Raw genomic sequence first — 72,089 nt, 5'->3', positions numbered from 1 at the left:
CTTAATAAAAAAAAATAAAAAAATGACACAACATAGGTTTAGAAAAATAGAAAATATTTACCTAAAGAAAACAAGACCAAAACGACAAAAATCCACAATACACAAGTCAAGTTATCAATTAAAAACCAAAAAGAGTCTTCATGTAATTTTAAACACACGTTAACGCTGTTAACATGAAAATGTACCTGGTGTGTCAAAAATAACCCCGCACGGGCGTGTGTGCGTAAAAAAAGGGCTTGCGATGCGTCGATATCACTCACGACCAAGACCTTGTGTCGTTTCCCCCTTCTATCGAGTCGGCGTGCATTGGTTCTTCTCTCTGCAGAAGAGCGATGCGTCGATTCGGTCCGCACACGGGTCCGGGCAGGACTTGCGTTGTTTTTGCATGCCCAGCGATGCTTTGCATCAGAAATTCAGCCGCACGATGATCTGAAAACCACGCAGCGTGGGTTGCGATCTCCCAGCCTCCCATCAGCGATGCTGCGTGTTGTTTCTCCAGCTCCGTGCGTTGATTCTTCAGTCGTGTTGCAGGCGAGTGTCGATTTTCAGCCGCGAAGCCGACTGCGCGTTGATTTTCCAGCTGCAGATTGGAGTCACGTTGATCTTTTCCCCGCATGGCGTCCTGTGCGTGGATTTCTTCCTCCTAGGCTGCCAGCTTCTCCTTTCAGGGTCACAGGAACTGGATGGGCACCACATGGCAGAGTAGGAGTCTCTCCAGAGACTCCAGGTGCTGGCAGAGAGAAGCCTTTGCTGTCCCTGAGACTTAAACAACAGGAGGCAAGCTCTAAATCAAGCCCTTGGAGATCTTCACTAGATGGAAGGCACACAAAGTCTTTGCCCTCTTACTCTGGCAGAAGCAGCAACTGCAGAATAGCTCCACAAAGCACAGTCCTCAGCTCTTCAGCTCTTTTCCAGGCAGAGATTCCTCTTGGTTTCCAGCAGTGTTCTGAAGTATGTGGTTTTGGGTGCCCTTCTTATACCCAATTTCTCCTTTGAAGTAGGCCTACTTCAAAGCAAAGTCTCTTTTGAATGTGAAATCCTGCCTTGCCCAGGCCAGGCCCCAGACACTCACCAGGGGGTTGGAGACTGCATTGTGTGAGGGCAGACACAGCCCTTTCAGGTGTGAGTGACCACTCCTCCCCTCCCTCCTAGCACAGATGGCTCATCAGGAAATGCAAACTACACCCCCAGCTCCCTTTGTGTCACTGTCTAGTGTGAGGTGCAAACAGCCGAACTGTCAAACTGACCCAGACAGGGAATCCACAAACAGGCATGGTTTAAGTAAGAAAATGCTCACTTTCTAAAAGTGGCATTTTCAAACACACAATCTTAAAATCAACTTTACTAAAAGATATATTTTTAAATTGTGAACTCAGAGACCCCAAACTCCACATGTCCATCCGCTCCGAAAGGGAATCTACACTTGATTCAGATTTAAAGGTATCCCTCGTGTTAACCTATGCGAGGGACAAGCCTTGCTACTGTGAAAAACGAATTTAGCAATATTTCACTGTCAGGACATATAAAACACATTACTATGGCCCTCATTCTGACCCTGGCGGTCGGTGATAAAGCGGCGGCCAACCCGCCAACAGGCCGGCGGTCCAAAATATGCAATTCTGACCCTGGCGGGAACCGCCAACACAGCCCGCCGCATTAACACTCCGCCCGCCACGGCGGAACAAACAAACAGCGCGGCGGTCCCCGCCAACAGCCAGGTGGCAGACAATGTACCGCCCACCCTATCACGACCCACCAATCCGCCACCTTTTCCGGGGCGGGAGCACCGCCGATAAAAACACGGCGGAAACAGACTACGAACGGGAAAACGCTCACCTCCACATACAGCACGCGAGATTCCGGCAGTATGGAACCCGAGTTGCAGGTCATCCCCGCACTCCTATACCTGCTCCTGTACCAGGAGCACGCCCGGCGGCGCGGAAGACATCGGTGAGTACTGCACCTACGACACAGGGGAGGGAAAAGATTACCGGCACACACCCACCCACCCACACCCACTACAACACACACATCAATGCATTCCCACAGATCACTGTCACAACCCACAAACCCCCCCCTTCCGAAATAATGCAAAGACCAAAAGAAGAGATCTCAAACGGGCAGATATATTGAAAAATGGACAGCAGTAATCCAAATAAATAAATAAACTATGTACAAAATATATACAGCCACTAAATGTAGTCCAACCACTGTCCGTGGACCACAGGGGTCCTGAGCAAAGGGGCAAGGCCCAGTCCCACGACAAGAACTCCACGGAGAGAACACTGCAGGGGCATCAGAAAGAAAAAAGGACAGGCACCTCAGGGGGAAGGGAAGGGGGGGCACCTCAGCCACTTGAGTACACGACGCCAGATCCACGAGGGGACTCCATGACCACTGGCCCTTCCTGGGGAGAGCAAAGCCACAGTCCAAACAGTCCATACAGTGGGTGGCCTGCCCACTGGGCCATCCTGGGGAGAGCAAAGCCACAGTCCAAACAGTCCATACAGTGGGTGGCCTGCCCACTGGGCCATCCTGGGGAGAGCAAAGCCACAGTCCAAACAGTCCATACAGTGGGTGGCCTGCCCACTGGGCCATCCTGGGGAGAGCAAAGCCACAGTCCATACAGTCCATACAGTGGGTGGCCTGCCCACTGGGCCATCCTGGGGAGAGCAAAGCCACAGTCCAAGCAGTCCATAACAGACTCCACTGCCACTGGAGGAGGCATGTTGGCCAGAGGACATCCTGCAGCCCTGCCCGAGACAGATCCTGCCCTGCCACGTCTGCCAAAGGGCCAGCGGTTCCTGCCTGGAAGGGCCCAGTTCAGCGGTTCTTGCCTTGAAGGGCCCAGTTCAGCGGTTCTTGAGACGGCGGTCCCCAGCGGAGCGGTGCTGGAGACGGCGGGGCCCAGTTCAGCGGTTCTTGCCTTGAAGGGCCCAGTTCAGCGGTTCTTGCCTTGAAGGGCCCAGTTCAGCGGTTCTTGAGACGGCGGGCCCCAGCGGAGCGGTGCTGGAGACGGCGGGGCCCAGTTCAGCGGTTCTTGCCTTGAAGGGCCCAGTTCAGCGGTTCTTGAGACGGCGGTCCCCAGCGGAGCGGTGCTGGAGACGGCGGGGCCCAGTTCAGCGGTTCTTGCCTTGAAGGGCCCAGTTCAGCGGTTCTTGTCTTGAAGGGCCCAGTTCAGCGGTTCTTGCCTTGAAGGGCCCAGTTCAGCGGTTCTTGAGACGGCGGGCCCCAGCGGAGCGGTGCTGGAGACGGCGGGGCCCAGTTCAGCGGTTCTTGCCTTGAAGGGCCCAGTTCAGCGGTTCTTGAGACGGCGGTCCCCAGCGGAGCGGTGCTGGAGACGGCGGGGCCCAGTTCAGCGGTTCTTGCCTTGAAGGGCCCAGTTCAGCGGTTCTTGAGACGGCGGTCCCCAGCGGAGCGGTGCTGGAGACGGCGGGGCCCAGTTCAGCGGTTCTTGCCTTGAAGGGCCCAGTTCAGCGGTTCTTGCCTTGAAGGGCCCAGTTCAGCGGTTCTTGAGACGGCGGGCCCCAGCGGAGCGGTGCTGGAGACGGCGGCCATTCTATGGCCAACTGCTCATTGCCTGGTGGTGCCCTCCTGGGCAGCGGGGATGGTGCTCCTTCAATGCCCACCTGGGCTGTGGGTGGTGGGGCCCTCCTGGCCAGCTGGGCTGGGTCCTCCCTGGGCAGCGGCTATGGGGGTGGTGGGCTCTCCCGGGGCAGCTGTGCCGGTTCCTCCCGGGGCAGCGGCTATGGGGGTTGCGGGCTCCTCCTGGGCAGCTGTGACGGGTCCTCCATGGGCAGCAGGCCTGCTGCCTGACTTCTCCGCCTTGCTGCCCTTGCCCTCCTTAGTCGGGAGTCTGTGGCCCTTTCCTCCCTTTGGAGTTGTGGCTGTTGACGGTGGCTGGCTAGTGTCCTGGGGGGATATCGAATCCGGGCTCCGGCGGCGGCCCTTCCGCCTTCTGCTCCTCTTCCCAGGGGGTGGGCTGGCTGTCCCCTTGCTGCTGGGCGAAGATCCAGACCTGCGGGCTGGTGGGCTCCAATACCCCTGCACCCTTGTCAAGGGGGCTGCAGGGCTGGTGGTGGCTGAGGTGCTCTTTTTACCCCGACGAGAAGGAGGGGGGGGCTCAGGGTCAGTAAAGAAGGTAGCAGTAGAGAGATAGATTTTCTTGGGACAATGGAGAGTGGTAGGTACAGTGGGTATGGGAGTGGAGGGAGAGGATGTGGTTGTAGGCGAGACAAGTTTGCTGTCTTTGGGTGCAGGTGCAGGAGCGGGAGGCTGTCGTGAGGTGGATGGCTGTTGGGTGGGTGGGTGGCTGCGTTTGTGTGGTGTGGAAGAGGGGGTGACAGACACAGTGGGAGAGGACACAGGGGACGTGTAAATGGCAGTGGGGGTGGTGACTGCACGTGTGCGGACTGGAGTGGAGGGTATGCTGGTGATGGAAACACTGGCTGATGGTGAGGTAAATGAAGGTGTGAGTGTAGACGTCACAGGGAGGGAGGAGGGAGACGAGGAGGTGGGGGTCACAGAGGTGGTAGTGACTGTTGGCATGTCTGCATCGGAATGTTGCTTGTGTGAATGTCTGCGTGATCTGTGGTGCTTATGTTTGGATGAGCTGCTCTTGGGTGTTGAGGTGTGTGCAGGCTGGTCTGATGGTGTGGGTGGGACAGGCAGAGGAACAGGAGACTGGGAGGAGGGAGTTACTAGAGGGAGGCAGGAGACAGGGACAATGGCTGCCGTCAGTGCTGAGGCCAGAGCCTGGAACGATCGCTGATGGGCAGCCTGACCCGAATGAATGCCCTCCAGGTACGCATTGCTGCGATGAACCTCCCTCTCCACCCCCTGGATGGCATTCAAAAGGGTAGTCTGCCCAACAATGAGCGTTCGGAGGAGGTCAATGACCTCCTCACTGAGGGCAGCGGGGGTAACAGGGGCAGGGCCTGAGGTGCCTGGGGCGAAGGAGATGCCCGGCTTCCTGGCAGAGCGGGCACGGGGCGAACGCTGAGGGGCTGCTGGGAGGGCGGAGATGGTGCGCTGGGTGGCGGCTGTACCTGTAATGGCGGGGGGCACGGATGGTGCCACCCCCGCAAGGGAGCTCCCTTCCGAGGACGTGTCCGTGTCGCTGCAGGGTCCAGTCGTCCCCGTTGTGGAGCTCCCCTCGCCCTCCGTCTCACTGGTCCAGTCAGACTCTGTGGCATGGCCCTCCTGGGCCATGTGAGATGCAGCTCCCTCCTGCCCCGATGCCACTTCTCCTCCGCCTGATGATGCTGATGCACACAAGCACAGAAAGACAAACAAAAAGGGGGGGCGGAGAGAGAAATAAAGAGATTTTGAGTACATGGATCACCGGTACAGTTAGCGGACATGACAGACACAGATGCCCCCTGCACTAAGTTGCGCACTTGGGGTCCGCTACGCATTCCGTGGAACATGCCCTACACGCCTAGAGTTGACAACTGCACCCATGGATGACACGGCCCAGGGATGGCTGTACTGACACACTACTGAGGGTGGTGGCTGGGGACACAGGGGCTTACGGGGGTGCCCAGCCTACAGATATCGCCCTGGCCTAGGGGGACCCACAGCCCTCCTCCCCCACCCAGACACCTCCACTGTGCGACAACAGAGTAGATGATGCTTGTACTCACCCCCTTGTGTCTGCTGTGCTGCCCTCACGCGCCCATCCAAATCAGGGTAGGCCACCGCCAGGATCCGGAACATCAGGGGGGTCAGTTGACGGCAGGCACCCCGCCTACGTTGGGAGGCCATCCCCAGCAGAGACTCAGCGGTCTTCTCGGTCCCGCGGCGGATGTCCTCCCACCTCTTGCGGCAGTGGGTGCCCCGTCGATGGTGGACCCCGAGGGTCCGGACTTCCTTGGCGATGGCACGCCAAATCCCGATCTTCTCATGGGCGCAGACCTATGTGACACGTACAGGGAGGGAGAAATACCACGTTCAAGTTTGTCTGCATTTTCGTTGCCAGTGGCCCAACGCCCCCCATCCCCGCCAGGCCCCCCGCCAGGCCCCCCGTCAGGCCCAACATGCCCCCCATCCCCGCCAGGCCCCCCGCCAGGCCCCCCGCCAGGCCCAACATGCCCCCCATCCCCGCCAGGCCCCCCGCCAGGCCCAACATGCCCCCCATCCCCGCCAGGGCCCCCCGCCAGGCCCCCCGCCAGGCCCAACATGCCCCCCATCCCCGTCAGGCCCCCCGCCAGGCCCAACATGCCCCCCATCCCCGCCAGGCCCCCCGCCAGGCCCAACATGCCCCCCATCCCCGCCAGGCCCCCCGCCAGGCCCAACATGCCCCCCATCCCCACCAGGCCCCCCGCCAGGCCCAACATTCCCCCCATCCCCGCCAGGCCCAACATGCCCCCCATCCCCGCCAGGCCCCCCGCCAGGCCCCCCGCCAGGCCCAACATGCCCCCCATCCCCGCCAGGCCCCCCGCCAGGCCCAACATGCCCCCCATCCCCGCCAGGCCCCCCGCCAGGCCCCCAAGCCAGCCAGTGGCCCCAAATCCATATTGAATTAAACTCACTTGTTGGTCTGGAGGACCGTAGAGTAGCGCATACTGGGGGAGGACCCCATCCACAAGTTTCTCCAACTCCTCTCCAGTGAAGGCAGGGGCCCTTTCCCCAGTCGCAGCAGCCATTGTCCCTTCCAGACCGAGGTCACAGCAACACTTGCAGTATAGGTCCTCTCCTGTGAAAGTTCAAGTCGCAAGTGGATAAGTAGATAGGAAATGGCGGTCACGTCCGCGGCGGTGCGTACCGCGGCGGGGCGTACCGCCACCGCCGGCACCCTTCGCCATTGGCTCCTGAAACCCATAGGCTTCAATGTTAACCAATGCGGCTTCGCGCCGCGGTCTTCGCCCGCCGACCGCCGTGGTGTGCCACGCCAGCGCATTGACCTCACATCCCATTGTCACACTTCACAGGTCAGGCAGCCGCCATTTCGAGGGTCCACATGGCTCAATTTCAACTGCGTCACACAGGCCTAGGCCTTGCATAGCCACTCAGACACGCCATTCACTGCATAGAGAATCGTTTACTGTGCAAGCTGTGAGTACGTACCTGTGGGTTGCTTGACTCTGTGCTCCATGTTGTCCTTCCTAGGCACCGTCCGCTGGGTTTGGCAAGGAGACGGATGAATCCTCGCGTGTACCAACCGCTGGTGGACCTGTCGACAATGGAAGAACGCCACATTATCCTGACCTACCGGCTTGACCGTGCCACTATACATGAACTGTGTGCCCAGCTGGAGCCCGACCTGATGTCCCCCATCCGCCAACCCACAGGGATTCCCCCTCTGGTGCAGGTCCTGTCAGTACTCCATTTCCTGGCAAGTGGGTCATTTCAGACAACAGTGGGAATTGCTTCTGGGATGTCTCAGCCCATGTTTTCGAAGGTGTTATCCAGAGTGTTGTCTGCCCTGATGAAATACGTGAGGAGCTACATCATTTTCCCTGAGGTGGGCGAATTGGCTACAGTGAAGGGTGATTTCTACGCCCTTGGACATATTCCCAACGTCATTGGTGCCATTGATGGGACCCATGTGGCTTTGGTTCCCCCAAGAGACAGGGAGCAGGTGTACAGGAACAGAAAAAGTTACCATTCCATGAACATCCAGGTGGTGTGTTTGGCTGACCAGTACATCTCGCATGTAAATGCCAAGTTCCCTGGGTCAGTGCATGACGCCTACATCCTGAGGAATAGCAGCATCCCTTACGTGATGGAACAGCTAGAGAGACACCGTGTATGGCTATTGGGGGACTCTGGGTACCCCAACCTGTCGTGGCTACTGACCCCAGTAAGGAATCCCCGGACCAGGGCAGAGGAACGGTACAATGAGGCCCATGGGCGTACTAGGAGGGTGATCGAACGCACCTTTGGCCTCCTAAAGGCCAGGTTTAGGTGCCTGCATATGACAGGTGGATCCCTAATGTACTCACCTAAGAAGGTGTGTCACATCATCGTGGCCTGCTGCATGCTTCACAACCTGGCTTTGCGCCGCCAGGTGCCTTTCCTGCAGGAGGATGGTCGAGACAGTGGTGTAGTGGCAGCTGTGGAACCTGTGGAGAGTGACGAGGAGGAAGATGACGGGGCTGAAACAGACAACAGGGACAGAATCATTGAACAGTACTTCCAATAGGACACAGGTAACAATTCAAACATAATTTAGTGAATGTGAACTACTCTCCTGCATCTCTGCTGCCTGTCTATTTGCCCCAGTGTATGATGACTGAGTTGTGGCTTTTCCCTCCCTATTTCAGATCTGGGGTCCCCACTACGAGTCCTGTGCTTCGTTTCCCCATGGACTACAGCTTTGTGGCAGCTGTTTGTTGACTTCACTATGTACAAGGACATATTTGCACTGTCATGTCAATTACAATATTTTGAAATCACAGCCAGACTCCAGATAGTTTTGTGCTAAATGGGTGTTTATTTCAGTGCTCAAAATGGGATGGGTGGTTTCAAGTGGGTGGGGGCTATGGTGAAGGAATGTCCATGGCAGAGTCCAGAGTAACAGTCACACAGGTGCATTGTCCAGAGGCCTGTGGAGAGATGGAGCATGGGCAGTTCAAGGATGGACAGGGTGACAATGTGGGACAGTGGGATGACATCAGGTGGTATCCTTTGCTGGCGGGGGTCTTGACATCCTACTCTGTCTTCTTGCGAGATCTCAGGGCCCTCTTGCGGGGTGGTTCTTCTCCTGCAGGAGGTGGGGGTCTGGTGGGCTGCTGTTGTGCGGGGGCCTCCTGACCACTAGCGCCGGCGGAGGTGGTTGGCTGTTCTTGGTCCAGGCTAGTGGCAGGGGCCCTTTGTTGGTGTTGAGTGTCCGTCCTGGTGTTGATGAGGTCCTGCAGCAGCCCGACCATGGTAACCAGGGTGGAGGTGAGGGCTCTGATGTCCTCCCTGTACCCCCGATAGTGTTCCTCCTGCAGTACCTGGATCTCCTGGAACCGGGCCAGTACCGTCGCCATCGTCTCCTGGGAGCGGTTGTATGCTCCCATGATGGTGGTGAGGGCCTCGTGGAGAGTGGGTTCCCTGGGCCCGTCCCCCCCCTGTCGCACAGCTGCCCTCCGAGTTGCCCTGTTTCCCTGGGCCTCTGCCCCCTGGCCGGTGTGCCCACTACCACTGCCCCCAGGTCCCTGTTGTTGTTGGGGTGGTGGGTTATCCTGGGTGCCCTGTAGTGATAGACACACCGCAGATTGACGCGCCCTGGAGACAGAGGCATGGGCCCGCTGGGTGGGAGCTGTGCTGGTGTTCCCAGAGGGGTTTGGGTCTGTAGTGGCCTGTGGCTGTCTGAGGGGAACCGACTGTCCAGAGGTCCCCGATGGTCCGGGCTGGTCATCGGTGTCCAGGTCGACAGAGCTGCTGTCATCGCTGACGGCCTCTTGGGTGGGGGGTGTGCAGAATTCTGGGCCCTCCGTGGCGGTGTGTTGGCGGTCGGGTGCTGCAGGGGTATAGAGGTATGGTTATAGTTTCAATGTGTGCCATATGGGTGTATCTGTGGGTTCCCGTGTCCCCAAGTGCTGGCATTCGTGTGTGGGGGCTTTGGTGAGGGTGGCTTGTGGGGAGGATGTGTATATGCATTGGGCATGCTTTGGTGATGGGTGTCCATGCTTAGTGGACGCATGCAGGCCTAGGTTTTGGGATGTGTGGGTTGTGATGGTGAGACATTGGCAGGGAATAGGTGTGCTGGGGGTGGGGGTGAGGATGGTGGTGGGGGTGAGGATGGTGGTGGGGGTGAGGATGGTGGTGGGGGTGAGGGTGAGGGTGGGGGTGAGGATGGGGTTGGGGGTGAGGGTGGGGTTCGAGGATGGGGGTGAGGGTTGGGGTATGATTTGGCATGCAGGTGGGGGGGAAGCAGTAGTGAAGCTTCAACTTACCAGTGTCCATTCCTCCGCCGACTCCTGCGAGGCCGTCAGGATGCAGGATGTTCAAGACTTCCTCCTCCCATGTTGTAAATTGTGGGGGTTGAGGTGGGGGTCCTCCGCCAGTCTTCTGCACGGCGATGTTGTGCCTGGATACCATGGAACGCACCTTCCCCCGTAGGTCGTTCCATCGCTTCCTGATGTCTTCCCGATTTCTGGGGTGCTGTCCCACAGCGTTGACCCTGTCGACAATCCTCTGCCATAGCTCCGTCCTCCGGGCAATGCTGGTGTATTGGACCTGTGTGCCGAAGAGCTGGGGCTCTACCCGAACGATTTCCTCCACCATGACCCTGAGTTCTTCGTCTGAGAAGCGGGCTGTCTTTGGGGTGCCATGGAGTGGTGTGTATGATGTGTGGGGTGGAGTATGTGTAGTTAAGTGTGTTGAGTGTGGTGGTGTGTGTTGTTTTGTGTGTGGATATTGTGTGGGTGATGGTGTAGTGTGCCTCTGTGTGATGGTATTCTGTGATCGCTGATGTGTCTCTCAGTGCTTCTTTCTGAATTTTTTGTCGTAGGGGTTTGTGGGTGATGTGGGTGTGTGTTTTATATTGTATTGTGTGTGTGGGAGTGGTGTGTGTATGTGTATCAGGTGTGTGGAATTCAAATCGGCCAATGTGGCTGAGTTTTGTTCGTTTGTGTGTATTCTGACCGCGGCGGTGTGTACCGCCAATGGAAAACCGCGTTTGAATGACCGCCGCGTGGATTCGTGGGTCGTAATGGCATGGGCGTATTTCTGTTGGCGTGACGGTGGAGGTTTGGTCACCTCCACTTTTCCGCCGACCGCTGGTCTGGCGGTCTGTTGTGGCTGTCGGATTTTCGGAGGTTTGGCTGCTGCGGGTCAGAATGACTGTGGCGGGTTACCGCGACCGCGGCGGAATTATGGAGGATTTCTGACCGGCGGTAGGCGCCTTTTACCGCCGAGGTCAGAATGACCACCTATATGTCCTACCTTAACCATACACTGCACCCTGCCTTTGTGGCTACCTAGGGCCTACCTTAGGGGTGCCTTACATGTAAGAAAAGGGAAGGTTTAGGCCTGGCAAGTGGGTGTACTTGCCAAGTCGAATTTACAGTTAAAACTGCACACACAGATACTGCAGTCACAGGTCTGAGACATGATTACAGAGCTACTTATGTGGGTGGTACAACCAGTGCTGCAGGCCCACTAGTAGCATTTGATTCACAGGCCCTGGCACCTCTAGTGCACTTTACTAGGGACTTACTAGTAAATCAAATATGCCAATCATGGATAAACCAATCAACAATACAATTTACACAGAGAGCATATGCACTTTAGCACCGGTTAGCAGTGGTAAAGTGCCCAGAGCTCAAAAGCCAACAACAACAGGTCAGAAAATATAGGTGGTGGCAGGAGGCAAGAAGATTGGGGATGACCCTGCATAAACTCAAAAGTCTAACAAAAAGTAACAACATTTTCATGATACTCTCGGAGCATTTACTTTGTGGTAAATGTTGAATGTATCTAGTGTTTGATTGGTGTCCTCGGTTATATTTGCTCTAATAAGATCTCCTTGGGCCTACATTCTGGCTGCAGCCTCACTTCCCTAAAATCGTGTTGCACTTGGTTCCTGATTTTGGCGGCACTTTTGCAGGCACCACCAAAGTGGTGACATATGTGTGCAGACCCAGCATATCGCAGCCACTGTCCAGCAAAATAGTTGACATAACTGCAACTGACAACACAACAGAAAGAAGCGGGTTTTACGACTTTCTTTTTACTTTTTCACGTAGTGGGCCACAGTGAAGAACAGGAACTTAACCATAGTGCCTCTAGCACCTATTTCCCACTAGGAAAGGAGCAAAAGCTTTCAGCGTCCTCTTCCATCTTTGCTCTATTGCATATTGGGTTGGGCTATTGCTGTTAAGCAGGTAAGATAAAATATTTTGTTTGCACCCACCTTCCTCTGTGTAAGAGGAAAACACACCTCTAATTCCAGCCTTTCTTTGATGCCCTCTGTTCTTTTTAAAACCTCTCAGCAGCTCCTAGCCATTTGTGACTGATGTCAGTTCAGAAGCCATGAAGGCCAACAAGTTCTTTACTGCATTGGATGTTCCCTCAGAGGCATGATCTCTCTGAGTCCCTTGAAAGTGCTTCTTAAGTGGAATCGCTAATCACAAACTAGAACCTTACTACAGTAAGATCAGCTTCTGCTGTGCTCTGGCGATATATTGATTTGGATTACATTCTGCCTTGTACCAATTACAAGATACTAGTTGGAGTGTACATTCATTTGAAACTTAAAATGGTCAACAGCGTATATTCTGGCTCTCATGTCTGTGTGTTGAAGGACCAGCATGGAGCCCAGAATATAGTTTGTGGCTTTCACCCAGGTGAAGAAAAAGGAATGAGCATTGCCTTCGCTGAGAATTTGTCACTGGCATACAGCACAGATACACCTTAAATTTAAAATCAGCTACCTGACGTCAAGTGCTTGTCCGATTTGGCTCAATTCTAAATATCAACCAAATCATTCCTCCTACCCTTCCAAGTCTCCATCATTCATTAGACCTTACACTCGTATCTGTCGTTAGGAACACTTGTTAGAATCCATCAATCTTGAAAAATGAATGCTACAGACAGTGAAGGAAATTATTCCTTCCTGGAGCATTGAGTCTTCAGGTGCTTTTGTGAATAATCACTCCACATCTTTACCTGGCAGCTTGCAGGGTTAGTTAGGAGTAAATTAGTCCCTCATGCATTCCATTAGAGATGGAAGTACACAATGAAACTGCAATTGAAATATAAACACCAACAGCCAATATAAAAACAGTGATGCTAAAATACTCGCTTGTCAGTCCATGATGGACTTGACAATACCTTAAGCCATTGGTTAAAGATTCCATAGCAGAAGAAGCCAATGGCTAATACTGACTCAAAGTTACTTAAACTAAGTAAAGAATACAATATGTTTACAATTAATGGTGTAAGCGTCTTATCTGTCTACTCGAGCATGACTTGTATTTAGATCTCATACAGCATTAATGGTCAACAAAACCAAAGCCTATATGGAACTGGGTATACTGTCGTCTCTGGCATTAAAAGACATATATTCACAGTCTATCTATGTATGTGTTTATGTAGAGATCTCTAGAGCCTTCTTATGAGTGAGCTCTTAATTCCAGTGGGAATTCCATCAGAAGTATGAGTACCGTGGAACTGATTGGGAATTGTACCCAGAATTATTCATTCCCATGCTAGTTCCTCATTTTTTAGTGGACTCTGGGGTTCTATCTCATAATTGGCTGGTATCATAATCGGGTATCAGTAACTCCTTGAGTGAGGCAAATCCAACCTATTTACTGGGCCATGATGGCCTATTTGCGTACGTCTCTAGGCACAATATAAATAACTAATTTCCAATAGTTCTTTGTTGCATGTAGATTGTCAGGATTATGTTAAACGTAGTGTGACCACCCATCCGTAAATTTCACGGACCATCCGTTATTTGGGCATCACGTCTGTTGTCTGTGATGATCCCTATAGCCTTTTTTTCGTAATTCTGTGGATTGCAGCACTTTGTGCTGGTCCCCTGCAGAAACCCCTGAGTCTGCAAATTCCCTGTTGAGGCAGCTCAACCTCCTTCTCTATGCACAAAAGCAGCCCCTCCCGACTTCGGAGTGACAACCTGCCCATTGTTATTCTGTCTGTGACTGATTGTCACATACAGAATGACGATGGACCAGTCTCAGCATGTGTGGGCCTCATCCTGCCCCAGTCTGGGGAAGGGCATTCTTATTTATCTAGGGACTCTAGTATTGCACCAGGGGCCAAGGCCTGGGGGAGGGGGGCCTTGGGGGAAGGTTTTGCATTTTAAAATATCTTCCATAGACTTCAGAGTCTATGCAGCACAGCACAGACTCTAAGTAGCGCAGTGGGATACTGTAACTCCTGCAAGGCAGAAGGCATAACATGCAGATGAAACAAATGTTTTTTTTTATGTAGATTGCTCAGTGAGTTACTGCTGTTTACACCTAGTTCTTTTTGTGATTTCCAGTTGTTTTTCCCCAATCTTTTGGCATTCTAAGGTGGTTGCTAAATAGGGTTCTTTAGGATAATAATGAATACTTGTTAGTAAAAATAACCCCAACCACTAGGTTATGTTTTAAATCCTGAGATTGTATTTACCCAGACCAGGCACCCTTTACATATAGGCCCTCATTACAACCCTGGCAGTCGGTGATAAAGCAGCAGGAATATGGCCAACAGGCCGGTGGTAAGAAATATGGAATTATGACCACGGCGGAAACCGCCAACATAGACAGCCACTTTAACATTATGACCGCCACGGCGGTAGCAACAAACACCACGGCGGTAACTGCCAACAACCAGATGGAAGACAATGTTCCGCCCACTCTATTATGACACACCAATCCGCCACCTTCTCCGGGGCGGTACCAGCGTCATCAAATGCACGGCGGAAACAGTACACAGAAGAAAAACGACTCACCTCTCGACACACAAGGAAGAACCACAACGTGTGGAGCCCGAACTGCACATTTTTCCAATGCTGGTCTACCTTCTCCTACACCAGGAACACGAACGGTGGCGAAGATGACCACGGTGAGTACTGCACCTAGCACAGAAGGGGGGGGGGAGGAAAAAGAGAGTGACACACACACGCAACACGCAACACCCCCACCCCCAACAACATACACACAAGCAGATGCAATAACATCACATATTCATTCCCCACCCCTCAGGAATAACACAAGGACAAAAGGAATTGATTAAAGTGAGTGTAATATAAAACAAATGAGATAAATGTGTACTTAAAGCAACAAACAGTATGTACAATATATACAGATGGAGGGACAATGCCCACTCCAATTTGTCCATGGCCCATAGGGCCATAACACATAGGCCAAGGCCACACTTGACTCCTGCCTCAATACGGAGAGAACACTGCGGGGGCATCAGGTTGAAAACACACAGTCACCTCAGGGGGACAGGGAATGGGGGGCACCTCAGCCGGAACATAGTACAATACCACTGCTCCTGGAGGGGGCTACATGCCCTCTGCGATGTCCTGGGGAGTGCAAGGCCACAGTCTCTCAAGTGGGTGGTTTGCCCACTGCTTGGTCCTGGTAAGTGCAAAGCCACAGTCTCTCAAGTTGGTGGTTTGCCCACTGCTTAGTCCTGGGGAGTGTGAGGCCACAGTCTCTCAAGTGGGTGCTTTTCCCACTGCTTGGTCCTGGTGAGTGCAAAGCCACAGTCTCTCAAGTGGATGCCTTCTCCACTGGTTCTGGAGGGGGCTTTGTGCCCAGTGTGCTTCATCCTGCCAAGGAGGGGGTGAGTGGATGCCTTCTTCCTCTGGTTCTGGAGGGGGCTTTGTGCCCAGTGTGCTTCATCCTGCTGAGGAGGGGGTGAGTGAGTGCCTTCTTCCACTGGTTCTGAAGGGGGCTTTGTGCCCAGTGTGCTTCATCATGCCAAGGAGGGGGTGAGTGGATGCCTTCGTTCACTGGTTCTGGAGGGGGCTTTGTTCCCAGTGTTCTTCATTCTGCCAAGGAGGGGGTGAGTTGATGCCTTCTTCCACTGGTTCTGGAGGGGGCATTGTGCCCAGTGATGCAGATCCTGGATGGTGCAAGGTCACAGTCTCTCACCTGGGTGTCACACCTACAAGTGTTGCAGGGGCCAGGACGCACTACAGCCCATGTAGGCACGACTACACACTGCTCGCCGGCGGTGACGGCTGCTCAGTGGATGGTAGTCACGCTGCAGGTGCCGGTGCTGTCAGTGCTGGGGGGAGGCTCCAGCCCTTCCTCTGCAGCCTCAGATGGCTGCCCACTGGGGCTGCTGCAGCTGGCAGTGGTGCTGCTGGCGGTGCAGTTGGCGATGCTGCCGGTGGTGCAGCTGGCGGGGCTGTCAGTAGTGGAGGAAGGCTCCAGCCCTTCCCCTGCAGCCTCGGACGGCTGAAGTACCATGGCTGGTGTTGTCTGCCCAGATGCTGCTCCAGCCCCCGGCACCAGATCCATCCTGCCTGCAGCGTCAGTTCCCTTTACATTGGCCTTGGCAGCTGTTGTCCCCTTCCTGCCCTTGGCAGATGGTAGTGCCTCCTTGCTTCTGCCAGCTGGTGTTCCCTTCCTGCCCTTGCTGGCTGGTGTTCCCTCCTTCCCCTTTCTGGCTGGTGGTGCCTCCTTCGTCTTGCTGGCTGGGGTCCCCTTCTTGCCCTTGCTAGCTGGCAGCCCCTTCTTGCCCTTGGCAGGGGGTGCAGGCACACTGGCTGTGCTGACGGGTGCCTTCTTGGAGCCTCTCACACCTGCAGTGGCTGCGGGAACTACAGTGGCCGTGGACTGGGTGGCTGAGGTGCTGGCGTGGGTTCTGCCCACCCTGGCCTGAGGTGAAGGACGGGGGGGAGGTGCAGAGAATAGGTCAAGGTTGGAGAGGAAAGGCCTTTTACGGATGCTGGGGCTGGAAGAGGGTGAAGGTTTGGGAGTGGAGGAAGAGGGAGTGGTGATAGGAGGTGTCAGTTTGATGTGTTTGGGAGCAGGTGCATGGGCTAGATGCTGTTGTGAGGTGGATGGCTGTTGTGTGTCTGAGTGCTTGCATTTGTATTCTTTGGGAGGAGGGGTCACAGACACAGTGGGAGAGGACACAGGGGAGGTGTGCATGGATGTGGGGGTGGTGACTGCTAGTGAGAGACGTGTTGTGATAGGTGTGCTGGTGATGGAGGTATTGGATGAGGATGTAGTGCATGCAGGTGTGAGTGTAGACGCAACTGGTAGGGAGGTAGATGACAAGGAAGAGTGGGACACAGTGGAGGCAGTGGATGTTGGTGTGTCTGCATCTTGATGGTGTTTGTGTGAGTCCCTGTGAGATGAAGTGTGGTGCTTGTGTTTGCCTGAGCCACTTATGTGTGTTGATTTGGGTGTATGCAGGTCTGAAGGTGTGCTTGGGATAGGCTGGGGTTGAGGGGAATGTAACTGGGTAGAGGAAGTTGGAGGGGGAGGCTAGAGACAGGGACAATGGCTGCCATTAGTGAGTTGGCCAGAACCTGGAATGCTCTCTGTTGGGCTGCCACGCCAGAGGGAATGCCCCCCAAGTATGCATTTGTTTGTTGCAAATGCCCTGCTAGACCCTGAATGGCATTCAGTATGGTTGACTGCCAAACAGAGAGGGATCTCAGGAGGTCAATAGCCTCCTCACTGAGGGCAGCAGGGCTGACTGGGGCAGGGCCTGAGGTGCCTGGGGCGAGGGAGATGCCCACCCTCCTGGGTGAGTGGGCACGGGAAACTCGCTGAGGGGCTGCTGGGTGGGCAGTGCTGGTACGGGCGTGGCAGCTGTACCTGTAGTTGGGGTGGGCACAGAGGTGTCCGCCACCGCCAGGGAGCTTCCATCGGAGGAGGTGTCGCTGTCAGAACTGTCCCCTCCTGTCTCCGTCGTGGTGCTTCCCTCGCCCTCCGTCCCACTGGTGCCATCACTGTCGGTGGATTCGGCCTCCAGGCCCATGTGGGATGCAGCTCCCTCCGTCGCCGGTGCATCCGCTCCTCCACCAGATGATGCCAATGCACACAAGGACAGGGTGACAAAACAAAAAGGGGGGGAGAGAGAGACAGAGGATACACTTGGTTAATGCCAGCAACAACACTACCGTTGGCGTACACAACTCACAGGGAACAGCCCTATGCGCTAGGCCATGCACTACCAGTTACAATGCTAGTCACCAGGCCATGGGGTACAATGCCTAACTCCATTAGCTGCACACCTGAAACCCACAGGATCCTGCCCAGTAGTAGATGCCCACTAGCATTATTGGGGTTGGAGTGCATCTGAGCTAGCCCATAATTTAACCTACCCTGCCATGTTCGCCCTGGCCTAGGGGCCCACACAGACCCACATCCCCCACCCAGATAATACCTTAACATGCGCAAAGTCATGATTCTGAATCTGTACTCACCCCCTTGTGGCTGCTGTGATGCCTTCAAGTGCCCTTCCAACTCCGGATAGGCCACCGCCAGGATGCGGAACATCAGGGGGGTCAGGATACGACAGGCACCCCTTCCTCATTGGGAGGCCAGCCCCAGCTGGGCCTACCACTGTTTGCAACAGTGGGTGCTCCGTCTGTCAAACACCCCCAGGGTCCGCACCTCCTTGGTGATGGCACGCCAAATACCCTTTTTCTGATGGGCGCTGACCTGTAGAAAAAGATACAGCAGAAAAGGTATTATTCATACTGTCTGGACTGTTAAACTTATGGTCCACCATATACCTCCCATCCCCTTACGCACAGACATTGCCCACCGGACATGCAGCACTCTGCTCAGGACCCCTCAGCCCTCCCCCCCACAAGAGGCTTACACACACACAGAACTCTATACATTCATGCCCCACACATTGTGCTCACAGTGTACTCACCTATTTGTCTGGAGGACCATAAAGTAAAGGGTACTTGGGTAGGGCCCCATCCACTAGTCTCTCCAACCTTGTCCAAAATGGACGGAGGGGCCCTTTCCTCAGACCCTCGAGCCATGGTCGCTTCCAGACACAGGTCACAGCAGCACTTGCAGTGTAGGTCCTCTCCTGTTGAAGGTCAGGTAGCAAGTGAGTGAACAGGTAGAAAATGTCGGTCACGTCCGTGGCGGTGCGTACCGTCACCACTGACGTACATCACCATTGGCTCCTGGAACCCGTAGGCCCCAATGATAACCAATGATGTGTTGCACAGCGGTCATCGACCGCCTACCGCAACGGCGCACAACGCCTGCGGAATTACCTCATTTTCACTTGTCCCTCCTCACAGGTCAGGTGGCCGCCATTTCAGGAGGGCACAGGCCATGGCACCTAACTGCGTCACAGCAGACATAGGCACATCAACGGATTTACACGTTCACATGCTGTTTCTGTAAAAAAAAGAAAGGCGTATTAATCTGAGTACATATTTGATTATGACCATCTGCTCACTGTTTTTCACCCTAGAGTTCAACTGCTGAGGATGAACAGGAGATGGCGACATACCCCCGTGTACAGACCCCTGGTGGACCTGGCAACAATGGAGGACAGGCACATTATCCTAACCTACAGACTTGATAGGGCCACAGTCCAAGAACTGTGTGCCCAATTGGAGCCAGACCTGATTTCAGCTAACCACCACCCCACAGGTATCCCCCTCTAGTGCAGGTCCTGTCAGTGCTCCATTTCTTGGCAAGTGGCTGTTTCCAAGCGACAGTGGCCATGACATCAGGGATGTCACAGCCTATGTTCTCAAACGTGCTGACCAGAGTGTTATCTGCCCTGATGAAACACGTGCGCAGCTACATCGTATTCCCCCAGGTGGATGATTTGGCCACAGTGAAGGCTGACTTCTATGGAATGGGACATATCCCCAACATCATTGGTGCTATTGATGGTACACATATTGCCTTTGTCCCACCCCAGAGAAATGAACAGGTGTTCAGAAATCGAAAGAGCTTTCACTCTCTAAATGTGCAGATGGTGTTTGGCGGACCAGTACATCTCCCATGTCAATGCAAAGTATCCTGGCTCAGTGCATGATGCCTTTAACTTGAGGAATAGCAGCATCCCATATGTGATGTCTCAACTCCAGAGGCACAGGGTGTGGCTAAAGAGTGAGCCCATGGTCCCACCCAGTTGATGTAGGTATGTGGGTGTGGGTTTGGCCCTAAGGGTGAGTGTCTGGCTAACAGGTATCCCTCGATATTTACAGGTGACTCTGGTTACCCCAAGCTCTCATGGCTACTGACCCCAGTGAGGAATGCCAGGACAAGGGCAGAGAAACGTTACAATGAGGCACATGGGCGAACAAGGAGGATCATTGAGCGCACCTTTGGCCTCCTGAAGGCCAGATTCCGGTGCCTCCATCTGACAGGCGGATCCCTGTATTACTCACCCAAGAAGGTCTGCCAGATCATCGATGCATGTTGCATGTTGCACAACCTGGCCTTGAGACGCCAGGTGCCTTTTATGCAGGTGGATGAGGCTGGAGATTGTCGTGTGGCAGTTGTGGAGCCTGTGGACAGTGACAAAGAGGAGGCAGAGGAAGAGGATATGGACAACATAACTACTATAATTCAACAGTACTTCCAGTGACACACAGGTAAGACACTGTAATTTCACCTTTCATTGCAGTTTTGTGTTGGACATTGTACATGGCAGCCTGATTTTCCTATTTCTATGGCCACTTACTGTACCATTTGGCATCTCTATTTTCAGATATCAGTGCCCCACTCTGTCTCCTGGTGTGTTTACTGCTGCCCACTACAGGTCATACCTATGTAAATATAACTGTACATTTGAATTTCAAGGTTTACAGCTTGTTAAGATAATACATATTTCAATCAGTTGACAGACTCCATACTTGTATTAGTTCCAAGGGTGTTTATTTCTGTGATAATAAGTGTGGGGTGTATTGCAATGGGCTGGGTAGATGATGGAGGAATGTCCAGGATAGAGTCCAGTCTATTGGTATCAAAGATGCATTGTCCAAGGGGGCATAGGGAGTGGGGCAATGGCAGTTCAAGTTGGACAGGGTGACAGAGTGGGACACAAGGGTGACATTCAGGGGAGTCTTATTTCCTAGCGGGTTCTTGGCAATGTCCTCTGGCTTCTGCAGGGACCTTTTGCGTGGTGGTTCTCCTTCTGCAGGGGGGGGGGTGCTGGTGGACTGTTGTTCCTGTGGTGGGGCCTCCTGCCCACTAGCGTCGGCGGAGGTGGAGGGCTGTTCTTCGGTGAGGCTAGTGTCAGGGGCCCATTGGTGTGCCACTGCCTCCCTCATGGTGTTGGCCATGTCTGCCAGCACCCCTGCAATGGTGACCAGGGTGGTGTGGATGTCTCTCGGGTCCTCCTTGATCCCCAGGTACTGTCCCTCCTGCAGCCACTGGGTCTCCTGCAGCTTGGCCAGTATCTGGCCCATGGTCTCCTGAGAATGGTGGTATGCTTCCAGGATGTTGGTGAGTGCCTCATGGAGAGTCGGTTCCCTTGGCCTGTCCTTCCCCTGTCGCCCAGCAGTCCTCCCAGCTTCCCTGTTGTCCTGTGCCTCTGTCCCCTGAACCATGTGCTCACTGCCACTAACCCCAGGTCCCTGATCATCCTGTGTTTGTGGTGTTGCCTGGGGTCCCTGTAGTGGTGGACAAACTACTGATTGACGTGTCCTGGGGACAGAGGGATGGGCCCGTTGGGTGGGTGCTGTGCTGGTGTTTCCTGAGGGGGAGGCTCTGTGGTGGTTTGGGACTGTGGCTGGGTCACCGACTGTCCGGAGGTCCCTGATGGGCCAGGTTGGTCATCCTGATCCAGGCGTGCAGAGCTGCTGTCATCACTGTGGGCCTCTTCTGGGCGGGGGCTGGATGTTGCTGGCACCTCCTCTCCGGTGACGTTGTGTGGGGGTCCTGTGGGGATGTAAATGCAGTGTTATTGTTTCTGCGTGTGACATCTTGTGCATGGGTATGTTTCCCTCTATGGTTGTGATTGTCACTGGTGTGAATGCTGTGGTGATGGGTGTCCATGCAGGTCTGTGATGGGGGTCCATGCATTGGTGTTGCATGCAGGGTTTGGTATTGGGATGGGTGGCTTGTGATGGTGGGCTATATGTGAGGTGGTGGAGTGATGGGGTGAGGGTAGGGGTAGGAGTTTGTGATGGCATGCAGATAGGGGGGTGAAAGTAGTACAGGTTTGACTTACTAGAGTCCAGCCCTCCTGCTACTCCTGCCAGGCCCTCAAGATGCATGATCGCCAAGTCTTGCTCCTCCCATGTTGTTAGTTGTGGGGGAGGAGGTGAGGGTCCACCGCCAGTCCTCTGTACAGCTATCTGGTGTCTTGCAACCACGGAACGCACCTTCCCCTGTAGGTCGTTCCACCTCTTCCTGATGTCATCCATTGTTCTGGGGTGCTGTCCCACAGCATTGACCCTATCCACAACTCTCTGCCATAGCTCCATATTCCTAGCAATGGATGCCTGCTGTACTTGTGATCCGAATAGCTGTGGCTCTACCCGGATGATTTCCTCCACCATGACCCTTAGCTCCTCCTCAGAGGATCTGGGGTGTCTTTGTGGTGCCATGGGTGTAGTGTGTGTGTGTGTGGTGTGTGTGGAGTGATGTGTTGGGGTGTGTGCTGTGAGGTGAGTGGATGGTGTATGGGTGATGGTGTTCTGTGGCTCTGATTCAGTGGGTGCTCCTGGCGTGTCTCTCTCTCAGTTGTCAATTTTTTTTTCCGTAAAGGGTTGTGGTTAGTGTGTGTGTGTGTGTGTGTGTATTTTATATTAGTGTGGGTGTGGTGTGTGTATGTGTGTCAGGTGTGTGTAGTTCGGATTGTCCAATGTGGTGTTTTGTAAGTGTATGTGTATTTTAAGCGCGGCAGTCTGTACTGCCAGTGGTTTACCTCGGTTGAATGTACTCCGCAGTGATTCGTGGGTCATGATGCGATGGGGGTATTTCTGTTAGCGTGTGGGTTTTAGTACCGCCATTTTATCACTGATCTTTTGGTGTGGCGGACTTGGGTGTGTGTCTGTATAGTGGAAGATTTCTATGTGTGGTTCATAATACGCGTAGCGGTATAGCGCTGTGGTTGCGGTATGTTGGCAGCAGTCAGCATGGCGAAAGCGTCACTTTCCGCCAATGTCATAATCAGGGCCATAATGCCGACCAGTATGGATGACCTGTGACTCCTATACCTTGTAGCTATCATTAAGTAACAATTCTTGTACAATTGACTTGCACACTCATGAGTCATTGTCTCTGTATAATATGTGTGATGTAACGCACATCAGCACCCTGCCCTATTTACTTACACTGCGTAGTGTTATACAATAAATGAAATACACATGCGATGGTCTATGTAGAGATGAGGAACACCATTGGGGTTAGTGTTAAGGGAATCCGTGGAGAAGTTGGTCTTTTGAGGGTCGGAGGTGGCACCATCAAAGATTGTCTTGCTGGCTGCAACCAGCAGTAAAGCTGGCCCTGTCAGGGCTGAAGCTAAAGGTGGTTGAGACTATGAGGGTAGAATTGAGAACACGAACCCTTATGTCGGCTGTCAAATTCTCATTTGTGTATATCTTTGCTAGTTTTTTTCATCTTTCAATACGTCTAGCTATGTGTAAATGTTTTCTCAATACTTCAATGTGCAATATAAACTAAAGAACAGTGACCTATTTTATTTTGTATTTCTGCAAGCTGTCTAAATTATATTTATGCAACGTTGTCAGATATGTCTGTAAAAATAACCTTTTATCTGAATATTTGTCCTGAATTTTGACCCTTTGTCCTGAAATGTTACTGTGATTGTCCAGAATTTGCCTTCTCGCTAGGTTTTCGCCCTAGTTAAATGTTGAGATGGCACAATAAGAATATGGTCACAAAAAAATAGAAATAGAGAATACAGAACTGTAACTGTACCATCACTCATAACATGGTGTTCTCTTGCCAAAAATGTTCTTGTGGGTCACGTGCAATTGAAGCAAATTTCAGAATTAAATAGAAAGACCAATATTCCTGGAGTCGTTCAGAAAATCTATTAAAGTCATTGTAGTAGTATTTAAATGCATACGAGTTGATGGGTGTGCAAATGTAGCAAGCCTCGATTTCTCCATATATAAGACATTTTTTATTTTGTTTATCCATGGGGAAACTAGTTTTCTCCATTGAGAAACCCAAACCCTCATCATTACTAATTTTGCGGACGTTCCTTTCCTGTCCGTTCTCACTCTAAAAACGGATTTACTCCTCTTCGTTTTAGGAATAAATCTGCAACTAATTTCAGTACGTGAACCTGCCTGCTAAAGTTCTGCGTATAGCCATAGGCTTGCCAGCTTGCAGGAGTTAAGTTACCCCTTCCTCTCATTGTTCCCTTTCAGTTTATAAAAGGAAGACAGACACGCTGGCTAAAAGAAGAAGCTTTGGGAGCTCTTCCCCCTCACACAGTTTTCATATAACAGTTTGCAGCTGTCAGCTTGCAGCATTTTTGTGGTTAATCAACCGAACTGTGCCTTCCTCTCAAGTACTCATTGGCTATGCTTTTTCTGCCCTCTGTTCGTAGCTGATTTGACCTGCGAGCTTCGGGTATAGAAAATAATGATTTTCTAAATGTTACTGGGGGATCTAGTTGTGGACCAAATTGAGCTGCCGTCATTTCCACCAATTATGTAATTAACTTATTGGACCTGACTTGATGACAAATTGTAACACATAATCACCCAAAAGACCATGGTAACATGTTTCCATCTTAAGTAAAAATTCCACAGATACTGTTGTGTATTCTACACTTAAAATTGAAAACATATAAAAATAAAAATGTTCTAGAGGATGATTCTCGGGTATAGGGGTTACCACTACCATGTTGATGGTACTTCCCTTGTAAGACAGGCCATCAACTGAAATTATACGCAGGGGGGAGATTTTGGCGATAGTAGGTCCCCTAGCACAGAATCCTTGTGGGGGAATTTATGTTACCAATTCTTTTCAGAAGATTATACCTTAACCATTTTGTATTTTCTTATACCTGTCTCTCATACATAAAATTTTGACGGTAATGTCAAAGTGAAACCAGCTATTATTTCTTTATTCAAACTTCGCTGTATGTTGTTTATATTTCCTTTATCAGTTTCTCCTAGTTTTTAGGTCTCGGCTAGACGGTGCATGCTCTGTCTCTTTGAGACATGTTGTTTATAATCAGTGGGCTACAACCTACCCATAGGCTTACCATTTGTTCAGTTCAACTTCGCACTCATATCCTTTGTTCCCTTTTGTCCATGGTGTGCATGCGTCATGCCTCCTCCAGTGTTTGACCCTCCTTTAGATCATGGACCAAACACTTGTGTCCATCCACTGTTCCGTTTTTGGAGCTACTTTTTTATGTAAATTTAAGCACTCCATATGAGGTCTCTTGTTTTTCCTCGCTCCCCCCTCCCACTCACCCTCCATTCATGTTGTTTTTTTCAACCTTCGCTTTTGCTTCTTCCCCCTTTCACTCGCCCCATCCCTGTTGCTGCTTTCCCAAACCCAGTAACAATAATGCATAGAGATTGTGAAGTAACAACCACAGATACTGACTTTGGAGCCCCAGGAACCAGGTTGGAGTCTTACAGTCAGATCAACGTCCTGTGATTTTGGGCAAATCGCCTAATCTCACAGTGCCGATCAGAAATGAATGTGCCCTTGTGTAAATGTAACTGGCGCTCATGTAAAACGCTCCACTACCTTCAGGTCGAGTAAGCGCTTTATAAAACTGAAAAAAACTAATTACATTACACGAGGTTGCATTTAAATTTAGGTCTCAGCTACACAGTACATGCACTGTCTCTTTGCCCCTCCATGTTGAGTTAATTGTTCATCCCTTCTGACACACAAAAAAGGACTTTGACATGACCGGGACTTGCCACATCATAGCACTTTTTCCCTTGACTTTCAGCCATGCTGAGCAGCAGATGTGCTGCAATACTACATGGCCAAAAGACATGCACACTGACAACGCCAATAGCTCGGGAATTGCTGAGATCTATTGGCTTTGCCAAAGTTTGTTTACCTTGAAAATAAGTTATATTGTTTATATACATGCTAATACATATTCTTTACAATGCCCACTGTGATTTCATATCAGCGTTTTTATTATCAACTGATGAGCAGATATTAGTTGTTAAAAAAATTTATTGAGTATAAAGCTTGTTATATAATACAAGGTGTGCAAACAAAAACATTCACAAAGGCTCAGTAAGGCGCTAACATATAGGCTCTGTTCTAGAGATGGTGTAAAAAATCTGTTAAGTGTTCCAAAAATTAATTTCTGTGTCATTAACGAGATTTTTTCCTTTAGGCAAAATGATATCACCGAACAAAAAACACTTAAATGTATGAGAAATCTGTTCAAAAGCTGGTTCTAGTTTTATCACATCACTTTAAACACTGTAAAACATTGGGGAAAACACTATTCTCATGTTATTCACCTTTTAAATCTAAATTCACTGTAATATCATGATTAACTGTCATTTCCAGAGCTGTATTTGTTTCATGGGTCAATTCAGCATCCATCGTACGTACTGTATAACAAATATGACATTTTTTGAGCAGTGCCATGTGGGGTATATGGCTGTTCTGGACTGAAAACAGAGCAGGCTTTCTATTTTACAGTTGCATATGCAGTCTGAAATAAAACAAAGAGGCATAGTTAAATAGTGTTAGCTTGTCATGAAGATTTCTGACAGAGGAGATAATTACAGGTGACTACAATCCATTATATAGTGCCCTACCTCAGACATCTCCAGTCTGTTTATTGGCCGCTTTCTCCCTAGACAGAAATTACAATAATATTACTATCTCATTTTTATGTAGCGTTGCACATTGCACTTTGGCATTTTCTAAGCACAATAAACATGAAAATATATTTACTTTGATGGTACTCAGTTTTCAGACCTCTGAAGAATTTAATTCTGTGGGCCCTAAGTAACGATGGACAGTATTGGGACTTTGCCTGGCAAATCAGCAAGTATTCTGCTCGGCCACCTCATGGTTCCACTATCTCAAATAGAGACCGGAGAACCGCTTGGTTTCCACTGGTTTCCAATGGTGCATCCTCAGCCAGCTTGGCTGTGGTCCTTTCAATGCTGATTCTCCTGTTGGTAACCCACCTTATCGTGTACAAGTACAATTTTTTAGATGTCCCCCAAGCGGTTTTTCAAAAGGAAAAACTAATGCCAAGGGGCCCATCAACTCATGGTGACACGCTCAGGAATAAACTTCGCAAGGAGTGTTCCTGCTGAGTTAGCTGGGCAGCGTTTTATTATCTAGGTATAGCTGTCAGTGTCCTCTGAGGTGTGGAGGACTCTTTGTCAGTGCTTAATGTGAGCTGGTCATTGCTGGTGGGGCTCACCGGCACTTATTTTTGGAGACAGGCTCTTATATTTCCTAATCACACTTTGACCCAAAACAAGAGAAAGAAAAACACAAAAGGGAGAAAGACGGGAAAACAGTGACAAACGGAGAAACCGTGGATGAAAAAGAACCTGTAAGAGTGACTTAAAGAGACAAGGAAGTGTAGGGTGATAGATGAAAGACAGAAGAAAGAGGCAGGAGGGAAAATTAAGAGTACGCAGCCTTGGTGTTCGGCACCGCCACATCCTGCAGCGATGCCGGCTGCTTCTGAGCAAAAGGTTGGGCTCCCTCACTTATTATTTTACAAGTCATACTGTAAATGACCCCAGAAGTCTTGTACGGGACACAGAAAACTATGGAACAAAGGCCTAGCCCTTGGAGTTTTAGAGTGACGACGGGAAAGTGGTGAGGGACATGGGATATCATTGAGTATCCGGGACATGAGAGGGGGGAAACACAAAAAACTATATGTGATTAGAAGGCACTTGTACAAGGTAGGCGTTTCACAACAAGAACAACACTGGAACAAGGAATAAATACTACATAGAACACATCGAGGTCAGTTTAATGAAAACTGAATGCAAAGAAACAGCCAGTGGGTTTACAATTTGATCTTATATGCTTGTAAACAGTCTGCACTGCATTGCAACGGAACTGTCCTAAAACAGATCCTTAGCCTAAATCTGTGGCATTTTACCAACTTTTTGCTTCCACCACATTCACTGCAGCTGCATTATCCCTGTGTCTGCTCAGGAACGTACTTAGACAAGTGAAAGACAATGAGAGAAGAGGACAGAGCAAAAGCACGAAGCCTGCCATTTGTTGACACAACTAGAGCAGTGCAGCCAACTTGAAAATAAAATTCACAGTGTGGGTGGGGGAGCTGCTTCCAAGGGCATGATTTTATGCTAAGAAATGCCAGAGAGGTCGTCTGTCCCCGTCCTCTTCTCCCATCCACCTCTTTCTCCCTCCAAAAAAAAGCAAAAGTCTGCTGAGGCTGCTGCCAATGTCCTGTGGTGTTTTCCTTCCTCTTAATGGACATCAGCTGCTTATAGCCTCCAAAGGTAAGCTCAAAATCTACTCTTCGCAGTGGTGTCCAGCTCACAGTCTGTGCCACTGTGTGTTTTCAGCTCCCCACTGGGTGACAGTGTGAAGGAAGCCATTATCGTGTGACTCACATTGACACTGTGTGAGTGGACAGGTCTGTGGAGTACAGCAAACAGGAAAGCAATGTACAGGGGGGTACCAGGAGTGGATGCAGAGATTTAAAGGGTCTTCTCCATGAATGTTAGCTGAAGAGGCAATGATTAAAACACGTTAGAAAGCAATGATTGTTTGATCATTGCAGCCTTATTTTCACAGCAATAAATGTCAACGAATGCGAGAAAGGAAGTGGCATTTGTGTATAACTAACCTCACCTGTCTAAACTAGTGTTATGAGGACAAAAATAATGAATTTCATTGTGGTCGAGTTGATCTGCGTTTCAGCCAACAAATATGTATATCCGCTTATTGTCAGTATAAGACTGACACTTTAAGTTCCTCCCTTCTATTAGCTTTAAAACCAGAGGACCATGTATACAGTAAAGTGGACGAGAGAGTGATACTGTGAGGACCTCGAAATCAACTATGCTAGAAGGTGCAAAAAGGAACTAAGTTGGGAATAGGTTTTCAAGACAAAGTGGAATTTTTTAAGAGCCATCTTACCCACATGCAGCTTTCGCTAAACCCTTCTGTAAACTGTTGCCCATGATTTCAAAAGCCACAGAGCAGTCAAGGTGAATAAAAACACACATATGTCAGTCAAGGACAGGATCTTGTCCCTCACCCAAGTAATGGCCATATTGATCACCTGATTGGGACTGAAACCAGACTAAAAGGGATATAGCAAGTTGCCTAGTTCCAGGAGACGGGATTCCTAACTGTTTTTTAGAATTCTGGCCAGCGACAGATCCAACATAGGCTATTTCAAGAAGAAGCAATGTGCTTATGATTGTCAGTTACTCAAGTCAGTGCTAACTATTAGGAAACTCAGTCCATTGAAGACCATTACTGCCAAATCTCAGGCAGGACACATATTGGAGACGAGCTCGATTGTGAGTGAGTATCAGTGAGTGGGACTGAGTATGACTGAGAATTAGTGTGTGAGTGTGAGTTATAGTGAGTGAGGGGGAAGAGAGTGAATGTGAAAAGAAGGGAGTATGAGTGAGTTGGAGGGAATGTAAGTCATTATCAGTGTGTTCATGTGTTTAATGATTTTGAGTCTATTTTTCCCTGGGCTAATGGCAGCACCCAAAGTAACATGCTGCCACTGGCATATTGGAAATAATTCTTGCCATAAGGGCACCCATGGCAAAACTCAAGCCATGAAATACTAGTAGTAATTCTTGGGCGGGCAGGAGGGGGCAGGGTGCGGGCAGTTGGGGAAGCAAACTATAATAAAATGCTGTCTCTGAAATACTGGTATATTGGCAGTATCTATGGCAAAAATCTGGTACTGAAATTTGTATGTAATTTTTGCATAAGCTGGTATCCATGACAAAATGCTGGCACTGGCACTGGCACAATGAAGGTAATTCTTAACATAGGGAACTCTAAAAGCAAATTTTAAGAAAATGGGGTGAACACCTAACTAGTATTATGCGCTCCCACTTTTAAAAAATCACTGCCCCCCATACTGGGCTCTTGGGTAGCTTAAGCTCAAGACCCCAAGGCACTTGAGCTATTAGTAGGCTTCTTGTATATGTGCAAATAGGTAAGAGATAGCTTTACGTTATCAGCCATTCTGAAGATGGACAGTATGTCAGAGGTGCAGAGAATCGTCCACCTAGGGGACTTAAGCTACATCGTTCTTTGGATTTTAGCACACAAAATCTCAGTTAAGGCAATTCAAATTCAATGGTGGAATAACATGCCATGTGCTGATATTCCATACATTACAGGGGTACTAGTATCATATCTAGCCGCTGGTATCTTTTTGCATTCAGACTGGTCTGTGCAATAGCACAACACCTCTTCTGGCAGGCAGGCTGATACCAAGCCCCTACATATTATTGACAGAAGCAGCAGTTGTCGTTCTTCAAAGCGGGCGTCCAGATCTTCTATTTGTCTTCCTTTCCTTCACCATGTTCTCATGAGTGCTATCTCAAGCAATGTGTCTAAGAGCATTGATATTTTAAATGTAGTCAGATGTGCTGCTACAACACTTGTTTCCATCCGGGGATAGGTCCGTAGGCCCAGAGAACCAGACTTATCCTTTATGACATCAAGAGGTTAATCACCCTTTGCAGCAAGTTTAAGCATAGGAGATGACAGACATCATTACACATGTCTGAGTTGCTTGTATTGTTCCCGCAAGTAAAATAATTTGGGACTAAAATGCTGACTGCTCTCCGGTGTGACCGAGGACACCTGGATACCTCTCAGGCCATTTTCAGTCAACGCAAAAACTGTTTTCAAACCCAGGCTTTTGAACTAAGTGAAGCGTTTACTTTATGGCACGTATAGAGACATCGGGTACTAAAAGGGGCAAACAAAATGTGCACCCATTTTGCCTGTGTTATAACGTAGTGCACACCAGTGGTGGCTACCGCCATACAAGGTTTGTGGGGCGGGGGGCATTGGGAGGTGATATAAAAATATATTTTTTTAAACGTACCTGCCGCTTCTGCTTCATCCTGTCCTGCTCTAAATCCTGCTGCTGTTCGCTTCTTGTCTTCTCAGCAGTCACCACAGGCTCCCAATCCGGATGCTGCTCTCATGATAAAGCTAGAACTCTAATGTCACCGTCCAAACAGACATGCACACTTTGCAGGACCCACCACTCCTACCTATGGTCTGGCTCCACACGCCCTACATTCCAAGCAGTCAGACCTACAGCGGCAAATAAAATGATAATAACATTGCTTTATTATCATTTTATTTGCCGCTGCCTGCCTGACTGAGCAGGGGGGCGACACTCCTCCTCAACTCGCATTTGTAACTTGCTACAAGCTGGTGGCAATTTCATGTGCAAAACGTGAGCAGCTTCCCTGGACTTCCAAACGGAAACAAGTTCTAAAAGTGGTGCAAATATTTTAGCTCTTGCTCCCCTTTAGCAAAACGAGTCCCCAAGCAGTTGCTGCTATTAAAGCCCTGGCTTTGTCTGTATTGCACCTTAGTTTCCTTATAAAGAGGGAGCCACATCATCTGTTGTGATACACATGGCCTTGGGGTATTTAATAAGATTAAAGCAGACAGCAGATGATGGAGAGTTAAAAAATGACTTCCGTACTTCCGCATCACTATGTTCTGCCACCAGATCCTGTCCAGATCCTGTCCCACAAAGATGAAAGAATTGTCCTATAAAGGGTCTAGAACTGATATAGGTTATCCTTCTCCGAGTAAGGAATACCTTAGGCTAAGTGCAGTCGATCAGGTGTGGGGGTCAAGAGGACAATTATCCTACACCTATCCTAACCCAGCAAATCTATTATTTTATCATTCATATTAGGAAATATTCTGGGTCTCTGAAGGATGGTGTTCTACAGCAGAATGGAACCTGGCCTACTTGTGTTGTCGACGTTGTGGACAGCATTCACTTCTGCAACTATTTTTCAAAAACCCTAATGTGAAGGCTGTGTTCTGTGCTGGTGTACAGCCTGAGTTGTGCACACACACCATCGTGAATCATGACCCATCAGGAATAACTAGAATGTTGGTCTTGTTCTCTGCTATGATTTTACAGGAGAAGGGGTTCATTGTACATTTTTACCTTGTTATAAGCAATCATTGGCTCTTCAAGCAACACCTCCTAATGTAGAAGCTTAATGGATTGAGGGCTCTCTGTGTATTAAATTGGAGTCAAGAATTGGTAAAAATAAGTTCTTTGCTGTGTTATGTGCTCAGATTTTATTAGGTGAATCCACCATGAACAGCTCACATTTACTTGGAGCAAAATAACCTGCTTGACATCTCCCAATCAGGATTCGAAGCCAACCGCAGCACTGAGACGCACTCATTGCAGCTACAGATGGCATCAGGATGCTCCTCGATCACCGGGAGACTGCTGCCCTGATTCTCCTCAACCTCTCAGTAGCATTAAACACTGTATCCCACCACACCCTCATCAGCAGACTCCACAGCACTGGCATACAAGCAAACACCTTTAAATGGATCGCCTCCTTTCTATCAGGACGCACCCAGAGCATCTGGCTGCCTGGCTTTACCTCTGAACCCAAAGACATCATATGCGGCATACCCCAAAGATCATCTCTCAGCTCCACACTGCTTAATATCTATGTGACCACCCTGCTGGATATTGTCAGATCCCACGGTCTCAGCATCAAATCCTACGTGGACAATACACAGCTCATCCTATCGCTCACCGAAAACCCACCCTCCAGGACTAACTTTGTAGGTGTCCCAGGAGATGGTAGTTGCCCTTTATAATGTAATACTGTGATGTTTGTAAAAGTAACCTGTTAAAGTGGTTGTAAGTGCAAGGCTTCTGGTGAAACCTAAGCTAAGAAACCCAGTAATGGAGGACCACGTGAAAACTTTCTGGTGGGGTTCCTAGCCAAGAAATTTAAAAAAGAAAAATGGGACGTCTATCACAGCGTCAGCAGCGGAAGGGCCCAAATCAAGATGAAGCAATCTGTACTTGGTCCATGCTCCAGACAAAAGAAGAGGAAGTGAATCTGGCATGGGCTGCCCAAAGAGGCGGCAGAAAATGTGCCTGACAATGAAACCCACAAACGGTAAGCAATGGTCAGGCTTCAAGCCCCTTGTAGAAAAACATATCTCTCACAATCGAGAGCACATACATAGGCAACTGCATACAGTATCACAGTGAGGTCTGAAACTGGGACATAACCAGTGCAGATGGTTTTTATGTACAATTTTGACACGTGTTTACCCATAGAACACAGTTTGGCATTGGCAAATTTCACCTAGTCGCACCCAGTGGTAACTCCACACGGAAAATAAAGCAGATAGAAATATCTGTTCTTATCTCCTGAAGGGTTCAAATGCAAAAGTGGTGCAAATTAACGTTTGCATCTCGTGTGAGGGCCTTCTCCTGATAAAGACAACTTTTTTGCTATGGCCTGGAACTGTAGCCATCAATGAGAACGCGCGTGAAAGCTCGCTATTGTCACCGTGCAAACAAAAGAGCCGTTTGTGCTAACTTCCTGATGCGACTAGCCAGACGTACTGACATTGCTCAAAAGAATGAAAATGCAACCAACCTCGTGGCAGCAAGTGTGAAGGTCCCCTACTACAACCGACTAGGAAATAAAGGCAATCAAGAAGGGCTACACATGAAACAAAATAATTGCATGAAGGATCCGCCTTGAGACTGCTAAAGCGATCACCGAAGGGAAAGTGGGTGTGTTAAGGTTCGTGACTGCGATTATAAAACTTCCAGGCCTTAAACACTACATTGACAGCCACCCAAGGAAATCGATTCACAAAAGGCCATTATTGAAACTAAGGGCAACTACGGATAAACGAAAACACATGCAAATGCATTACTGCAACCAAAAACAGGTTATAGTTCCATTTTAACTAAGCCATCTAGTCAGAGAAATAAACACTTCTCTTCTTCCAGTCCAGCATCTCTAACACTCACCAAGCATTCCAAAATCCTTCTTTATTTGATGACATCAGATGGGTTTGACATCCTTCATCGGATGTCCCCTTTGAGATCTCCTCCGGTATACCACCGACAGTACAAACATAAACCTACCAAAGAGTCTTCTTCTGCAGACCACCAGCAGCAGCAGCTGAATCAACAGAAGGGCGAGGGAGCAGGGAATTCCATAATACATGGCATGACTGCAGTCCTTATCTGTAGAGAGTAAAAGAGTGTTGGGTAGGGAAGAGACGTCATGTATGAGCATACACTGCCTGCGCGATAACATGTGCATCAATGGGAAGCTCTTATAGGCCTTATCCTGACAGGTTTTGCTGGTGCACCTCAGAGTTGAGCACATTTTTCTATGAGTTTGTGCTTTATTGTCACAGCTCAGAAACAGAAAAACGAGCACTAACAGACAAATACAGGGTATAATAAATTCACTTTACGCACTGCAGGTGCATAAAACGGGTGCTCGGTCCACGCTGATCCAGCAAAGCCCATAAAGCCCATCCTGATATGTCCGCAAGTTTCTACTTCCTTTTTCTTTTGTACGATGGAATATTTGATTTCATCTGACTTGAGATATGGGTCCTCTTTACCTGACATCCTAAGATGTAAAGGAGGAGGAAAACACATCCAGTCTACTGTGCATCAGAAGACAGAGTTTGGCAATGTCTTCAAGCACAGGATTAGCAAGTGCTATCCATACTGAATCAACATGACAAAGGTATTTTACGATTCCAGACACAGTAGTACATCTTTGGATTGATAAAATACCATCCAACCAACCTGAAATAAGTACAAACGGCCCCTGACACAAGGGTTTTGCTTTTACTACTCATCAGAGAAGCATTGTTTTTTTCTAAACACAAGTGGGCACCCATTATAAGTCCACAAAATACCCTTTCAGGCTTAGAGTGCTGCACAGGTTGCCAAAAATTGACAAAAGGCTTTGTTAAATTTCTAGGCTGGCATGGATGGTATGGGGCTTATCCCATGCTTGCATATTCTGCTAGCGAACGAGACATTTGAGGTGAGCAGACCTAGTGTTGATGGTGTTATAGCTTGTTTCATATAAAGGAGCCGCTCTCCACCTGAAATATGAGAACTGCCCAGGGTTCTCTACTTTCCTATCTGTGCAGTACGCTAAGCCTGAAAGGGCAGTGTTTGTGTGTGTATATATAGCATCACATGTAAATGCATACACACACACAAATACACCTAAGGACACATCAGGTAAAACCACAAAAATGCAGGTACCTTCAAAGCAAACTACTACAGTGTAAATGCAGTGAAGCACAAGCTCGTGGAACTTACCTCCGATGTAATAACTGTGATGTAGTAAGCTACAATTTAATGAAGACACGCCCTTACAAAGGACTGTACACAAAGGCCCTTATTGTCTAACTCACACACAAGATCTGGCGGTCAACGCCATATTAGATGCTCTGTCATTGCCCGATTAGAGGATAAGCACTGCAGGAGGAAGAAAACAAGAAAACACGTTCAGAAAATGACCCCGGGGCTAGAACCGCATCTCCTCTGACATCTGGGCAGCACAAGCCCTCCTACAATTCAGCAAGAAATGGAAAACTCTCCTTTTCAGGGAACACTGTCCCAGATATGGTGACGTCCCACCACTCCCACAGGCTCTACCTCCACCTCTACCCACTACACCATATGAATCCCAAATGGGGCGTGTCCCCTATACAGTGTTCTATTGCTTGCAAGCTAGTTTGGACCTTTAAAATACCAAAACACATGAACATATATATACATGCTACATCTCAATTTTTGCATTTACCGTCCTTCATTAATGCTAGATCTCCATATTTATCACAGTCTCATCAGAGCCACATTTGTACCAATATAATATCTCCGCGAGATCCAGGTCTTCATCTGCGCCCCTCCTCCAGCAGCAATGCATCTCTACGAGTGCCACATCCCCAACAGTGCACATCAACTCCAGTGCCACACTTCTACCACTTTCACACTCTTTTAACAAGTACCACAGCTTCACTATTGTCACATCCCCACCAGTGCTACCTCTTCATGAGTGGCAGAACACAATAAGGGCTCATTCTCTAAAATGTCCGCTTCTTCATCAGTGCCACATCACCAGATTAACATCTCCAGTTATGCCACATTGGTACTATTGGTATATTTCCACAAGTATCACATCCCTATCTATAACATATTTCCACCGGTGCTGCATTTCCATAAATGACTCCATGTTTCTTACTGAGCCATCCTTCCACTACTATTACATCTCCACCAGTGACATACTTCTAACACTGCCATGTATTTATCCATGCCATACTTCCGCCAGTGCTTTTGTCTCTCAGTAGCCCTTGCACAGTGCCGCATTTCCACAGTGCTGCCACATCTCTGGCACTACCACCCCTCCATTAGTTACATACATTAACTAGTGTTACATTTGCATCAGTGACAAGTATTTACCTGTACCTCTTTCTTTGCTACTAATTGAGGAGCCATTTTGTAGCCTGTAAAGGGCATGCTTTCTTCTAAAAGAGTAGATTGTTCATATCAAATGAGTTGGTTGTTCAAGGCATAACTCATGGTGGAACTGTCAGGTGCTAGCCGGCGCCTACAGGGCCGATCGGGAGATTGTAGTCATTAGGGACTACACCTCCCATGAAGCCCAGCGCGGTAGAGATCGCGTAAAAGTCAGCGCACCCTGGAAAGGGTGTGCGTTATTCTGTGCTAATGAGGCAGGTCAGAGCCTCAACGAAGTCGGAGCGGACGGCGTTCCCCATGGGGGAAATCATCGGCGGCCGGAAAAGAGGAATGAGATTCGTCAGGGCCCCCTCCTGGAATCTGACCTTTTACCGGCAGAAGGAGTTCCTAGCTGCTCCTCCGTTCTAGATCCAAGTACTAAGGAGGTGGTAAGCGGCAAGCTGTGCTACGTGCCGGAGGCTATCGCCTTTCTTTATTTCTGCATTCCTTACGGCCAGGTTGTGAGTGACTGTTATATATTGGAGCACTTTACTTTTTGAGGTACCATAATAAAGGAACGGCGATCTTATGAGACATAATCTTTTGGCTTTTTGTTGGCGGCAATTCAGAATGAGATTTACTGTTTGCAGGATTCCAAACAGCCGGGACAAATGATTCTTGTCAACATTCACTGAGAGATGAACGAGTTACTTCTTCAAATATACGTGACATTAACAAAAGGCTCAGTGGGTTAACTGAATCATAGGAAGAAGTGCAAAATAGATTTTCTTCACCTTATTCTTTCTCCTCATGTTTGTTTCTTTATACGTACTGTAGTATTGTTTAGGAGGAGGGGCGGTGAGACCCTTAAGTGATTATTAGTGGCCGTAGTTGGCTTGGGGCATCCATTGGTGATACTGATGGAACGTAGTCAGGCTTTGGACTAGTTCTGCCCTTATGAGTTATGGGCAGGCCAGGTCGTTTTGGTTTTAGTGAGACCTTATGAGAATAGACAGACAATGTGATAATTAACACTGTGTATTTTTCTTTACAGTTATCCCGTCCCTGCTGATCCTTCCCCTTCCTTCCCTCGCTTGATTACTCCAATGCACTGTGGTTTTTTATCGGTGACTTGGTGGTGTCAGGAGGTGGACCTTGTTTGCATCACACCGAGTCTGAGGAGTACCTACACCGTGACAGAATAACGCACCCACGAATAATACTCCTCCTGCTCGGTGTAATGCAAAGATGGCATCTATGGATGATGTATTACAGGCGTTAGTGGTAGTGCAGCAAGAGTTGGCAAATTCTAGGGTGGAGGCAGCGGCCCTAAAGGACAAAGTAGAAAGGCTTACTAGGAATCCCTTCGATGCCTCAGCATCTACACCGCAGGTAATCCGTGAACGTCTCCCCTCCAATCCCTTTGGCCAGTCCGGAACGGTTTTCAGGGGACCCCAGGAAAGTTCAGGCTTTTTTAACGCAGTTGTCTCTTCAATTCTCATGTAGACCGGCGTCTTTTCCCTCTAACCTTTCCAGGGTAATGTTCGCTATTTCTTATCTCTCGGGAGATGCAGCTAACTGGGCAGTGCCGTTAGTTAGAAACGATGACCCATTATTATCGGATTGGAATGCCTTTCGGTCGGCCTTTGAGAAGGTGTTTGATCACAGAACAACCACCTTTAGTGCTGATAGAGAATTGCTGGAACTGAGACAGGGGAGGTCTGACCTGGTTACTTATCTGACGACCTTCAATAGACTGGTGGCGGAATCAGAGTGGCCAGAGGAGAAGAGAATGTCTCTCTATTATCAAGGATTAAGAGACGACATGAAGGATATCCTAGCCCAAATAGATCCACAGCCTTCCACGTGTACTGAACTTGTGAATCTTACCTTGAGATTGAATCATCGGCTAGCAGAGAGAAGGGGAGAGCGTAGAGCGGGTGATAGGCGGCCAGTCATTCCAGAAAGGGAGGGGCGACCAGTTCCTAATTCCCATGATTTATGCGGGGAACCTATGGAAGTGGGAGCCGTTAGGGCACCTCTGTCAAGGGCCGAAAAAGAGAGTAGGAGGGTACAGGGGTTGTGCATGTATTGCGGCAGGAAGGGTCATTATGTGAGAGAGTGTCCCCAAAAACCAAGAAAAAGGTTCTCCTACTCCCCCACTCAAAAGGCCGCGGTGACGTCAGGGAAGATATCAGAGAAAGAGGATTTGCCCTTTATAGAACCCCTATCGGGGTTCCGGTTGACTTCTTTAACCTTTTGCCACAAGAAGAAAAGGCGTCACACCTTTTGTTATCTGTAGAGCTGGTGTCCCAAGATCGAACCCATCCTGTGTGGGCAATGATAGACTCAGGAGCCACGGGAAATTTCATAGATGAAGGGGTGGTTAAGAGACTGGGACTTCTGAGAATTCCAAGAAAGAACCCCGAAATAGTGTTGGCAGTTGACGGTACACCACTGAAGTCTGGACCCCTTACTGAACAAACTGAGGATGTGGGGTTGGTTTTCAGTGGAGTATCCCCGGCACGCAGAGAAATGATCAGGCTAGATATAATAGAGGCTCCTCAGTATGAAATAATTTTGGGAATGCCCTGGCTAAGAAAAAGCAATCCTGTTATCGATTGGCAAACCAAGACGGTTAATTTTCAGTCCTTGAGGAGTGAGAAAGTCTGTTCCTTATATGATAACCCCCCGCGTTAGCGTTGGCTCAAGGGTTACAGTTGGCCACAGTGGTGGAGAAAGCGGTGATATTGCCCTCTGTTTACGCCAAGTTCAAGGATTTGTTCGACGAAGGTCAGGCGGAGACATTGCCACCCCATCGTATATACGATTGCAAGATAGATCTGATTCCGGGAGCACTCCTTCCTTCTTGTAGGGTATATGCTCTATCAGACCCAGAAACCAAACATTTGCGAAGATATCTGGACCGCTTCCTGGAAATCGGGTTCATTAGACCATCTTGTTCTCCGGCAGCTTCTCCACTCTTTTTCATAGCTAAAGCGAATAAAGAGTTGAGAACCTGCATCGATTATCGAATGCTGAACAAGAACACGATAAGGAATAGATACCCTCTTCCCCTCATTCCTGTGTTATTGGAACAGGTGAAAGAGGCAACTATCTATACAAGGTTGGATCTGAAGGGGGCTTACCATCTGGTCAGAATCCGTGAAGGGGATGAATGGAAGACGGCGTTCAAGACCCGTTATGGCCTGTTTGAATACTTGGTAATGCCGTTCGGGTTGTGTAACGCCCCGGCGGCTTTCCAGTACTTTCTGAACGATGTTCTCAAAGAATACGTAGACCACTTTGTGATCGTTTATATAGATGACATATTGGTGTATTCTACCTCCCTAGAGCAGCACATGGAACATGTTTCCCTAGTACTCCAAGCATTGCAACAGCACCATCTTTATTGCAAACTGAGCAAATGCGAGTTCCATGTACAGAAGGTTGAGTTCTTGGGGGTGGATTTAAGCCCGGAAGGGTTCTGCATGTCGACAAGAAAAATACAGGCGGTTCAAGCGTGGCCAGTGCCCACTAGTGTGAGAGACGTGCAATGCTTCCTGGGGTTTTCCAATTACTATAGAAGATTCATCTGTCATTTTTCCCACATTGTGTCACCTATAACAAGGTTGCTAAGAAAGGGTGTGTCTTTTGTTTGGTCAGAGGAGGCAGAGGAGGCCTTCTGCTTCTTAAAACAGGCCTTCTGCTCAGCGCCTATACTTCAGCATCCACAGCCAGAAGTACCTTTTATAGTCGAAGCAGATGCCTCGGATATAGCCATTGGGGCTGTGTTATCCCAAAGAAACAAGACCTCGGGACAGCTTCATCCGGTTGCGTTTTTATCTAAGAAGCTATCTGCTGCGGAACTCAACTATACGGTGGCAGAAAAAGAACTACTAGCCATCAAGAAGGCATTTCAGGAATGGAGACACTATCTCTGGGGGGCCCAACACCCGGTCACGGTATATACTGATCACCGAAACCTGCAGTATATGAAGGAGGCTAGACAGCTTACCCAGCGGCAAATGAGGTGGATGCTGTTCTTTTCAGAATATGAGTTTGTAGTAACCTTCCGTCCTGGGGTCGACAATCGCAAGGCAGATTCACTGTCTAGACAAAGGGACGCGAGGAACATCACTTCAAGACCTGATGAAGCAATCATCCAACCGGAAAAAGTGCTTTGTGCCCTTCATATCTCTCACTTCCTAGAAAAGGTCTCTAAGCATAAGTCTGCTGCTCAGTGGAAGGAGTGGGCCGAAGTAAGTCAGGACCGTACTCTTAAGCATGGAATACCGTTGCAAGGTAATCGTTTGTATTTACCAACACCTGAACTTCGAATGCAAGCCTTCAATTGGTGTCATGATGCGGTAACAGCTGGTCATCCGGGGTACACCAAGACTGCGCAAATAGTTCAACGACATTTCAGGTGGAAAGGTTGTGCTAAGGATGTTGCGACATGGGTAGCTCGGTGTGAGATATGTGCTCGATCCAAGGGAGAAAACGCGAAGAGCCAGGGCAAGCTGATGCCTTTGCCCACTCCGGAAAAACCATGGCAAACCATCAGCGTGGATTTTGTGGTAGGATTGCCAATGGATCAGGGGTACAATGCTATCATGGTGGTAATCAATAGTCTTACCAAGATGGGTCACTTTCTCCCTTGTAGAAACCTACCTACAGCAAGTCAGACCGCCCATCTAATTCTGTCTCAAGTGGTGCGGTTACATGGTTTACCAAGAACCATTATTTCAGACAGAGGCCCCCAGTTCGTTGCTAGGTTTTGGCGCATGTGGTGCAAGGTTCTGCGCATTGAATCCACCCTATCCACCAGTTTCCACCCACAAACCGATGGCCAGACGGAGCGCCTCAACCAAACCCTGAAGAAATATCTGAGGTGCTATGCAAAGGACGCCCAGGAATCGTGGGTGTCATTGCTATGGCTGGCCGAACTATCGTACAACAATGCTTGGCATAGCTCGATAAGGGAGTCTCCTTTTCGTGCTAACACAGGGTTCCACGCGGAGATGTTGCCCATAATCATACCTCGGGATGTCACGGATCAACCTACTGTCCATGCTATGGTTAAGAACCTACAATCCATGCAAAAAAAAATACGACTTAATTTGGATAAAGCCAAGGAACAGTATAAGAAATGGGGTGATGTACATCGGCGTGAGGGGCCGGTGTATCAGCCAGGGGATCGAGTGTGGCTTTCCACCAAGTATATACGCTTTAAGATGCGTAGCATCTTTCATCCTCGTTACATTGGTCCTTATGAGGTGGTACGCAAGATAAACCCTGTGGCTTACCGTCTCAACTTACCTGCTTCCTTAAGAATCCATCCGGTGTTTCATTGCAGCCTTTTGAAGCCAGCTCTGTCAGCGACCCGGCGGGCGGTGCCTCCGGTGGTTAGAGACGGGCAGCTGGAGTATGAGGTGCGCAAGGTGTTGGATTCCAAACTACGGGGGGGTAAGTTATGGTACTTGGTTTCGTGGAAGGGGTATGAGGCCGAGGAGGATTCATGGGAGCCGGAAGGCAATGTCCATGCCCCTAGGGCGGTGCAACGGTTTCATGCTTGTCATCCCACTAAACCTGGCCCTAGGAGGCGCTTTGGAGGTGGGCGTACTGTCAGGTGCTAGCCGGCGCCTACAGGGCCGATCGGGAGATTGTAGTCATTAGGGACTACACCTCCCATGAAGCCCAGCGCGGTAGAGATCGCGTAAAAGTCAGCGCACCCTGGAAAGGGTGTGCGTTATTCTGTGCTAATGAGGCAGGTCGGAGCCTCAACGAAGTCGGAGCGGACGGCGTTCCCCAGGGGGGAAATCATCGGCGGCCGGAAAAGAGGAATGAGATTCGTCAGGGCCCCCTCCTGGAATCTGACCTTTTACCGGCAGAAGGAGTTCCTAGCTGCTCCTCCGTTCTAGATCCAAGTACTAAGGAGGTGGTAAGCGGCAAGCTGTGCTACTTGCCGGAGGCTATCGCCTTTCTTTATTTCTGCATTCCTTACGGCCAGGTTGTGAGTGACTGTTATATATTGGAGCACTTTACTTTTTGAGGTACCATAATAAAGGAACGGCGATCTTATGAGACATAATCTTTTGGCTTTTTGTTGGCGGCAATTCAGAATGAGATTTACTGTTTGCAGGATTCCAAACAGCCGGGACAAATGATTCTTGTCAACATTCACTGAGAGATGAACGAGTTACTTCTTCAAATATACGTGACATTAACAAAAGGCTCAGTGGGTTAACTGAATCATAGGAAGAAGTGCAAAATAGATTTTCTTCACCTTATTCTTTCTCCTCATGTTTGTTTCTTTATACGTACTGTAGTATTGTTTAGGAGGAGGGGCGGTGAGACCCTTAAGTGATTATTAGTGGCCGTAGTTGGCTTGGGGCATCCATTGGTGATACTGATGGAACGTAGTCAGGCTTTGGACTAGTTCTGCCCTTATGAGTTATGGGCAGGCCAGGTCGTTTTGGTTTTAGTGAGACCTTATGAGAATAGACAGACAATGTGATAATTAACACTGTGTATTTTTCTTTACAGTTATCCCGTCCCTGCTGATCCTTCCCCTTCCTTCCCTCGCTTGATTACTCCAATGCACTGTGGTTTTTTATCGGTGACTTGGTGGTGTCAGGAGGTGGACCTTGTTTGCATCACACCGAGTCTGAGGAGTACCTACACCGTGACAGGAACGCCTGCAGCGTGGTCAGATGTCAGATGTATTTGGGTTCTGGGCATGCAAATCAGTGCTGTTACTTCACTTCTGATTACTTTCGAATTATTCTGTTCCAACCCGGACTTCTTTGTGAGCGATTTGAATGATAACTCAACTTAAGGTCCCAACAAACAGCCAAAGCACTACATCTCGTTTCATTCCTTTGCTGTAATTGTTTGCAACGTGTGTGCGGCTCCAGGTTTCTAATCAGTGACAAAACCTTCTCTGGACAACAAACTTCAAATCTCAACTGACCCAGGACAAATCAATTTAAAAGTATGTACCAAGAAGAGATAAAACAGCATAAATCTGATAGATACTTCTAGTTGCAGATTCCTTACCTTAGAATTTCCCCCAGGCGTCGGACTGGATCCGGAAATTTTTCTTCGAGCAATAGCCTTGCACGTCAGTAGGTGGCGTTGGTCGACTCCACGGGCATCGTTGGCGTCGTAGTCACCGCAATGATGTCGGGAGTAGTACATAGACGCCACCTTCGCACAGTGACGTCGGTTATTTTCTTTCCGCGCCACTCGCTGATCCAGAGAGAGCTACCCTGGTCTCTTTTTGACCTACTTCGACCATTTTGTCGACTTTTCAAGTGATATATTTGGTGCGTCGAGGATGTCCCCAAAGACCGGTTTCAAGCCGTGTGAGGACTTTCACCACATGATGTCGGTGACGGATCTGCATCGGGTTTGTTTGTGGTGTGTCAAGCGCGACCACGACCTGAAGTCATACTCCGAGTGCGGGGCCAGGCACCCAAAGGCCTTGAGGGAGCGGTCCCTCAAACTCATTGCGGCCCAGAACTCAACTCCGCGTAAGCCTCGATCTCGATCGAGAGGAAGGTCTCGAGATCGTTCGCGGAGCCATCACCACTCGTCGTCTTCAAAATCTTCGGGTGCAGGTAAGAAAAAGAAGAAGTCGAAGAGGTGCCATCGTTCTCCGACTTTGCCCCATCGCTCGGCTGACGTGATGCGAGAAGAGCATCAACGCTCAAGGCTTCCGTTCTCGAAGCCTGCGTCTGGGCCTGCTCCACACTTCCCCGAGTTTCCCAGAGCGACCCCCACCCAACTTAAAGAATTCTATAAGGCCATGCGCCTCATCTTTGGGCGGACCGACCCCGATATGGCGCCTTTGGGCCCAAGGGGTTTGGTTGAGGGGCCTCTGGGTTCTGCGCCGGCGGCTTCGGGTCCGGCCACCGAGGTCCCCTCCAGATTCATTTGCAGATCCGCAATGGCGCCGGTCGCACCATTGAGACCTTCCCCGGTGCGGGTCGATTGTTGACGCTACCAACGTCAGTAGTGCCCACTATCGACTTCGACCCGATCCTTATCCCCGATGACTCGGTGTCGGTGCGGTGTCAGCCGCCGCCTTTTTTCTTCGATAGGGCCTATTCACCCCAGGTCAGATTCAAACCCTTTTTCCTATGGGTACGAATTCGGGGAAGGATTGGAGGGGTCCCTGGACCCTTAGGAATACCAGGATGACCCACCTCTGGACTGGGAACAGGAATTGGGCAGCACCAGTGGTCTGGATACTTCTCCAGACGCTGGCATGCTGTCTCCTCCTACTGTGGCTACGGCAGAGGGAGCAACTTATGGTATGGTGGTCAGTAGGGCAGCTGAGGTCCTTGGCCTTGAGCTTCCTACTGTAGAGGTCAGGTTCAATCTCCTAACGGAGGTGCTTCAGCCAGGGGCTTCCACATCCGAACCCCTTTTTCTGTTCAATGAAGCCACAACAATGTCCTTTTGGGTACTTGGTCCAAACCCAACACAGGGGTTCCTGTGAATAGGACTATCACACTCCGCCATCAGCCCGCTCCGAACGTCCCTAAATTGCTGTTCCAACACCCCACGCCTGAGAGTCTTGTCATCCAGGCTTCCTCATCTTCAGGCGCATTCCCTTCCGCATCCCCGGAAGTTGTTTTCTTCCTCCAGTCTTGCGCTGCGGTCTGTGAACACCGAATGCCTTTTGGGCCGCTATACCCATTCTCTGTGGGATACGGTTATGCAAGTCCTTCCGCAGATACCGGAGGAAGCCCGTGCTATCGTCTCCCAAACTGTCAACGATGGGAGAGATGCGGCGAAGTTCACAATCCGTTGTGGGCTGGACACGACCAACACTCTGGGCAGATAGGTTGCTACGACGGTGGCCTTGAGAAGCCAGGCCTGGTTTCGTACTTCTGGTTTTTCTGGGGATGTCCAACAGTCCCTCATGGACATGCCCTTTGATGGCTCTCGTCTCTTTGGAGACAAAGCGGATTCGGCCTTGGATAGATTCAAAGATTTCTGGGCAATGGCTCGGTCCCTTGGTCTTTCCTCTGCCCCTTGCCTCCCGCCGATTCCTGGGCTACGGCTTGGTCCCTTGGTCTTTCCTCTGCCCCTCAACTCCCGCAGTCCGCTTTTTGCCCCTTTCATGGCCACAGAAGGGGCTCCCTGTTGCGTCCTTTGCCCAGCCACTGTGCCACCCATGCTGTCCAGCCGCTGCGTGGCCAAGGATGCGGAATTCCACGTGGGCTTGGAACAGGGAACCAGAGGTCTGCCCAGTCCACCTCCGCCCCAGCTGCAGCCTCCAAACCCTCCTAGTCCGTCCCCTCACTCCCAGCCAGTTGGCGGCAGGATTCGCCATCACCTGCTCCACTGGGAATCCATCACTGCGGACAGGTGGGTTTTGCAGATCGTTCGAAAGGGCTACTCCCTCCCTTGTGAATCTGCTCCACCATCCATGCCTCCATCCCTCAAACACCTCCCAGAGGATCATTTGGAGCTTCTCCACCAGGAAGTCGCAGCTCTCTTGGCCAAAGGAGCTATAGAGAAGGTCCCTGTGCCCAAAGTAGGTCATGGTTGTTATTCCCATTACTTTCTGGTGCCGAAAACGGACAAGGCTTATGTCCTATCCTAGACCTTTGGGACCTAAACTACTTCCTCAAGAAGGAGAAATTCAAAAAGCTCACCCTGGCTCAGGTTCTGTCTGCCTTGGACCCAGGAGACTGGATGGTAGCGTTGGACTTGCAGGATGCTTATTTCCACATCCCCATCCTGCCTGCCCACTAACGTTACCTACGATTCGTAGTAGGTCACAAGCACTTTCAGTTTACTGTGCTCCCTTTTGGCATTACCTGCACCCCTCGGTGTTCACAAAAGTGATGGCGGTGGTTGCAGCTCATCTGCGCAGGTTAGGGGTATCAGTCTTCCCCTACCTCAACGACTGGCTGTTGAAGGTGGACCCACCCCAGAAAGTCATCTCCCACCTTCTGACTGCAGCAAACCCCCTGCACACGCTGAGGTTCACTATAAACATGCCAAAGTCACACCTGACTCCCTCTCAGGTGCTCCCCTTCATTGGAGCTGTTCTGGACACAGTGCTGTTTTGGGCTTATCCTCCCGAAAAGTGAGTCAAAGATATTCAGACTCTGATTCCGATCTTTTCAGCCTCTGTCTTGGGTTTGGATGAGACTGACTGTGAAGCTGCTGGTCCTCATGGCCTCCTGCATCCTGCTAGTGACACTTGCCAGATGGCATATTCGGTCTCTGCATTGGTACTTGAAGTTCCAGTGGGCGCAGCATCAGGGGAATCTCTCCGACATGGTCTACATCTCGGAGGGGACTGCGGAAGACCTGCAGTGGTGGCTTTCGAATCCGCATTGGGTCTACTGCAGATCCCTCTTCCCTTCCCTAACCAGATCTATCTATAGTGACAGATGCATCACTTCTGGGTTAGGGAGGCCACATGGGAAAGGCGGAGATCAGAGGCCTACGGTCTCCGGTGGAGTCTGGGCTCCATATCAATCTTCTGGAGCTCCGGGCGATCAAGCTTGCGTTGAAAGCATTTCTTCCCTTTCAAAGGGAAAGCAGTGCAGGTGTTCAAGGACAATACTACCACCATGTGATACAGAAACAATCAGGGCGGAGTAGGGTCCTGGACCCTTTGTCAGGAGGCACTCCGCCTCTGGATATGGCTGGAATATCAGGGCTTTACCCTGGTGGTTCAACATCTGGCGGGTTCTCTCAACGCCAGAGCGGAAGAACTCAGCCGTCGATGCACAGCCGTTCACGAATGGCCTTTCCATCCGGAGGTGGTGCAAGGTCTCTTTCAGCAGTGGGGAGAGCCTTGGTTAGATTTGTTCGCTTCCGCAGAGAACGCGCAATGTCAGCTGTTTTGCACGTTGGAGTTTTCAAGGCTGCACTCGCTTGGAGACACTTTTTCGTCTCGAGTGGAACTCCGGTCTCCTTTCCGCCCATACCACTTCTGCCCAGAGTTCTCAGAAATGCCCGCGCCCAAGTCATCTTGCTGGCTCCGGATTGGGCCCGGAGAGTCTGGTATCCAGAACTATTGAGCATGTCCATTGATCCTCCACTCAGACTGCCTCTTCGGGTGGATCTTCTGTCGCAGCAACAGGGGACGGTTTTTCACCCAAACCTGTCCAGTCTCCGCCTTCATGCGTGGAGATTCAGCAGCGACAGTTGACAACTTTTGGTCTTCCACCCGAAGTCTGCGATGCTATCTTGGCAGCCAGGCGTCCCTCCACCAAAACTGTATACGGCTGTCGTTGTAATAAATTTGTAGCATGCTGCACCAACAAATCTGTTGATCCCCTCTCTACCCCTCTATCCGAGGTTCTTTTGTTCATTCTTTCTTTGGCCCAGCAGGGCTCTGCTTTGGGCACCCTTAAAGGGTATTTATCTGCCATTTCGGCCTTCCTTAGGTTACCTAATCAGCCCTCACTTTTTAAATCTCCTACTGTGAGTAGATTCCTAAAAGGCCTCACCCATTTATTTCCTCCCACTCCATTTATCGTGCCTCAGTGGGGCCTCAATCTTGTCCTTACTTATTTAATGTGTACTCCCTTTGAGCTGATGCACAATTGTTCCTTACGGCTCCTCACCTTCAAAACTGTCTTTCTTGTTGCCATCACCTCTGCTCGCAGGGTGAGTGAGCTTCAAGCCCTTTCGTCCAAAAATCCATACTTGTCTGTGCACCCTGACAAAGTGGTGCTGTGCACTAAGGCTTCCTTCCTTCCAAAGGTGGCTAAGCCTTTTCATGTAGGCCAGTCCATCACCCTGCCTACTTTCTACGCACCCCCACATCCTTCTCATGAGGTGAAGAGACTCCACCGTCTGGACCCAAAAAGAGCGTTGGCGTTCTATCTTAATCGTACCAAAGATTTCTGGGTGGACGATCAACTCTTTGTCGGGTATGTGGGTGCGAAAAAATAGAAGGCGATGCAAAAACATACCATCTCTCGATGAGTACTTCTTTGCAGCAAAATGTGCTACGCTTTGGCCAAGAAGCAATCCCCGAGGGCTTGTGTGCTCATTCCACCAGAGCAACTGCTGCTTCCACTGCGTTAGCACGCGGAGCTCCTGTACTGGATATCTGCCAGGCAGCTACGTGGGCGTCCCTGCACACGTTTGCTAAACACTACTGCCTAGACAGTCAGGTCCCTCGGGACGGCTTCTTTGGTCGCTCGGTCCTGCAGGACTTCCTAGTATGATCTTGGTTCGCAGCCCACCACCGAGGATGGCATTGCTTGGGTATCTGTTCTAAGGTAAGGAATCTGCAGCTAGAAGTCTCTATCAGATGTACAAGTTACTTACTTATGGTAACAAAATATCTGGTAGAGACATATTCTATTTGCAGATTCCTTACCGACCACCCATCCTCGCCGCTTGCCAACTGATTTCTTGGGACAGGGATTTGCTCCTTCAGGTCCTTAGCTCTGGTGCACCAATCTCAGTGTTCTTAGCGGCTCTGCGCTTTGGTGTGGGAAGTTGTTAAGAGAAACTAACGTGACTGCATGAAGGTCGGCGTCTATGTACTACTCCTGATGTTATCACGACGACTACGACGCCCACGGAGTTGACCGACACCACCTACCGACGCGCAAGGGGATTGCTCGAAGAAAAATCTCTGGATCCAGTCTGACGCCTGGGGGGAAATTCTAAGGTAAGGAATTTGCAACTAGACTATGGCCCTCATTATGAACACGGCTGGCGGTCTAAACACAGACCACCAGCCCGTTGAGGACCCCGCCGGCCGACAAAACAACATTCCGTTGGGCCGGCAGGCAGAAACAGTGTTTCTGCAAGCCGGCCCAGCGGAATGCTGGGCCTGGACATTGCCGAGGGCTCCACATGGAGCCATCGTCAATGTAGCAGTGCGGCGGGTGCAGCAGCACCCATCGCGCATATCACTGCCCGTAAATCGGGCAGTGACATGCGCGACAGGGCTGTGCACGGGGGCCGCCGCACTGCCCATGCCAATTGCATGGGCAGTCCAGGGGCCCCCATTCTGCAAGCCTTTTCCTGTCGGGGGAAACCGCCAGGGAAAGGCTGGTGGACACAGGTTCTTTTTCCGGCGGGCAGCGCTGCACTGTCGGATAAAGAACTCCACCATCATCAGGCTACCTGGCGCTCTCAGAGTTCCACCTGTGGTGGCATGTTCTTTATGACCATCTATGTCTCTACCAGATATTTTGTTACCAAAGGTAAGTAACTTGTATTATTAGACTAGTTCAAACTGATGCATTTCCTGATCAGCTGTTTTTCGTTGGATAAATGCAGAATACAATATTAAAAAGTGGGCCCCAAACTCTACTAAAAGAGACATGTCACCACGTGCTTATGTCACAGTTCCTCACAGACATTGTCAGTTTTTTGGCCAACATGCTTCTTTCATTTTCTCATTATTTGATTGTATAGTGGGGTTTCCAGATCCTGGTTGGGAGTTCCAAACCAGAATTCCTGCCCAGTTATAGTCTTTATATCACTCATAATCTGTTGTATACAGATGGCGATGTATTTACATTGACAGTGCTTGTGCAGTTTTGAACGAGCAATTCCAGAGTTCAACAATGCTATTGGCAACAGTGTAATTTTACACCAACACTTGGACTCCCTGAGAAGTGACAGTTGGTATTTGCACCAGATATCTGGTGCTAAAAAGTGACTGCGCACCAATCTAATGTTGTTACATGATTGCAGCAGTAGTTTATGTAATCCAGCTCCTAGACCTGATAGAAGCAAAAGATGTGACCTCAGACTTTCCAGCCTGACCACATTGTGTTGTCCTGGGTTACCTAATATCATGATACACGATTTAATTCCATCACCTGCCAAAAATGGAAGTAATGTCCCTCAATATTCAGCGCTATGTAAAGGAAAAAATATTTACACTTAGTACCTATGTGCTTAGTAAAAACTTTAGAGAAGGTCTGCCCCGAGGACTTGTTTTTAATTAAACAGGTGCAGGACTTCGCCTGGCCCCAGATCTTCTGTGACATCACCAGGGTACTGCTCATGCTAAATAGACCCCGAGCATCAAAAACTCCTGTATCTGTCTGCCCGTGGGATTCACGTCGATCGATCTGCCACAGCGGCGGACCCCACTCTTCTGAGACGCCCGACGCCACACAGAGGATTACTGTTTGTTCTGGAAGCGGAGACTCCTCCTCCTGGGCTGGAACCAGAATGGACATGATAGGAGCTGATGTGGCATCTGGAAGTGAGATTTGCAGAAAGAGGAAGATTTACAATGTATAAAACGTATATATTTGTTCTGCATTGTGAAGTAAAACGTGAACAGGAAAAACATTCTAGTATCAAACCCTTAGCATATGAGAAAGCGCATCGATTACATATTGCATGATCTACAATATAGGACAATTGACAATCTATTTAACAGTAGTACAAAATGGCTCATGATCCTATCTACAGTATACAAAACAACAAAATACATACACACACACACACACTCACACAAACATATATATATATATATATATATATATATATATATATATATATATATATATATATATATATTAATCCAAAGGTTAAAGTGACATCAGACTTAGGTCAAACTTTCTTTACCAATGTAACGTTTTAAACAAAAATATACACTGAAATTCACCAGTTATAGTTATCACTAGTAACTATGATTTGTGCCCTAGGGTAACTATAACTTGCGCCTCTGCCATGCAGAATCTTGTCATCAATGATGTAAATTCACATGTTGCTGTGAGGTTATCAAAGATGTCATAGAACATGTCATGATTGATGTAAGACGGGAGGTAATTAGTGCATGGTGAGGGCACAAGTTATAGGTTACCTTAGGGAATGAGTCATAGCTATGTACAGGTGTATATATATATATATATATATATAGAGAGAGAGAGATAGATAGATAGATAGATAGATAGATAGATAGATAGATAGATAGATAGATAGATAGAAAGATAGATAGATAGATAGATAGATAGATATCACCTTAAAAACAGTTAAAGTGCAATTGTTGTTATGAATTAAAAGTGAAAAGTGATTCAATTTATTGTTAGAACCACAATTCATATCTCGCCCACCAGCAATGCAAACCATAACTAGCAACCCAAATGCAAATGTGCTGGTTGGCTGCCGGGCCCCACCTGCCATGGATGGCCTAATCCTGTTGCACATGGCCAAAGGCCTGTGGCCAGGCCCTGTACCCAGACCACTGTAGGTGGCTGACTCCATCCCTACTCACCCACGTAATGCAGCCTTTGTCTGTATGGCCCAGCACCAACTTTCCATGGGAGGCAACCCACAGCTGTGCATGCCATTTGGCTGTATGAAGTGGAGTTTGGCCATGCATCCACCATCTGTTTTAATCTGAGTCAGGTCTTGGATAACTGATTCCCATTTTTTTGGATGGCATTTTTTGGATGGCATGAAAACATCCCTCTACATTCCTCCCCAGGGGTGCACCTTAGTCAGTATGAAATGGGGGCGGGGGAGGGGGGGGGTGAGCTTCAGATTTCCCAACAATCATACTGGAACTTCTATAAAACACATTATATGAGAAATAGAACATGAGTTGGGCTTACGGGGTAGTGGAAAGAGAGAGAGGCGTGTAGATTATTAAGGTACTTAAAGCGCAACATTTTTCAAACTAATCAACCTTTTAAAGACCTTCAAAATATAGACAAGAGTGTGTGTGTGTTTTTTGTCCGTGTGGGCATGAAAAAACCCAGGTGAAATCCGACAGACAGTTCTCATTTCCAGACTGAAAGCACTTATACCCAACTCTTTGCTACAGAATAATTGTTTTAGGGGGGTGTCCCCCCAGAGCTACACCCCTGTTCTGCCCCATTTGGTACATTGCCAAATCAAGAGCCAGGCCTTTTGCCCAGGGCACTGTAGGCCTGTTTGAAGTGTTCCTTGATCAAAACCTCCTTGCCCTTTGAGCGCACAGCCAGGTGGCAAGCCACTCACTGAACCCAGAGAGGCTGGGCATGGCCAGTGGCTTATTCTAGTGTGTCTTTTTCTTGCCTATTACATACATTGCCACTGGCCAAAGTAAGAACATACTTTAGTTCTTTTGCTTCCAGAAAATGGCTACTGGGAGTTCCCTTCGAGCATGTCCTGTGCCATGTTAGCAAAGTGCAACAGCTAACTTACATTTCTGAAGAGCGACGCTTGCGCACCTCTCACCCTCAGCCAACCACAAAGCAGGGTTCGACTCAATGCAGTCAGCCTCTTTTTGAATCTTCAAATAAAGACTTTATCTTGGAGTCTTTTCACCAACCATGATAATTTGCTAAATAGTGCCCCCTTTTCCATAAATACCTGACCTACTTCCTTGCTTAAGAACGCCTTATGGTGGAACTTAGTTGTGACTTTCGGTCGTAACTCCAGTGTGGCCTACTGCATTGGCATGAGGATGTCCCTTATCAAAAACTACTATTAGTGAAGAATGTTTACAAGCAAGGCATTCCATTTAATTTGGGATAGATAAATGTATTTTAAATATCTGTGTTTAAACTAGGTAGACAGAGCTTGCACACCTTTATGCAAAAGGTTTCAATATAGAAACAAGCATTGGTTACAATGGCCTTTTTTGTTGCTCTCATGGAAATTTATGTTGCACACTTTGTCGGTAGCACTGTAGTTTCACTCTCACCTGTGATGTAAAGCTTGAATTTGCCACTTAAAAAGGGGTTTATACCGATGAAGGTCCCGCAGTAGTAGACTCCCGAATGACTTCGTTGAGTGTTGTTAATGACCAAAGAACTGCTGTTGGAGCCACTGAGTTTACCTGACTTTCTTATGCCTTGATCGAAGCTTTGAGGAATAAAGGTTAAGGTTCCATTCGGCTGCTCTTTGTACCAGACAGCATCAAACATTGACTTAGTAAAGGTGCAGGTCATCTTAGCAACACCTCCAACCTCAGTGAGTAAAGTGGTGGGGGTCAGAGTGATAACAGGGCCCTCTGTATTAGTGACTGCAAAGGAAGAAAGAAGAAAGAATCAGGCACAAACCAGTATCTACCCGCTTACAAATAAAAACTTAAATATTTAAATGAACAACACTGCTTTCAAGCAGAAGTGGCAATCCCCTTTATTATTTATTTTTATGACTTAATATTTTTATAGTGCAGATCCAATAAATAAAATGCAATGAATACAATAAAATACATTGGCAGAAGCTGAGCGCTAACAGTTCTAGAACACAGATTACCAACAAAAGTGTCAGCAGAAGTGTGTTGGAAGCTGGGTTATCCATGCGAATTCTGCTGCGCGTCCACTAGGGATTGTCAAAAGAGAAGCATTTTGAGGTGCTCCATAAAGGAGGTGAGTTAGTATGGTGTTCTTAATTCCTAGTTGTCTTGGCGTTTCCCATAAAAGTTTGTTTCGGTGCAGAGCAGTTCTGCGGGTCGAAAACAACTGAGATGAAGGGGGAACATCCTTAATGTATTAAGAGTTATTATCATGTTTAGTCAGGTAGGCTGGGCATTAGAGTAGTCTCACAGATTCATCTTTTTTTTCCCCAAAATTAGCAAAACTTCTTGTGCACTACCTATCTGTTAGGATCGGAGGATAAACCTTTAGGATGTAATTCTGTACAAGCAACATTACTCTGTTTCCTGAGCAGTATTGCCAAAATAAAATGAAATGACGAGACTAGTATAATGAAGGTGCAGTAAAGTGTGGGAGATTTCTAGAACCTCAAATATTTCAAGCGTACAGAGTATAATGGAGAAGGCATTTCACGAATGCTGTGTGGTTAAGGAACTTCCTCTATTGGCATTCAGATGTCCTTGTGTCCATCAGTCTCTCCAGAATATTTTCAATATCTCTCCGTAGCAACACTCTGCCTTCAGTGGGCTTCTATTACAGATTTTAGCCCCACCTGAGTGGGTGAGGTTTGAGAAACATAGATCCATGCTTCTACCAAACCTTTCCTTCAAACAGTGTTTGAGCTCTTGGTGCCTTCTTTCAGTCTTGTGCTGAAAGTGCTGTGAGGCTCTCAAATGTGCTGATTTACCATTTGTCTCCAAGTAGCCTTTCTGGATGATACCACTTCAGGGAAAGAAAATGTGAATTAAGGTTCTTCATTACAGAGCATTCTTTTTGTGCTTCATGATGATGTCCTCATTCGGTTAGAACCTTTCTCTAAATCTAAAGTACATTCATACATCACTACCAGGGCCACTGGCATTATGCGTTTGTGAGGCTGCGGTGTTTTCCGCATAATTATGAATTTGCTGCATTTGCTACATAGTCCACCATCTGCTGCATAATCTAAAAAAAATGGTTCAAATGTTACTAAACTCGCAGCAAAGCGTCTTGCCCCACAGTAAAAGGTCCTTTGCAAAGTGCAGAGGTGGACTTCTCCCCTTTCTTGTGCTTATTACTATGTTTGAGTGTTGAACTGAGTTGCAACCTATGCCCAGACGGTCTTAACAAGTGTACAAGTGAAGAAATACTATCAGATAATGTGCCACACTACGCTGCATGATTTGATTGCCTTTTCTTGCTGCATAATATACTCAACCCTGATGCATAATTTAACCCTCTACTGCAGCATAATTCTTGTGGCCCTGGTCACTACATATTAGGAAGTCATATTTTCTGCCTTTTTGATAATCTAATTGTGTGTGGAAAACGCATGACTACAACAGCCGTATCTCAGCAGGTGCAGCGCTTTTCACAACTTGTTTTTTACAGTTGTGGCTTAAAGCCTAGGATGTAAAACCTTTTCTGTTTGTCTTAGTCAGTGGATGAGATCTACTATGGCATTAAATTATTCAAAGGTCCACATTTCCTACGTGTGTCAGTGTGGGCTCATCCGCTAACGGAATAGGTACACCATGAGTAAATCTACTTTATACTCCTCTCAGTAAGATGTGTAGAGCTGCAACATGGCCCTCTGTACCTACGTTTTAAACCATTAGTAACTGTGACTAGGGAAAGAAAGTTCCTAATTTTCGTGACAAGTATGTTAAATTATGTGTAAGGATTTGATTTCATCATTAAAATGGCACTATGAGTGACATTAATGTTATGCCTTAATCCTTTTTTTCCTGGGTTTTTAGTTCTTTAAAGCTTTCCTACTTTGGTGTATGCCATTAGGTAGAAATGGTGCGAGGAGGACAGATCTGGCAATAATATTCAGAATACTAACTACCAATATTAATTATTATTAATCCTACTGTTCCTCATCATAGTCTTAACTTCCAGCCCGCCCAATATTGTTCAGTCTTTGGGCCTGATGGTGAAGGTATCTTCCCTGAGGATTCGGGGCCCTCTTGTAGCACCTACATTTTCCAAGATAAATCTGTTCCTACAATGCCCATGTTAACACTTGTTTCTCTCTTCTACTCACAATCAGACATAATTATGGACATTGTTAGAATTTCATCGCAATGCCTGTTTCATATTTGCTGTGTTAAAGACGGGTACAAATGTTGGGGGTATATGTGGTCCTTTACTTACGGGTATTTCAGTTCTTGGTCCATATCATCCTTGAAAAGTGTTAATCTGAGATGCTTAACACAAAAACACTCTAATCGACATACATTGTAATAACATTTATTTATCTTTTTTTGAGGCTTTACATTGTATGTACCAGCCCTATTAGCCAGGACTGTCCAACATAAGCCAGGAGCATTGGATCCATCCAAGGTGTGGAGGATACTATGTAAATTAGTCCCATTTAGATTAATATTATGTACATATATCCTGCATAAAATAAATATTTTTTCTGATTGTTCCAAGAAAAGGCACATGTAATTATTTTACTTCAGAATCTGAGTTTTTATTACATAAAATTAATTCTCCTTTCAAAAACGATAACACTTTTATACTTTAGCATCATCACATATTGTATAAAATGCACCTTTCCTCGATATTACTCTATTATGCTAGAAAGCTGTTTCCTGCCAAAGGATCTGTACCCAGCATAAAATGTTCTGCACATTTTTATGAGGTACATTAGAATATTCACATCCCTTTTATTTTGAAGACCGCTGCCCTACTATGAGTGAGAAGACTCTGTAGCAACAAGGTTTTGCCTTTATCTTTTACCAGCCAAACCACACGATCAGCGTTTTTTAATGCAGTCCTTTCATGTATTTCATCCATTTATAAGCTCTTTGAACGTAGAACAAACAAAATACTGGCAGGGAAATAAAGAAATTTGTCCATGATCAAACATATAATGGCCAAGCACAAAAGTTCGGACTAAAGCCCAGGTTTCTACATTCCGTATTTGGCGGTTGTAACAATAAACAACAATTTAACATTAGCAAATTATAGGAAACTCACCAAATGTTCAGCAAAATAAACTTTTAACCAAGTTGACTCCCTTTTAATTAATTGTAAAAAAAAACGTACCACTAAATACATAGTTACAGTCTAAGAATCTTCTGTCAACATTTCTTGTTAAAAAATTAAGTTCCTTGCTCGAACTTAGTTTTCAATCTATAGATTGCCTTAAGGACAACGTCACAATTATGAGTGAAATGAGTAGCAAAACTCAGCATATCAATTAAATATGCAGATTAATATCCTGTTGGGAGCCATGTTTCATTATAAACATGAATATCTTTAAAATGTTATAATAAGATGTAATACATATAACACTTGCCTGGATCTATCAAAGACATTGCTCCTTAGACACTATGACAGTTTAATTATCAAAATATATGAACAGTACTGAAAAAAACGAATTTCCTCTGATATATTGAAAACAATAAATTCACTGCCGTTGAGTTTCGGAATTTAGCATTTAATGATGATGTCTCTGACTCATACATCACAATCTGCTGTATTTAAAATAGATTGTATTACTGAATATAGAGATGCAAGAAGATCGTGGACAAAATACTGAAAGGTAAGTGCATATAGAGGAAGTATAAATTTACCGTTCCTAACTCCACATTCAGATACCTTGAAGATATATATATCTTCATGTACATGTCATGGTACATACATATATATGGAGTCAGATATAGAAAATCTGTACTTATTTAGCTTTTGATATTTTGGATTTCATATTTTGATCTCGATTTTTGCCTACCTTGATATTCTGGTTTCGATATTCAAGGTGACATCCTGGTAAATTAGGCGTAGTAATCAGATAAAATGAGAACATGAGAAAAAGCTCTTACTTAGGAACTGATGCAGAAGAATCAATGCTCCAATGATGACCATTGTGTTCGCTCACAAACCACAACAACAACAACCACACGCTAAGCAGACTCTTTGAAAACTGCCTGGCCCATGCTGGGTGCACAGGCTGTGACCATTTGCCAACACTCTGCTTCCTTTGACAGTTCATCTGCACCCAGAATGTCAGAAAGCGACAGGGGAGTGGGTGGACACCTGCAATAGCCCCTTTCTAACATACAGGGTGCAGAGCTTTCGAAGCTGTGCTCGTTCCATAGAGGCTTCTACGTTCTTTTTAATTCTTTGCCTTTCAGCATTACACCTTTCACTGCATTCTGTTGAGCAGATCAATGTCAGTGATGTTTTCTTCACAAAAAGAGAACTGATTTAATTTCATTGACATCAGGCCACGCTAAGCATTTTTTAGAAGAACCATGAAGAAGTAGTCTCCGCTCTGGACACCAGATCGTCAGCTAGGGTAGGACTATAAACCTTGAAGCATCACTCGTTGTTATCAAAATTGCCATGGCCCGGTCACCAGTTAGATGTGACAACATTTCAACTTTCTTTCTTTCTTTGTTGTAACTTGATTTGGATGACAGTGTGCATATTTTATGTTTTTGAAAGCTCCATAAACAAAAATCCAGTGCCTCTGTACTGATCTTTATAATACCCAGATTTAATTTGAAACTTAGACATGATTTTGCAAGGGCCATTATCTTTATCTAAAAATTTACACAAGCAGACGTGAATTTCTAAACGAGGTCTAACTCTAATGTGAATATGTTCTGAAGCATGCATTATTTCACTTTACTCTCCATGTAAGCTTTCGTAGGCAAAACAGTCTTCCCTGGTGCGGTTGTCCCATACTTCTGATGGGAATTGCCATTTTAACTTGTGTGTGACAATGTGTTGGGGTTACAAGCAGTTCACACTGCACATTAAATACACCATAATGCATTCAGTGATCTTAGATGCATTGCACACCGTTTTCAGTGTTCGCCTAGCCTTGTCTCACAAATATTGCACACTCCTTCTCAATATAGAGCAGGCTCGTTTATGCATTATTCCCCGTGGATATTGTCACACCCCTATCTCACTTCATTTGTGGTATTCTCTTTTTTTGGGTCGAGCCTGTGAGAGCATGCGCTAGCTCACTTGCGAGACACTGTTGCTAACAAAAAACAACTTGGAGCCCGCCCATTGCTTACTATTTGTTGGCTTGCGTGGCACTCTTCTTAAGAGCCTTGTAATTGGTCACTGCAGGCCTAGCATCATTTCTGTTTCTTTCTGTGGAGCAGAGACCGAGCACTGATTTATTCAACTTAACCAGTGCCCGTCAGTTGCTCCTGCCATGATTGAGGTACTATTTTTTTTAAACATCTAGCACCCTGCAAACAGAAGGCATATGACTGTCAAAAAAATGCCCAGTAGGACAAACAAAATTGCAGAGTTTTGTTGTCTATAGTTAACTTTTTTTTATTTTGGCAAGTTTTCCTTTCTCACTTTGCTCTCACTTTTTGTTTAGTTTTTGCTGAAGATGCTGTTCTCAAAAGATGAGGACAATCTTGTTTAAAAATTGCAAAGCGACATTGTTTCTTTCTTTTGTCTAATTTACGGAACATGCTTTAACACTTAATCGTGCACTACATCCCAATCCAGTCCAATCCACCTCACTCCAATCCACGCCATCCACCCCAGCTCATCCCACACCAATCCAACCCACTAAATTCAATCCACCCCAGACCAATCCAATCAACCCCACTCCAACCCACCCCATCGCAATCCAGACCACTCACCCCAATCAATCCATTCAATCCAGTCACTACACCCCAAACCTCCTAACCCACCCACTCCGATCTGCCCCAGTGCAGTCCAAAACAATCTGATTCCAATCCAAAATAATCTGCCCCAATCCAATCCAAAACAATCTGCCTCACTTCAGTCCAAAACGATCAGCCCCACTCCAATCTGCCCAACTCCAATCCAAAACAATCTACCCCACTCCAATCTACACATCCCAATCTGCCCCACTCCAGTCAATCAATCAATCAATCAATCAAAGAAATTTGTAGAGTGCGCTACTCACACGTGAGGGTCTCAAGGTGCTGGGGGGAGAGTACTGGGGGTGGGGGGCAGGGAGGGTCACTGGTTGAACAGCCAAGTCTTGAGGTTCTTTCTGAAGACCAGTAGGTCTTTGGTTTTGCGAAGGTCGGTGGGGAGGGAGTTCCAGGTTTTGGGGGCGAGGTAGGAGAAAGACCTGCCTCCTGTGGTGGTGTGCTGGATGCGGGGGACTGTGGCTAGGGCGAGGTCGGCTGATCGGAGGTTGCGTGTGGGAGTGTGGAAGTTTACTCTTTCATTGAGGTAGGTGTTGTGGAGGGAGTTGTGTGCGTGGATGAGGATCTTGAATGTGATTCTCTTGTCTATGGGGAGCCAGTGTAGGGATTTGAGGTGTGGTGACATTAGTTCGTATCTGGGAGGCCAAGGACGAGGCGCACGGCTGTGTTCTGGATTCTTTGGAGTTTGCGTTTGAGTTTGAGTGTGGTGCTGGCGTAGAGGGCGTTGCCGTAGTCCAGTCTGCTGCTGATGAGTGCGTGGGTGACTGTCTTTCTGGTCTCTGGAGGGATCCATTTGAAGGATTGTTTTAGGGTGCGGAGTGTGTGGAAGCAGGAGGAGGTTAGAGCATTGATTTGCTGTGTCATGGAGAGGGCGGGGTCGAGGATGATGCCGAGGTTGCGTGCGTGGGTTGCGGGGGTGGGTGCGGGGCCTAGGGCGGTGGGCCACCAGGAGGCGTCCCATGTGGTTTTGTTGGGGCTGAAGATGATGACTTCGGTTTTGTTTGAGTTGAGCTTGAGATGGTTAGTGGCCATCCAGTTGGCAGTGTCTAGGAGAGTGGCGTGTAGGTTGGTTTTGGTGGTGGTGGGGTTGCGGGTGAGGGAGAGGATGAGTTGGGTGTCAGTCCAAAACAATCTGCCCCTCTCCAATCTTCTCCACTCCAATCCAAAACAATCTGCCCCACTCCAAACCAGTCTGCTCCACTTCAGTCTGCCCTACTTCAATCTAGAACAATCCACCAACTCCAATCCAGAACAATCTGCCTCGCTTCAATCCAAAACAATCTTCCCCACTCTAATCCAGAACAATCTGCCCCCACTCCAATCTGCCTCATTCTAATCCAAAACAATCTGCCCCACTCCAACCCAAAACAATCTGCTTCATTCCAGTCTGCCCCACTTCCAGTCTTCCCCAATACAATCTGCCCTACTCCAATCCAAATAACTCTGCCCCACCCCATTCTGCCCCACTCAAATCCAAAACAATCTGCCCCACTCCAATCAAAAACAATCCACCCCACTTCAATCTGCCCCACTCTAAACCTTTCCTCACCAATCCACCCTACTCCAATCCAATCCGCCTCACCTCATTTTAATCCACTCCACTCCACCCCAAATCATCCCACTCCAGTCCACCCAATCCAATCCACCCCACTCCAATCCAATCCGCCCCACAGAATCCAATCCACACCAGTCCAGCCTAATCCAGTCTACTCTACTCCAATCCAATCAACCTGACCCACTCCAGTCTAATCCACACCACTTCAATCCTATCCACCCCATTTCAGTCCAATCCACTCCACCCCATTCCCGTCCAACCCACCCCACCCCACTCAAATCCACCCCATTCCATTCCAGCCTACCCCCTCTAATCCAACCATCCTACTCCCGTCCACTACAACCCAATCCACCCACTGAAATCATTCCACCCCGTTCCAATCCAATCAACCCATTTCATTCCAATCCACCACAACCCAATCTACCCACCCCACTCAAATACAATCCACCTAAATACACAACACTCCAGTCCAATCCAGTCCACCTTAATCCACCCCACTTCAATCCAATCCACCCCACTCAAATCCAGTCCACTCCGCTCTAGTCCAATCCACCCCATTACAATCCATCCCAATCAAATCCACCCCACTATAAAAAATCTACCCCACTCCACTCCAGTCCAATCCACCCCACTCTAGAAAATCCACACACTCCACTTCAGTCAAATGCACCCTTCTCCAATCCACCCCACCCACCTCAATCCAATCCACCCCACTGCAAGCCAATCCACATTTTTGGATAGAGTCAGCTTTGACTACCACTAGTGTTTCTTTGGCGAGCAAAATTCATACCTAATCTACAGTGGCAACCTCCATGTTGCATAGAGAGCTCTGTTGTAGGAAAAGTTCTGTCTTAAGAAGTATTCTGAAGAGAAATAGTTTGATTCGACTCATAGGTATGAGTTCAGTGTGTCTTAGGTTAGATCCCTGGATTCTGAACATTCTACTTCTATAATTTTGCCATTTAGAGGATCTTTGGCTGATGAGGTATGCACTGGTGGAGTAGATTTTATTTATCCATTTATTTATATGGTATGCACTACAAAATAATTTATTTCAAGGCATCTTATGGCGAAAGAACAAAAACTAGCAAAAAAAAGTCAAGTTACCGTAGCGAATGTGATAGAGACCGTGAGAGGGCAAATCTCAACATTTATGTTGGAATAGAAAGGCCTTTTTCTGGAATTAGAGTCTGAACGCTCTCCGGATTATCCTTTAGCAAGGACTTCTGGTGGTGAAGTCCAGAGTCTGAATGCTCTCCTGAATGTTTTGTGGCGAAGAGGTCTTGTGGTGAGGTCCAAGTGCTGAAAACCTGCATGAAGAATACTTCACCAGCCGCTCAAGATGGTTGGATCCTTGACTCCAGGTAGGGAAATATCACTCAATCATATCGTCAAGATAAACTGAGAATTCCCTGATAGTCACATGTAAATCAGACAGAGAATTTTAAACATGACTCACTTTCCCACTGGAGGTTATGAAATGACACAAGTTGCATATAGATGTTGAATGTTGTAAGATTCAGAATCAGCCTAACATGTTCAGTCAATCTGAAATTAGAGCTGTTGTCCCATCGGTGAGTTAGTGTAAACCATTTTGGCACTGATCAGTGCTCCCACAATTCTTTTACGAGTTTGATTCATGAATTGAAGAAAGTGCTTCAGTTTCATTCTTTGTAGAATAGTTTAGTTAATAACTAGAAGAAAATACTTTGGTTTCCTCATTTTAAATTAATGTAGTTCATAACTGGAAGGAAATATCCCAGTTTCCTCTTTGTAAAATAATGGGAAACTAGAGCCTTCCAATAGTTTGGGTCTTTCCCCCAGAATGCTTGTGGGCAATGCTGATTTCCCAAAATCTAATTTTCACACCCACTGGGAGTCAGTAAAACAACTTAGGGCAGGTTTGGTGTGATTGCGTTTACAACGGGTCAGGCAATCTGCGTGAGATTGCATGATATATGTCATGTTATCAAGTCACGCAAAACTGTGCAACTGTTAAGACCTCACACAATTACCCATGAGGGGGTGTAAGCAATACGCAGGCAGTTGGCAATAACCAGTGAGGCCTTCAACATTCACAGCTCTAGTGTTCCAGACCATTCATTAGCAGGTTGTGTGCTGGAAGGCTGCTTTATAATGCAAAATAATTAATGTGCCAATTGGTGCACTACATATTTTATACATGCAGCACATGAAAACGGTTGCTTTGGTATTTCACAATAGTTTCCACGTGTATGGTTTTGAGCTGGTGACCTTCCACTCTTGGAGCAGGACCAGACATGTGCATGATGGATTCTCCAGCGGTAAGGATTTGGGGGAACTTCTAAAGCGGGATGGAAAGGAGGTTTGATGGCGGTGACATTACCGACTCATTCATGTGCTAAAAACATTATTATCTTTAGGGCCGGCTTTCATGCTGGTGTCATCAGGTGTGACAAACATTTTTTTTGCGCCCTCACCCCTATGACCTCTTCCTTGAATTTCTTCACTTCTACCCAGCAAAAGTGTCCTCGTATCTCTATAGCCTGTTTCTCACATACATTTCATTTGTTTTAAAGCGCTAGTAAAGGCTGGCTTTACCAATCCACTCAGCTATCCACATAAAATACATATTTGTTCTTTGCAGCAGACATATTAACCATCCATACTATTTTATGGCAAGTCAAAACTGTCAATAGACAAAACTCCATCTCTCTTTCTCTAGCAGGAACATTAATCACAAGAGTTATCCTGACATATATATTGCTGCCTGAAGCTGGACGCACAAGGAACTCTGCATCAGGTGCTTTTCAATCCTATGTTATTGCTAAACACAGTGCAACTCACCCTCAACCCCTAGGTCAGTTCCCCCCATGCAGGGCAGCGCCCAGTGCAGCCCACCAGTCGCACTCCCCTAAAGCCGGCCCTGATTATTCTTGGAGCCAGTTGATAATTGTTAGACTTGACACGCTGGAATAGTGGTTCCCCAAACTTTTTTGCTTTTTCTAGGAGTCTTTGGTGATCCTGTTTGAGTGGCCTTAGGTCCCTGGGCACTTTCCCACTGTAAGTACAGTGTTAAAGTGCATGCGCGCTATCAGTATGTGCACACTTGCACATTGGAGTTTACATGTGTATACTGACCCTGGCATGGCTTACCTATATGTGCACATTTGCATGTTGGTGTATTCCATGTATATACTGAGCTTGGCATGGCTTACTAACATGTGCATGTAGGAAAGTACCATCCTGCCTGGCATGTTACCCCCATATTTCACTGTATACATGTTGTTTTAGTCTGTGTGTCACTGGGACCCTGCCAGGCAGGACCCCAGTGCTCTTAAGTATGTGCCCTGTATGTGTTCCCTGTGTGATGCCTAACTGTCTCACTGAGGCTCTGCTAACCAGAACCTCAGTGGTTATGCTCTCTCTGCTTTCCAAATTTGTCACTAACAGGCTAGTGACAAAATTTACCAATTCACATTGACATACTGGTACACCCATATAATTCCCTAGTATATGGTACTGAGGTACCCAGGGTATTGGGTTCCAGGAGATCCCTATGGGCTGCAGCATTTCTTTTGCCACCCATAGGGAGCTCTGACAATTCTTACACAGGCCTGCCAGTGCAGCCTGAGTGAAATAACGCCCATGTTATTTCACAGCCATTTACCACTGCACTTAAGTAACTTATAAGTCACCTGTATGTCTAACCTTCACCTGGTGAAGGTTGGGTGCAAAGCTACTTAGTGTGTGGGCACCCTGGCACTAGCCAAGGTGCCCCCACATCGTTCAGGGCAAATTCCCCAGACTTTGTGAGTGTGGGGACACCATTACACGCGTGCACTTTACATAGGTCACTACCTATGTACAGCGTCACAATGGTAACTCCGAACATGGCCATGTAACATGTCTAAAATCATGGAATTGTCACCCCAATGCCATTCTGGCATTGGGGTGACAATTCCATGATCCCCCGGGTCTCTAGCACAGAACCCGGGTACTGCCAAACTGCCTTTCCGGGGTCTCCACTGCAGCTGCTGCCAACCCCTCAGACAGGTTTCTGCTCTCCTGGGGTCCAGGCAGCCGTGGCCCAGGAAGGCAGAACAAAGGACTTCCTCTGAGAGAGTGTGTAACACCCTCTCCCTTTGGAAATGGGTGTGAGGACTGGGGAGGTGTAGCCTCCCCCAGCCTCTGGAAATGCTTTGATGGGCACAGATGGTGCCCATCTCTGCATAAGCCAGTCTACACTGGTTCAGGGATCCCCCAGCCCTGCTCTGGCACGAAACTGGACAAAGGAAAGGGGAGTGACCACTCCCCTGACCTGCACCTCCCAGGGGAGGTGCCCAGAGCTCCTCCAGTGTTTCCCAGACCTCTGCCATCTTTGAAACAGAGGTGTTTGTGGCACACTAGACTGCTCTGAGTGGCCAGTGCCAGCAGGTGACGTCAGAGGCTCCTTCTGATAGGCTCTTACCTCTCTTGGTAGCCAATCCTCCTTCCTAGGTAGCCAAACCTCCTTTTCTGGCTATTTAGGGTCTCTGCTTTGGGGAATTCTTCAGATAACGAATGCAAGAGCTCATCAGAGTTCTTCTGCATCTCCCTCTTCACCTTCTACCAAAGGATCGACCGCTGACTGCTCAGGACGCCTGCAAAACCGCAACAAAGTAGCAAGACGACTACTAGCAACCTTGTATCGCTTCATCCTGCCGGCTTTCCCGACTGTTTCCAGGTGGTGCATGCTCTGGGGGTAGCCTGCCTCCTCTCTGCACCTGGAGCTCTGAAGAAATCTCCCGTGGTCGACAGAATCTTCCCCCTGCAACCGCAGGCAACAATAGTCTGCATCACCGGTCCTCCGGGTCCCACTCAGCACGACGAGCGTGGTCCCTGGAAATCAGCAACTCTGTCCAAGTGACTCCCACAGTCCAGTGACCCTTCAGTCCAAGTTTGGTAGAGGTAAGTCCTTGTCTCCCTATGCTAGACTGCATTGCTGGGTACCGCATGATTTGCAGCTGCTCCGGCTCCTGTGCACTCTTCCAGGATTTACTTCATGCACAGCCAAGCCTGGGCCCCCGACACTCTAACCTGCAGTGCACAACCTTCTGAGTTGTCCTCCGGCGTCGTGGGACTCCCTTTTGTGACTTTGTGTGGACTCCGGTTCACTCTTCTTCCAAGTGCCTGTTCAGGTACTTCTGCGGGTGCCGCCTGCTTCTGTGAGGGCTCCCTGACTTGCTAGGCGCCCCCTCTGTCTCCTCCTCCAAGTGGTGACATCCTGGTCCCTCCTGGGCCACAGTAGCACCCAAAAACCTCTACTGTGACCCTTGCAGCTAGCAAGGCTTGTTTGCGGTCTTTCTGCGTGGGAACACCTCTGCAAGCTTCATTGCGACGTGGGACATCCATCCTCCAAAGGAGAAGTTCCTAGTCCTCTTCTTTCTTGCAGAACTCCAAGCTTCTTCCAACAGGTGGCAGTTTCTTTGCACCCTCAGCTGGCATTTCTTGTGCTCCTGCCCACTCTCGACACTGTCGCGACTATTGGACTTGGTCCCCTTGTCTTACAGGTACTCAGGTCCGGAAATCCACTGTTGTTGCATTGCTGGTGTTTGTTCTTCCCGCAGAATCCCCCTATCACGAATTCTGTGCTCTCTGGGGGTAGTAGGTGCACTTTACACCTACCTTTCAGGGTCTTTGGGTGGGCTATTTTTCTAACCCTCACTGTTTTCTTACAGTCCCAGCGACCCTCTACAAGCTCACATAGGTTTGAGGTCCATTCGTGGTTCACATTCCACTTTTGGAGTATATGGTTTGTGTTGCCCCTATACCTATGTGCTCCTATTGCAACCTACTGTAATTTTACACTGCTTGCATTACTTTTCTTGCTATTACCTGCATAATTTTGGTTTGTGTACATATATCTTGTGTATATATCTTATCCTCATACTGAGGGTACTCACTGATATACTTTTGGCATATTGTCATAAAAATAAAGTACCTTTATTTTTAGTACTTCTGTGTATTGTGTTTTCTTATGATATTGTGCATATGACACCAGTGGTATAGTAGGAGCTTTACATGTCTCCTAGTTCAGCCTAAGCTGCTTTGCCATAGCTACCTTCTATCAGCCTAAGCTGCTAGAAACTCCTCTTCTACACTAATAAGGGATAACTGGGCCTGGCACAAGGTGTAAGTACCTCTGGTACCCACTACAAGCCAGGCCAGCCTCCTACAGTTCACACTTGCACACTGGTGTTTTTATGTGTATACTGTGCCTAGCATGGCTTACTGATATGTGCACACTTGCACATTGATGTTTTCATGTATATACTGAGCCTGGCGTGGCTTACCTATATGTGAACACTTGCACATTGGTGTTTTCCATCTATATACTGAGCCTGGCCTGGCTGGCCTCTATGTGCACACTTGAACATTGGTGTTTTCATGTACATAAACAGCCTGGCATGGCTTGCTCAAACATGCACACTTGCACATCAGTGTTTGTATGTATATACAGAGCCTAGCATGGCTTTCCAGTATGTGCACCCTTGCACATTGGAGTTTTCATGTATTTACTGAACCTGGCCTGGCTTGCCTATATGTGCATACTTGCACATTGGTGTTTTCGTGTATATCATGAGCCTGGCATAGCTTGCCTAAATGTGCACACTTGCACATTGGTGTTTGCATATATATACTGAGCCTAGCGTGGCTTTCCAGAATGTGCACCCTTGCACATTGGTGTTTTCATATGTACACTGAGCCTGGAACAACATGCCAGTATGTGCACACTTGCACATTAGGGTTTTTATACATTTACTGAGCCTGTCACAGTAGGCCTGTATGAGCGCACTTGAGCCCTTGTGGTGTTCTCAAAACATTTGTCCAGCCTGCCCCTGCAGGTGTGTGCGTGCAGCAGGGCACATGTGGCCACGAAGTGGAGAATGCCCATGTTATTTTTCACTACCATTGAGAGCTGCTCTGCCCATAGGTTAATATGGGGGAAAGTTTATAATTAATCCTAGCTGCAATAGGGGATTGCAGTGGAGCAGCCTCATAATGTTTAATACTCATTAGATTCTTAAAGACACACTCTTTCCAATGGTAAAGGTGATTTTGTCAGTAATACCTTGGAAATGCCACTTCTAGAAAGTGGATATTTCCATGTTCTAGAATCCCTTTTGGTTGCCTTCTTAATTCAAGCTTCACTCCACTGGGGGCTGGGGAACACACATCAGTGTGTTCTCCAGTGACAGCTATCCAACTTGTGAAAATGGAATGACAGAATTCTGTCAATTGAGGGACTGGCTTATCAAATTGGAAGGAGAGGTTTTGATACATGGCTTCTCTGAGTCAGATCATGACACCACTAAAGATAAACATCTACATTCCATGGCCCCATAGCAGACAGGACTGAAATTTAGGGGAGAAATCTGTGGTTCAAAGGGGAACCCTTTCAACCACCCCAACTTCATAGCCACCCACACTTGAGTATGACTAGGGATACCACACTTCAGCAATTTAGAGATGCACTTGCAAGTATGCGGGACGGAGTTCCCGTACTGGGTGGTGCACACTGTCAGAGGAATCTGTTGTGCACAGGAGTAGTTACTGTCCTTGGAAGGGATTGTGCACCCTTCCTGCATCATGGCTGACCTGATTACACTGCTTGCTGCAGTGTGACACAGTGAAGTGTGTTCTCCAAGGGCTTGTTGGCTTGTCCCCTGTTCTGTGTGGAGGTCTCAGGGACATCAAAGACCTCCTTCAAGGGACCTATACTTTCTGCTGTGTCATCTGGAGAGTGGTGCCCTCCTGCGCATCTACGTCATCTGCTGGAGTCCACCATAGGAATAAGAACAGTGCCTGGGGACCGGATTTGCCTGGTGCGGAGGCTGCAAAGTACTGCCCGCATTTTAGGGGTGTGGCCTTTCATCGTGTTGCTGTGTCACGTATAAGGTTTAAAATGGCGGCTGCGATCACAACAACGTTAAGAAAATGGGATGAATAAACATTTCTCTGTTATGATTTGTGTGAGTTCTTGGAAAATGACCCTTTTTGGTGTGCCCGATTAAGGTATTCAGCGCCAGACCGGGCGAGGTCCCAGCGCTGACAGGGTGCAAACACAGCACCTATCAGGAAGTGAACTTGTTACTCACTGGTAATCGTTAGCCTGAGCCAAGCCATAGTCCTTCTCTTCCAAGTTTTATGCCCTTCTTTTGGGCACCTCAAATTCTACGATTTAGCTTGTTACTAACAGGCCATACTAGTAGGGATAAGGCTATTTATTATAAGTTATGTTGACCTAATTAGAAGAAATTGTATTTTTATGTAGTTATGTCTTTATTCAAAGCGTGGGTAAAGCTCGCTAGGGGGCATCTCCTCAAGCAATGAGGACTGGGATAAGGAGGATGGGCGAAGGGGTAATGCATCTGACATGTCTCCTGGAACAGAAACATTGTCACCTTTGTCTCTCTCATGCACGCACATTTCTGAAGATCACTATAGTATTCCTTCTACTATTCAGGAATAATAGGCCTAACTGCTGTAGGCCCTTTAAGGATGGACGATATATGTGCCTTAGCAGTCACTTTCTGTGATACTCAATACTATGTAATGTTATATTGATTTGTGTAGAGCACTAATCACCCGAGAACACTTGGGCAGGTGTGTAGTTTTGTGGTGCCCAAGGAGCTTATGCAAAGAGCCAAGTCTTCAGCTTCCTGCAGAACTCCAGAAGTGAGGAGGAGGCTCTGATGTGTGGAGGGAGGTAGTTAAAGGTCTTGAGTGCGATGTAGGAGAATGAGTGATCACCAGGTTTGCTTTTGGGGATGCAGGGAATTGTGCGAGTGAGAGTGAGGCAGGTCATAGGTGTCTGGTGAGTTGGTGTAAGTTGGTGCAGCTGTTCAGGTATTGTGGTCCTGTGTTGTGTAGGTCTTTGTATGTGTATATCAGAAGTTTGAATTGGCTGCGCTTGTGAATGGGGAGCTGGTGAAGCTTCCTCAGGTGTGGTGTGATGTGGGTGTGGCTTGAAAGATCTAGTATGAGTCTTGCAGCGGTGTTCTGGATAGTCTGGAGTCTGTGTTGGAGTTGTTTGGAGCTTCCAGTGTAGAGATTGTTGCCATTGTCTAGCCTGCTGTTGATGAGTGCTTGTGTGATGGTCCATCTGGTGTGCTGAGGCAAACATTTGAACATTTTTCATAGGATGTGGAAGCAGGAGGTGCACACTGAGTTGACTTGAGCTGTCATGTTGAGCTTGTCAACTAGGATGATCCCAGGATTCCTTGCATGGTCTGTTGGTGTTGGTCCTAGATCCGATGGCCACCAGGTGGAGTCCCATGGGGAGGTTTTGTTGCCAAAGACCAGTACTTTCATCTTGTTGAAGTTGAGCTGTAGGTAGTTGGTTTCCATCCAGCCTGCTACCAGGGTCACGCAGTTGGTAAGGATGGTTTTGGTGGTGGTTGTTTTTTTCCATCAAGGAGTGGGTTAGTTGGGTGTCATCGGCCTAGGAGATGACGGTCTTGTTACCTTGTGCCTTGTAATCGGATAATGTTGGCCAGCGGTGTCATGTATTTGTTGATAAGGTTGGGGCGGAGGGACTATCCCTGTGGGACTCCACATATCAGTTTCTCGGTCTCTGATGTGAAAGATGGCAGCCTGACCCTTTGAATTATTCCTGTAAGGAAGGAACAGATCCATTTGAGAGCGAATCTTTGCATGCCAATCTTGTGGAGCCTTCTGCTAAGGTTGTTGTGGGAAACAGTGTCCAAGGCCACAGAGAGGTCGAGCAGGATGTTGCTGTTTCTCCTCAGTCTAGGATGATTCAAATGTCATTGGTGACTACTATCAGTACTGTTTTAGTGGTTTGGTTCTTTCTGAATCCTGATTGAGCATTGTGTAGAAGATAGTGAAGTTTGTGGTGGGTTGTGAGTTGCTTGTGAGTAAATAGGCATACTTGTTAAACATCCAGTGTGGGTACATCACATAATCCGATAATACAATACCAGGAATATGAAAAGAGATGGTATTTAATCGAACATTGAGGAAAACCAACACTGTCCTCCAGTTCACATTATTAGCTAAATTTATTTATGCTCTTGGACAGATCTTTTTTAACAGATCTTATGTTTTTTTTAAATAGTCATGTTGCTTTTTTTTTTTTTAAACGTGTGTTTTTTAAAACAGTCATTAGTATAAAAGGAGCAATTTAGTGTAGAGAAAAAAAAACACATTTCTCTTTGGTAACCATCTGTAAAAACCACTTACAGTAGCCATTCTAGAATGATCATTTGTTTGGTGATGTCAGCTGGAGTTCTGAGACCTAATGTGACATCATTCGTTCACTTCAAACTACTTCACTGCCTATCTCGGGCAATGGCTTCAGCCCTGTTCGACAAAGATGCATGATAGACTCCACTTGACGAAGATAGAAACTTACATGTTTTGGTGAAAGACTCATTTTTGTTACTGTTGCTGTAATTAAAACACGGTTTGCCTGTCTAGAAATGGAAAAAACGTCACGGGTATGTGTGAACAGATTCCGGACAAAGCCTCGCTTAGGCACCTACTCGTGCACGCGAAAATGTGTGCGGTCGGAAATTGTGACTAATTGCGAATGATTCTCGCGTTTTCAGCGAACCTCGCTCGGCCAGCTCCCGTGGTCAGTGCCTTCGTCGTGCCTGTGGTGAGAGTGAGCGCCTTTCTCTTCACGCCGTCGGGCGCCAGGCGGTGTCAGATATTGTTGAGGTGTAGGTGGCGTGAGTGGTGTTAGGAGCAGAGGAAGTCATACCGGCTTCCGTGCAGCATAACTTTCAAAACAATGCCAGTGCAATGTAGTCAAGGCCAAATAAGGCATCGTGATTAATGTGAAGTAGTTCACAACGTTGCCTGAAAGTAAGTTGTGGCAGATGCTCGTGTGTTACCCTCTCAGCAGGGATACAAGTCTCCTCAATAATGTTGTCCTCATCCCAGTGTTCAAGTGGCTGGGAGGACCTGTCTGCTAGCTGTACGTTATGTGCATTGTGATGGCTCTCGGGATGAAATGTGATTTGCAGAATTATTCTGATAATTACCAATTAGACAGCACAGAAATGACACTGAATTATCTTTGGCTTTCATTAATCGATGCTATCAACTACCCAGCTGTGGGTCTGTAACTAATGCAAAGAATACAATTGATGCCACTACGGGGGACTGGGTTTGAGGCAATAGAGTTGGGTTTGAGGAAATAGAGTATTTGCAAAACATTAAGGGAAGCCACACAGATAAACTATTGGCCACAGGATCGCCCTGTGACCCCGAGCTTAAATTAAAGGTTTTACCATCACATCCTCCTCCCTAAAGGAACTAGAGGTGTGGGCTCATGGAATGCTAAAATAAGACAGAAGTAACTTTGCACCACACAGAACTGCTGATCAGCAATGTAAAGGCAGGTCTCAACAGCTCTGGCAAAGAATGAGGAGGACAAGAATGTGGGTCAAGTAATATTGTCAAAAAACTACCCCGGGCAGTGCAGTTGGGATTCACGACCTGTACCCAACATTTGCCTGATGAGATTACCACTCATATTTACTCACGCAGAGAGGGTGAAGTGTAAAAATACACAGGCAGAAAAATGACTAAAAGTTCACCGGCCTGGAAGTACATCAATGCCTAGGTGTAATAGGAGTGCCTCATATTTCCCGGTTGTGTCTCATTTACTAAAATGCCTTATGTTTTCAGTGTCACCACGGGGCAGTTTACCTTACA

At 48.0% G+C, this 72,089-nt stretch overlaps 1 protein-coding gene across 1 annotated transcript; it reads right to left on the bottom strand.

Annotated features, from left to right (window-relative positions):
- Positions 1-25,563: 25,563 nt before the first annotated feature.
- LOC138267674 (uncharacterized) lies at positions 25,564-57,072 on the bottom strand. The gene is made up of 6 exons (XM_069216809.1): positions 56,990-57,072; positions 52,499-52,819; positions 49,745-50,059; positions 33,493-33,594; positions 26,144-26,181; positions 25,564-26,037 (listed from the first exon to the last, which is right to left on the bottom strand). Exons 1-6 carry the CDS (start codon positions 57,030-57,032, stop codon positions 26,014-26,016), a joined length of 843 nt encoding a protein of 280 aa, XP_069072910.1. The 5' UTR covers positions 57,033-57,072; the 3' UTR covers positions 25,564-26,013.
- Between the last annotated feature and the right edge of the window lie 15,017 nt (positions 57,073-72,089).

Source organism: Pleurodeles waltl, chromosome 12 (assembly GCF_031143425.1).
Source record: "Pleurodeles waltl isolate 20211129_DDA chromosome 12, aPleWal1.hap1.20221129, whole genome shotgun sequence".
NCBI lineage: Eukaryota > Metazoa > Chordata > Amphibia > Caudata > Salamandridae > Pleurodeles > Pleurodeles waltl.
The sequence above is the reverse complement of the archived record's forward strand: the minus strand, read 5'-3'. Positions and strand labels throughout refer to the sequence as shown.

Bases quoted from the DNA above. Each gene is read 5' to 3' on its own strand.
- LOC138267674 (XM_069216809.1), bottom strand. From the start codon at position 57,032: ATGGTCATCATTGGAGCATTGATTCTTCTGCATCAGTTCCTAA. The intron at 52,820-56,989 runs GTAAGAGCTTTT...CTTCCTTTGCAG, and splicing joins TCTTCTGCATCAGTTCCTAA to TCACTAATACAGAGGGCCCT. The intron at 26,182-33,492 runs GTAGGTTTATGT...ATTTCTGTCTAG, and splicing joins CTGCAGAAGAAGACTCTTTG to GGAGAAAGCGGCCAATAAAC.